The sequence below is a fragment of the Solea senegalensis genome, linkage group LG1 (genome assembly GCF_019176455.1).
Source record: "Solea senegalensis isolate Sse05_10M linkage group LG1, IFAPA_SoseM_1, whole genome shotgun sequence".
Taxonomy (NCBI): Eukaryota; Metazoa; Chordata; class Actinopteri; order Pleuronectiformes; family Soleidae; genus Solea; species Solea senegalensis.
The window spans coordinates 38,422,716-38,483,663 of record NC_058021.1 but is presented as its reverse complement, the minus strand read 5'-3'; the positions used below and the strand labels follow the sequence as shown (position 1 = coordinate 38,483,663).

General features: G+C 43.3%; 6 protein-coding genes across 25 annotated transcripts in view; 4 read left to right on the top strand and 2 right to left on the bottom strand.

Moving 5' to 3' along the window:
• Positions 1–702: 702 nt before the first annotated feature.
• tnikb (TRAF2 and NCK interacting kinase b) lies at positions 703–38,842 on the top strand. 19 transcript variants are annotated; one of them, XM_044019862.1, is made up of 34 exons: positions 703–859; positions 4,991–5,056; positions 10,529–10,585; positions 10,720–10,845; positions 11,731–11,841; positions 12,212–12,302; positions 12,388–12,518; positions 13,200–13,254; positions 13,493–13,571; positions 13,697–13,872; positions 13,982–14,048; positions 14,727–14,925; positions 15,530–15,646; positions 16,096–16,182; positions 17,073–17,273; positions 17,643–17,951; positions 19,110–19,274; positions 20,877–21,131; positions 21,763–21,869; positions 22,051–22,166; positions 22,349–22,440; positions 22,625–22,648; positions 24,209–24,390; positions 24,477–24,597; positions 25,088–25,225; positions 26,131–26,236; positions 28,524–28,706; positions 28,796–28,939; positions 29,567–29,701; positions 29,826–29,926; positions 30,081–30,230; positions 31,171–31,330; positions 33,416–33,555; positions 35,768–38,842. In XM_044019862.1, the coding sequence occupies exons 1-34, from the start codon at positions 803–805 to the stop codon at positions 35,849–35,851; spliced, it is 4,332 nt and encodes a 1,443-aa protein (XP_043875797.1). In that variant the 5' UTR covers positions 703–802; the 3' UTR covers positions 35,852–38,842. The 19 variants fall into 19 exon arrangements, with proteins under 19 accessions (XP_043875797.1, XP_043875806.1, XP_043875782.1 ...); XM_044019871.1 differs by having other exon boundaries at positions 15,530–15,691; positions 19,158–19,274; XM_044019847.1 differs by having other exon boundaries at positions 15,530–15,691.
• Positions 38,843–39,741: 899 nt separating this feature from the next.
• Positions 39,742–45,141, top strand: LOC122778160 (eukaryotic translation initiation factor 5A-1-like). Of its 2 annotated transcripts, none has more exons than XM_044039779.1 (5): positions 39,742–39,806; positions 41,397–41,584; positions 42,352–42,456; positions 43,508–43,639; positions 44,124–45,141. In XM_044039779.1, exons 2-5 carry the CDS (start codon positions 41,417–41,419, stop codon positions 44,184–44,186), a joined length of 468 nt encoding a protein of 155 aa, XP_043895714.1. In that variant the 5' UTR covers positions 39,742–39,806; positions 41,397–41,416; the 3' UTR covers positions 44,187–45,141. The 2 variants fall into 2 exon arrangements, with proteins under 2 accessions (XP_043895714.1, XP_043895722.1); XM_044039787.1 differs by lacking the exon at positions 39,742–39,806 and adding an exon at positions 39,861–39,883.
• A 1,068-nt stretch (positions 45,142–46,209) lies between these two features.
• On the top strand, positions 46,210–48,301 carry rpl22l1 (ribosomal protein L22-like 1). The gene is made up of 4 exons (XM_044045466.1): positions 46,210–46,314; positions 46,984–47,106; positions 47,858–47,979; positions 48,069–48,301. Exons 1-4 carry the CDS (start codon positions 46,306–46,308, stop codon positions 48,211–48,213), a joined length of 399 nt encoding a protein of 132 aa, XP_043901401.1. The 5' UTR covers positions 46,210–46,305; the 3' UTR covers positions 48,214–48,301.
• Positions 48,302–50,823: 2,522 nt separating this feature from the next.
• LOC122780666 (probable cationic amino acid transporter) lies at positions 50,824–57,058 on the top strand. The gene is made up of 8 exons (XM_044043834.1): positions 50,824–50,848; positions 51,569–51,978; positions 52,600–52,836; positions 52,988–53,205; positions 53,286–53,432; positions 53,518–53,726; positions 54,065–54,837; positions 55,911–57,058. Exons 2-8 carry the CDS (start codon positions 51,678–51,680, stop codon positions 56,270–56,272), a joined length of 2,247 nt encoding a protein of 748 aa, XP_043899769.1. The 5' UTR covers positions 50,824–50,848; positions 51,569–51,677; the 3' UTR covers positions 56,273–57,058.
• Positions 57,059–57,166: 108 nt separating this feature from the next.
• LOC122780728 (claudin-11-like) lies at positions 57,167–59,793 on the bottom strand. Its single transcript, XM_044043968.1, has 3 exons — positions 59,495–59,793; positions 58,796–58,960; positions 57,167–58,424 (listed from the first exon to the last, which is right to left on the bottom strand). The coding sequence occupies exons 1-3, from the start codon at positions 59,718–59,720 to the stop codon at positions 58,165–58,167; spliced, it is 651 nt and encodes a 216-aa protein (XP_043899903.1). The 5' UTR covers positions 59,721–59,793; the 3' UTR covers positions 57,167–58,164.
• A 1,000-nt stretch (positions 59,794–60,793) lies between these two features.
• The window catches only part of si:ch211-230g15.5 (protein piccolo), a 12,618-nt gene continuing 12,463 nt past the window's right edge, over positions 60,794–60,948 (bottom strand). Inside the window, 1 exon segment of the mRNA XM_044044300.1 lies at positions 60,794–60,948. This exon segment is cut by the window's right edge and continues 613 nt beyond it. The gene's annotated coding sequence lies outside the window, so the exon portion shown is untranslated.

The window sequence follows — 60,948 nt, the reverse complement described above, 5'->3', positions numbered from 1 at the left end:
AAAGGTGGAAGATAAATGGAAAGGAGGCGGAGGAGGAGGAGTTGGAGGAGGTGGAGGAGGTGGAGGAGGTGGATTTAAAGGTGGTGGAGACAAAAGGAAATGAGGGAGGAGGACCAGGTGGAGAAGGAGGTGTAGGAGGAGGAGGAAGTGAAGGTAGAGGAAGAAGTGGTCAAGTTTGAGGAGATAGAGAAGGAGATGAAGTAGTTGGAGGAGGTGGAGAAAAATGTGGAGAAGGTGGAGGAGGAAGTACTGTTTTATTTGTATCCGCTGACGTGTGTGTGTGTGTGTAGAGTTCTGACAAGAATAGATACACACACCAAGGTGTGTGTGTATTGTGGGCGTCTCTGTCTCTTCATAGGCCACTCCCGGGAAGCGCGCTGCTGCTGCTGTTCCGCCGCGCACGCGGATCTCTCTTTCGCTCTCTGCTCGTGTGTGTGTGTGTGTGTGTGTGTGTGTGCAGACAGGAGGTGGAGGTGGAGGCATGCAGAGCAGCAGCAGTATGTAGCAGCAGCACCTGGAGCTGCTGCGCGCACGTCGCCTCCCTCACGCGCTCCTCCTCCTTCATCCTTTTCTCCTGAACGCATCGCCCGCACAGGCATTTCCGGGGATTATCATTTTCGGGTTTGTGTGTGTGTGTGTGTGTGTGAGAGAGAGAGAGAGAGAGAGAGAGAGAGAGAGAGAGAGAGAGAGAGAGAGAGAGAGAGAGGATTAATTTATTTCAGACGACTCAGTGTGTGTTGTGTGTGTGTTGTGTGTGTGTGTCCATGCTCGTTGAACGAGCCTCGTCTCTTCAGACTGAATCATGGCGAGCGACTCCCCGGCGCGGAGTCTGGATGAGATAGACCTGTCTGCACTACGGGTATGTATGGATATATGTGTGTGTGCGCGCGTGCACGCGCCGCCACAGTCTGTCTGTCTCTGTGTGCGCGTGAGTGTGAAAGCTGTTGAGCACCTGTCCTTCATCCTCTCATCTCCTCAAAGCGAGGCTGCGTCTACCTGCTCTTCCTCTGCCGCGCGCTCTCTCTGCTGTGCGCGTGCACGTCCCTCCTCCTGCATATATGTGTGTTGTGTGATTGAGAGAATCAGGTCGGAGTATGTGGTCATGTGACTCCGGTTTGTGGTTTGTTGTTTGTTTTTTTCCAAACAATTGGGCCGTGATGTAATGAAGCCCTGGGCTGCTGCTGCTGTTGTGTGCGTGCACGCGACTGGGGCGCGCGTGCCCCAGACGGCTTAATAGAACGAGGCCCACTTTGACTGTGTGTGTGTGAGGGGGCAGATGTTTGCCGCACACACATGTACATTTATATGCAGTGATTCCAGACGCGTGTGCACGCGCGCCCGCACTCGCACGATGAGGAAGAAGTTCCGCCATTTCGTGATGTTGTGGCGACAGCAGAAACAGCAGCAGCAGTAACCGTAACATCAGCAGTAACATTAACAACAACAGCAGCAGCAGTTACAGCAGTAAGTAACAGCAGCAGCAGTTACAGCAGTAAGTAACAGCAGCAACAGCAGCAATTACAGCAGTAACAGTAGCAGCAGCAGTAACAGTATCAGCAGCAGTAACAGTATCAGCAGCAGTATCAGCAGTAACAACAGCAGCAGTAACAGCAGCAGTAACAGCAGCAACAGTAACAGTATCAGCAGTATCAGCAGTAACAGCAGCATCAGCAACAGTACAGTAACATCAGCATCAGCAGTAACGCAGCAGTAACAGTATCAGCAGTAACGGTATCAGCAGCATATCAGCAGTAACAGCATCAACAGGCAGCAGTATCAGCAGCAGCAGCAGTAACATCAGCATAGTAACAGCATCAGCAGTAACATCAACAGTATCAGCAGCACTAACAACGCAGCAGTAACAGCAGCAGTATATCAGCAGCAGTAACCAGCAGTAACAGTATCAGTAACAGGCAGCAGCAGCAGTAACAGTATCAGCAGCAGCAGTAACGGTATCAGCAGCAGCAGCAGTAATCAGCAGTAACAGGCAGCAGTAACAGTATCAGCAGGCAGTAGTAACAGCAGCAGTAACAGTATCAGCAGCAGTAGTAACAACAGTATCAGCAGCAGTAACAGTATCAGCAGGTAACAGCAGGTATCAGCAGTATATCAGCACAGTAACAGCAGCAGTATCAGCAGGCGCAGTAACAGTATCAGCAGCAGCAGTATCAGCAGTAACAGTATCAGCAGCAGGTATCAGCAGCATCAGCAGCAGTATCAGCAGTAACAGTATCAGCACAGCAGTAACAGCAGCAGTATCAGCAGCAGTATCAGCAGCAGCAACAGTATCAGCAGTATCAGCAGTAACAGCAGTATCAGCAGTAATAGCAGTATCAGCAGCAGTGCAGTATCAGCATAACAGTATCAGCAGCATTAACAGCAGCAGTAACAGTATCAGCAGCAGTATCAGCAGCAGTAACAGTATCACAGTATCAGTGTCATCAGCAGTACAGCAGTAACAGTATCAGCAGCAGTAACAGTATCAGCAGCAGTATCAGCAGCAGTAACAGTAACCTTGCATCACAGTGGATGTGTGTGTGCACATAGAGACACTTACACACAGACACACACAGACTGATGATACATTTAACATGTGTTCACTTCAAAATGAACTGTAGATGTCACATGAGACACCTGTGTGTGTGTGTGTGTGTGTGTGTGTGTGTGTGTGTGTGTGTGTGTGTCAGTGTGTCACACTCTTGTACCTCACACTCAGCCCTGAATTGAAATACTATTGTGAACCTGATAATATTTATTTATACATCTGTATAAACCACTGTATGAGTTGTCCCGCCCCGCCTCTCCCCGACCCAGTCTTTGGGAACCATCTCTTTAACCTGTCACCTTCGTCTCATTAGAGCGACAGACTCTTATTGTGAAATCCCTCACAGAGTTCCTCTGACAGCTCTGCACTGGGACGCTGTTAATAGTTCTTATTAATAGAGTCCTGTCAGTGCTGAGGTCACAGAGGTCACGGCCTGGTTGTTCTGAGCCCACGTCTTTCTTTATTTCTGAAATGGAGAAAAATCATGTCTTTATCTCACTGTTAGAACAGGAAACTGAAGTTTGTAAACCACTCACACTCCCACACCAAACCCCATAGAGAAAATCAGTGATTTTAGGTTGTGGCGACACAGGACCTGCTGGTCTACTGCTGCCTTGTGTGGTCACTTTGTGTCACTGAGGTGAATCTGAACTAAAGATTTTAAAACCAGAAATGACAAAATAAGACATTTGAACTTATTTTTCTCTATGGGGTTTGGTGTGGGAGAGTGAGTGGTTTACAAATTTCAGTTTCCTGTAAATATCACAGGGACACAGGAGCTGCTGGTCTCTCTAAAATCCGTAGTGTTTCCACTGAGCATGTGTGTACCTGCCTGTCTCTGCTCTATGTCAGACTCTAACTATGTGTCAGTTCTTCATACGACCACACACTCACTACTGAGCCACTTCTCTGTTAAAAACAACATTTTTGACTAATTTTCTCTGAAGTCAAACACTGTGAAACAGCTGATAACAAAGAAAAGTCTCCTTTCTTTATTTTTAAGCTGGTATTTGTCTGGTGAATGTGACTTATTTGCTCAGTAACAGCTGGGACAGGCGTGTACAGGTGTGTGTGTGTGTGTGAGCGCAAGTGAGGCTGGCTCCTGCAGGATTACACGTTCTTCTGTTTGACCTTGAGTGAAAAAGAACGTTGCTTTTTAAACTAATCCCTGTCAGGAGACTCCAGTGTAATTGTCCACCATGTCTCCTGTGGCCCTGCAGGACCATAATAGACACACACGCACACACACACACACACACACACATGCACACACACACACACACACACTCACAGGCATGCATAAAGATCCTTATTTGTGTTTTTGAAGGTTTATTGACTTTTAATCAGCCTTTCGTGTGTGTGTGTGTGTGTGTGTGTGTGTGCGTGTTGTCTGTCTGCATTCACATGATCAACACTTTCTTATATAGCATTTTATATAGTGCAAAGTTAATGTTTCTGTTGCTGCTAACAGAACTGCAGTGTTCTCAGAGCTGAAGGTAACACTACTTATGGCTTAATATACACTGTTAGCATTGCAATTAGCCACATTTGTCAAATTGTAAACAGGTAGTTGTGAGTAATAAGCAAAACTAGCAATGTCATGATTCACTTAAAAACAGTCACAGTCTATAAATGTGAGTGCAGTGCTTTAGCAAATATATACATATATATATATATATATACATGTGTGTATATATATATATATATATATATATATATATATATATATGTAGTATATAATAGACACTGAATCATCATTATTTAACTCCCAGTAAGCATGACTTAAGCATACTTGACCCTATATATATGACCTTCACTGTAAAGTGTAATGCATACGTACCTTAACTACAGAATAAGCATTCATTTAACTATAATTAAGCATTTATTAATCATTATTAGTCTTTATTAATGTTCCTTGTAATCGTTATTGTAAAGTGAGACACATGAATAGACGTTATTCAGTCACAGTTAACAGTAGCTTCAATGTAAACCCTCCTTGAATTACCTGAATAATGTAATACCTCAACAACATTAAATAACATTTAGCTTTAACTAGTCGTAATTACGGATGACTTAACTAATTAAAAAACAATGAATTCATTCTGAAAATAGTCCACGATTAAGCTGGTGATTCGATGAATCGCTGATGAGCTGTTTTGGTTTATGTCGATCAAACGTGGAAATTATGACGTCCCCGTATGTTTTTGTTTTTGTCCACAAACACAAAATAATTCAGTTTTTAATGATTTCGGTTGTTTTTAATGGAGCAAAGAAAGCAGGAAATATTCAAACCTGTGTTAATTATTTAAAATACATTCAAAATAGTTTGTGGTTCATTTTAATAATTGATGAATCGTTGATTAATCACTGCAGTCATACGTTGTTTATGTGAATATTTCCTCTCTCTCTCTCCCTCCCACACATTCATCCCTCTCTCTCTTGCAGGATCCAGCTGGTATCTTTGAGCTGGTTGAACTGGTTGGTAATGGAACCTACGGACAGGTCTACAAGGTGAGGGTTCACCGTGTTTTAATCTCCCTGTAATGCTCTCTCTATGTATGTGTGTGTGTGTGTGTGTGTGTCTTTGGCATGGGAATAACACACAACTCCTAATATGGACATCCTGGAGGTCACAAAATAGATTTAAGTTTTTCTTCTCCTTTTGTTGATAAAAAACAAGCCGACTGAACTTTGAACTGTGACGTGTTTCCACATTTCACAAATTCAATCTGATTTTAAGCATTTTGAATACTTATTGCTCAGGTGTGTGTATATAGTTGGTGTGAGGTTGTCTTAAGGTTAGACTTACGTTTAAACATAGTCATGGAAAAAACAAAAAGACATTTTGTTTGAAATGTTCAGCCTTTTTGATTCTTCACACTTTCTTTTTAAACTTTTCACTTCACCACAAACAGGCCTGTTCTTGTTTACATTTTAGCATCTGGCAGATTAATCTCTTTATTTACACAACATTCAGGGAGTGAAGAACTTTATATCACATCAAAACTAGAGATAATCTTATCTAGAATCATTACTGAACTGGTACTCTGCACCAAACTAACTTATATAACTATAGCTATGACATTTTCCACAACAAAATAGCAGTGGTGGAGAAATGCTAGTCTGTTTTTGCAAAGGTTTGGTGCTCACGTTGCTAAATGTCGTGAAAATGTAACTCCGCTATTGTGACACATGAGGAGGTAGCTGTGAGTAAAGCTAACGTTTATCAAAGCTAATGTTTCAGAACTGTCGCATTCTCAGTGCAAAACTCGAGTGACGCTAACGAGACACGGTTAGCATCTCCTTCAGCCACATTTGTCAAATTGTAGACAGGTAAAAGCTACAACAGTTGTGTAAACGTTTGGCAGTGCGAAGTTAATGTTTCTGTTGCTGCTAACAGAACTGCAGTGTTCTCAGAGCTGAAGGTAACACTACTTATGGCTTAATATACACTGTTAGCATTGCAATTAGCCACATTTGTCAAATTGTAAACAGGTAGTTGTGAGTAATAAGCAAAACTAGCAATGTCATGATTCACTTAAAAACAGTAACAGTCTATAAATGTGAGTGCAGTGCTTTAGCAAATCTAACATTTAAAAAAAAAACACTAATGTTTCTGTTGCTGCTAACAGAATCAAATTTTTATGGCATTTGCAGGGCTGGTATAAACTCAGATTAAGCTAACAATCTTTACTAGACACGGTTCGCATCTCATTTAGCCACATTTCTCTAACTGTAAATGAGATGAAGCCTCCTTTGCTGAGATGATTGATTGAACAACGTTAAAACAAACTGTGGGCAATGGTTGTGCAGGCTACAGTAAATTATGACCATGGAGTAAAAAACAAAACAAAAACACCATGTGCAGGCCCTCCCTCACAGATGGCCAGCAGGTGGCGCTATTCCCTCGACTCAGCTTTCATGTTTTCTGGCTGGGTCTGTCATCTCACGTGTGAAGTTTCGAGGCGATCGGTCAATGTATGGCGAAGTTATGGGAGCACTTCCTGTTTCGTGGGCAAATGGTCGTAATTCGCCAAAATTTTGATGTTGCCATGCCCCTTTTCGAATCTGTGAGACCTTTTGATAACTTTTCATCTACAATGTGTCAAGTACAAATTGATGTGGGTTTTATGACGCTACGATTAACGTGCTTGTGCGATATGTTTTGAATATCGTGATAATATCGTATTGTGACTTAAATATCGTGATGATATTGTATTATAGTATATATAGTTCACAGTATAGACGTATTTATGATGAAAAATGAATCTGTTAATAGAAATAAAAAACACAGAAATTAAAACTTGATATTAAGTGGCGGGCCACATGTGGGCCACGGGCTGCAGGTTTGAGCTTCTTCACAGAATGAAGTGAAGAGAATGAAAAGACGGTGTGAAAAGCAAACGTGTTTGTTATTAACGCCGTGTGATGGACACGTCTCCCTGCATCGCTCGCTGTGACTGTGAGAGATTATCTAATCCCAGAGAAACCATTTATAGAGCTGCTGCAGGCAGGAAGTAAGGAGGAGAGATGAGAAATGAGAAAATATTCTGTCACGGGTCGAGAAAATGTCACAGTTCTGGAAAGTGAGTGAGTATTTTTAGCTCACACTAATAGAAAAATCAATGATTTCTTGTGACGTTTGCAGGAAAAAATTATGTAATTTAGCTCTAATTATAGAGAAGATGGCACCGCGTCAGATTAATTCACTCTAATTCATCTTTGCTTCATCTTTGCTTCAGTGACTGCACAGTCAGCTGACCAAAAAACAAACAAACCTGATACTGACACCTGCTACAACTGTGTATATACATACACATATACATATACATACATAAACACATATACATATACATAAATATACTTACAGATACACATATACATATACATACATAAACACATACATATACATATATACATACATAAACACATATACATAAATATACATACACATACACATATACATGTATACCGATATCAATCAAATATAATCTCATTTACTGAGTGAGTTAGCAAAATACTCTTGCAGTTTCGTGATAATACTGTATTGTGATTTAAATATCCTGATAGTGTCGTATCGTGATTTAAATATCGTGATAGTATCATATCGTGACTTAAATATCGTGATACTATCTTATCGTGACTTAAATATCGTGATAATATTGTGACTTAAGTATTGTGATCTTTCGTATCGTGACTTAAATATCATGATAATATCGTATCGTGACTTATTGTCATAATATTGTACTGTGACTTAAATATCGTGATAATATCGTACTGTGACTTGACTTAAATATCGTGATAATATCGTATCATGACTTGGGTATCATGATAATATCGTATCATGGTGTCTCTGGCGATTCCCACACAGAGTATGACACATGCCCTGCTCACAGAAGCCAATCACATTACTCCATCGTGTTTTTTGCAGATTTTTTCAAATGATTTGTGACTGATCTGTGACTCCATGTGAATTTAAGAGAAACTTGTGTAACTTGCTTTACAACTTGTTTTATTTTTCATGTGGAGTGTGAGGAGGAAACATTTTCCACATTCTGGCGGTATTTGTTTTTCACTGCGTTAATCTCTTAAATTTGCTGTGGAGACAGTGTTTCCACATGAGGATTAACATCCAGTACACAACTTTCACTCAGCAGGTGAAAAAACTGTGTGACTCATGAAGAAATAGTGTGTTTATAAAGTGCTTTTATACCATTCACACCCATTCACTTCCATTCACATGCTGCCACACCGAAGCCCATAGAGAAAATCAGTGATTTTAGTTCACGGGGACACAGGAGCTGCTGGTCTACTTCTGTCTCGTGTGGTCACTTTGTGTCACTGAGGTAAATCTGAACAAATGATCTTTAATGCCGAATTTGAAAAATAACTCATGTGAACTTTTTTCTCTATGATGTTTGGTGTGGGAGAGTGAGCGGTTTAAAGGTCTGTCTAACATCGTGGATTTGAACTGACATAGATTTTATTGTCTGAGTCTTTTGTTAAGTGGCTTGTGTGTGTGTGTGTGTGTGTGTGTGTGTGTGTGTGTGTGTAGACCTGCTGAGCGTGTGTCTGCCTGTCTGCAGCAGCAGGAGTGAACACATCACAGTTTCCCTCTCATTCCACTTCATTTCAAACATGAGCTTTTATTCTGAAAAACACCTCAAAAGTGTTGTTTTTATATTCACATAAGGAGATATTGATAGACATAATCAGTTATACAAAGTAAAAATTATATAATAGTAGAATAAAAGTGACATTCTAATAATCCCAGTTTACTGCTGATGTTCTGAAGAAAAAAGATCTAATTCCTGGGATTATTTCCCACTTTAAAGCAGAAACACTCACACGTGAAGTAAAAATGTGTCTCAGGATGAAACAAAAATCAGCTTTATTGGCCAAGTATGAGTGGATTTTTATTTTTATTTCTTCTTATTAACAGCTTTAAATAATGCTGGAGCTTTCTTACGCCTACTTTTACAAAGTCTTCATGTTAGTTTTTAGTCATTTTTAGGTTGTGATGCCTGATTTTAATAGATTTGTTTTACATGTGCAGTAAATTGTTATTGTTATCGTTATTAGACAGAAACAAGTCATAGAAACAGAAAAATTCAGTTAATAAACAGTGAAATACATGGACATCAGCAGATTATTATTTATGAACACATGACACCATACATTCTGAGATTGAGCTCCAGATTACAGCAGAGCACAGACACTGCATGTGTCTTCATGAGTGCAGGCTTGTGTTCAGGTGAAGAATGTCAGACGTGTCTCAACATGATGTTTGTTTTCACTCCTTCTGAAGAATCTGCTGCTCTTTTCTAACTCCTCCTCCTCATTTTCATATAACTCCTCCTCATTATCTTCATCTAACTCCTCCTCCTCATTTTCATCTAACTCATCATCATCTTCATCTAACTCCTCATCTCCATCTTCATCTAACTCCTCCCCCTTATCTTCCTCCTCTTTTTCAACATACTCCTCCCTCTTTGTCTCTCACTGTTAGTGTGTGTGTGTTTTAATACAGCCTCCTCTCTCCCCTCAGTCACACACACACAGCACAATGTGTGTGTGAGTCAGTGACGGAGTCAGTGACTGAGTCAGTGACTGAGTCTGTGTCAGTGACTGAGTCAGTGTCTAAGTCTGTGACTGAGTCAGTGTCTAAGTCTGTGACTGAGTCTGTGACTGAGTCAGTGTCTAAGTCTGTGACTGAGTCAGTGTCTAAGTCTGTGACTGAGTCAGTGACTGAGTCTGTGACTGAGTCAGTGACTGACTGAGTCTGTGACTCAGTAATTGTAGGTTGTGCTCAGTGAACAGTGAACTCTCCTCCGTCTGACACTGCTCTTATACCTGCTAAAAAAAACTACTGTTGCTGATGACGAAGGTGAAGATGACGATGAAGATGAAGAATAAAACAGTGATATGAACCAGGAAGAAATTAAACAAAGAAAGGAAGATTTCAGCCTCTGAAATGTTCACTGTCTGATGCAACACTGAGTAACTGTGTGTGTGTGTGGCGTGCGTGTGTGTGCAAGTGACCCAGAGTGTGAAATATCATGACTTCAACACACACACACACACACACACACACACACACTGTGATCTGAATCTTCCAACCCCCCATTTCTTACCCTCACTAAACAACCTACCAGGCTTGTTGCTAGGTTACCGTGAGGAAATGTGTGTGTGTGTGTGTGTGTTTGAGGTGGATGAATTTCCACTTTCTCGCTGTAACAGCTGTGATGTGACTCCAGAGTTTGGAGGAGGAGGAGGAGGAGATTTAGAGTCAGACATCAACAACAAGAAAATCCTGAGACGTCGGGAAAAATAATAAAATAAAATAATTTATTTATTTTATTTTTCTGTTCACATGTGCCGTGTGACACACACACACACAGATGAGTTGGTGATGATAATGTCATTGTTTTCCCAGACTTTTAGTTTGAATTTTTTCTGCTAACACATCTCTTGTTTTTTCAGGGTCGCCATGTCAAGACAGGACAACTGGCTGCCATCAAGGTCATGGACGTCACTGGAGTGAGTCACACACACACACGCACACACACCCTGGAAAAGGCCTTTTAAAGTTGTGAGGACCAGACAAAATGTCCCCACAAAGACTTAAATACACACACACACACGTATTCATTATTATTGTGTGTGTGTGACAGGATGAGGAGGAGGAGATTAAAGCAGAGATCAACATGTTGAAGAAGTACAGTCACCACAGAAACATCGCCACCTACTACGGAGCCTTCGTGAAGAAGAATCCTCCAGGGATGGACGACCAGCTCTGGGTATACACACACACACACACATACACACACACATCACATGACTCATTCATTCATTCATTCATTCTTATAGCACTTTTCTTCACAAATGTCACAGTCAAATCAAATGAGAACATTGTGATTGCGTTTGTCTGATTGAGGCAGAGATAGCGAGCAAACACTAGGTGGCAGTCAGTCAGTCAGTCATCATCTAACCGCTATATCCTCCACCAGAGGGTCGCGGGGGGTGCTGTGCCAATCTCAGCTACATCGGGCGATAGGCGGGGTACACCCTGGACAGTTCGCCAGTCCATCGCAGGGCCACACAACTAGTGTCCAATTTACCTAATCCCCACATTGCATGTTTTTGGACTGTGGGAGGAAGCCGGAGAACCCGGAGAGAACCCACGCAGAACATGCAAACTCCATGCAGAAAGGCCCTTGTTCCAACCGGGTCTCGAACCCGGGTCTTCTCGCTGCAAGGCGAGAGTGCTAACCACTACACCACCGCGTGGCCCCACTAGGTGGCAGTGTAGAATATTATTATTATTTTTCTCCAACGTTCACACAGAGGTGGAGTTGGCGAAAGATGCAATAAAATTACTTTAATAAATGCTAATTTTTGCATTTTTTTTCTAGTCGCACATAGTTATGAGTTTAACCAAACTTGGTGAACTCATTGCTCTCAGGAATCCAGACACATTTCCAATGTACTTCCATTAGCTCTGCCCACCCAGAAGTTGAAAAACAAAAATGGCAAATTTATGGTATTCTAGAAGTACAATTCTCAGGAGGTTTCACTGTGACGGCCATCCTTTGTGCATCTTTAATAAATAAACAGACGTGTGTGCGCGTGTGTGTATGTGTGTGTGTGTGTGTGTGTGTGTGTGTGTGTGTGTGTGGTGGCAGCTGGTGATGGAGTTCTGCGGTGCCGGCTCCGTCACAGATCTGATCAAAAACACCAAAGGGAACTCGCTGAAGGAGGAGTGGATCGCCTACATCTGCAGAGAGATCCTGAGGGTGAGCGTTCACTCTGACATAAACAAACAACAAAACAAACACGTTCCATAAGAAAGTTTGTTTGTTCACTCACTCTCCCACACCAAAGCCCATAGAGAAAAACACAGGAGCTGCTGGTCTACTGCTGTCGCGTGTGGTCGCGTGTGGTCACTTTGTGTCACTGAAGTAAATCTGAACAAAGGATTTCAAACTCTGAAGTGACAAAATAAGACTTAGTGATGGAGGCAGCAGTGGATCAACAGCTCCTGTGTGTGTGATGTTAAAATCACTGATTTAAGTACTGAAGTAACTGTTAAGTGAAGTGGCTAATATCAGTTATGTGATGCAGCATCTGACTCTCACCACACTCCTTCTTTTTCTCTGTCGTCAGGGTCTGACTCACCTCCACCAGCACAAGGTCATCCACAGGGACATCAAAGGTCAGAACGTGCTGCTGACTGAGAACGCTGAGGTTAAACTGGGTGAGACGCACACGCTAAACTCATTCAACTCAATAAATATCTGTGTGTTAGTGTCAGTATGATAAATGTGTGTGTGTGCGTGCAGTTGACTTCGGTGTGAGTGCTCAGCTCGATCGTACGGTCGGCCGGCGGAACACGTTTATCGGGACGCCATATTGGATGGCTCCAGAGGTCATCGCCTGTGATGAGAATCCTGACGCCACGTACGACTTCAAGGTAAAACCTTCATTTACTGTCATTACTGACATCATGAGAGATGTTAAAGGGCTAGTTTGGGATTTCTACGACGTCTTAAGAACATGTTCACGTCTTTATCTCACTGTGAGACAGACTTTTCCAACAAGAAACTGAAGTTTGTAAACCACTCACTCTCCCACAGCAAACCCCATAGAGAAAATCAGTGATTTTAACATCACACACACAGGAGTTGTTGATCCACTGCTGCCTCCATCACTAAGTTCAGATGTCTTAGTTAGTCAAATTCGGCATTTAAAATCCTTGGTTCACATTTACCTGAGTGACACAAAGTGACCACACAAGGCAGCAGTAGACCAGCAGTTCCTGTGTCCCTGTGAGCTAAAATCATTTTCTCTATGGGGTTTGGTGTGGGAGAGGGAGTGGTTAAAAAGTCCTGAAATATCCCTTTAAATGTCACCACAGCATGTTTATTTCAGGGTGTAACATTAACTTGAGCAGATAATGATGAAATGTGGGGATGTGCAGCAGCAGGGGCTGATGGGTAATTTCTGTGTCTGTATTTTTGTCTTTTAACAAGAACAGTGACACAGAAACATGATGTGCTGAGTCTGTAACACATCCTCTCTCTCTCTCTCTCTCTCACTCCTTCTCTCTCTCTCCTTATCTCTCTCTCTCTGTCTCTCTTTCTCTGTCTCTCAGAGTGATCTGTGGTCACTCGGCATCACAGCCATAGAAATGGCAGAGGGAGCTCCACGTAAGTGAGAAAGCTCAGACTCACTCACTCACTCACTGTGTTTCCAATTTAATTCTTGAAATCTCTCTTTTGTGTTTGGTTTCCTTCCTTCACTACTTCCCTTATTTTATCTCTTACACTTCCCTTCCTTCCTTCCATCCTTATCTCATGTGTTACACTTTCTTCCCTTTCCATAAATCTTTCCGTGTTTGGTTTCCTTCTTTTCCTCCCTGGCTTTCCTCCTCTCCTCTCTCCTCAGCTCTGTGTGACATGCACCCGATGCGAGCGCTCTTCCTCATCCCCAGAAACCCCGCCCCCAGACTCAAGTCTAAAAAGTGGTAAGTCTCTCTCTCTCTCTCACACACACACACACACACACACACACACACACACACACACACACACAGGTGACCTGCCAGTGGCGCTGCAGTCAGTGTGTGTGTGTGTGTGTGTGTGTGAGCAGGTCAAAGAAGTTCCAGTCGTTCATCGACAGCTGCCTGGTGAAGAGTCACAGTCAGAGGCCGAGCACCGAGCAGCTGCTCAAACACCCGTTTATCAGAGATCTGCCCAACGAGCGGCAGGTCCGCATCCAGCTCAAAGACCACATCGACCGCACCAAGAAGAGGAGGGGGGAGAGGGGTGAGCATGCCAGGCGTCCACGGCAACACCATCAATGCCACAGAGGAGGGGGTCCACGCTAACGCCCAGTGTGTGTGTGTGTGTGTGTGTGTGTGTGTGTGTGTTGCAGATGAGACAGAGTATGAATACAGCGGCAGCGAGGAAGAGGACGAGGAGAGAGACATTGGAGAACCGAGGTACAGTCGTGTGACTTCCTGTCAAAACTATTTACCACAGTTAGTGAGACAGAAAAATACTGTTATCGTTTGCTGTGGTCGTCCATTTATTCTTATAAAGACAAAAGGGACGAGACATGAGGAAAGACAGGACACTCAGTTTAAGTCTACGAAGTCTTAAGAACATGTTTCACGTCTTTATCTCACTGTTAGACAACAGGAAACAGGAAACACCAAACCCCATAGAGAAAATCAGTGATTTTAGCTCACAGGGACACAGAAGCTGCTGGTCTACCGCAGCCTCGTGTGGTCACTTTGTGTCACTGAGGTAAATCCGAACAAAGAATTGCAAAAGCCAAACTCATAGAATAAGACATTTAAACTTAGTGATGGAGGCAGCAGTGGATCAACAACTCTTGTGTACTATGATGTTAAAATCACTGATTTTCTCTATGGGGTTTGGTGTGGGAGAGTGAGTGGTTTACAAACTTCAATTTCCTGTTGAAAAAGTCTGTCTAACAGTGAGATAAAGACGTGAACATGTTTTATTTTGTGTTTCAGTTTTTCCTGGTGTCTCTGCTGCTTCTCAACACACCTTAAAAAACCCTGAACTATCTCTTTAATGGATTAAATCAAATATAGTAAATGATGACAGATGACAGATGCACAGATGTAACTCTGCTCCTCCCTCTCCTGCAGCTCCATCATCAACATCCCCGGCGAGTCGACTCTGAGGCGGGACTTCCTGCGTCTCCAGCTGGCCAATAAGGAGCGGTCGGAGCTGATCCGGCGGCAGCAGCTGGAGCAGCAGCAGAATGAGGAACACAAGCGCCAACTGCTGGCCGAGAGGCAGAAACGCATCGAGGAGCAGAAAGAGCAGAGGCGACGACTGGAGGAGGTGAGGCCTGTGATGTATCTGCTGTCACACACACTACATTTAAAATGTTATTGCAGAAAACATCATCGTTCTTCAAATGTTAAAGGGATAGTTTGTGTTTTATTGAAGTGTGGTTATGTAAGACTGTAAAATGAGCACCCCCTGCTGCTGAGAACCAGCACAAGACAGGCAGGCACTTACTGTAATCATGTTTGCCAGCGGAGACTCCTGGAAAAAACAGATTTTAGCCACTTTTCCAACAGGAAACTGAAGTTTGTAAACCACTCACTCTCCCACACCAAACCCCATAGAGAAAATCAGTGATTTTAACATCACACACACAGGAGTTGTTGATCCACTGCTGCCCCCATCACTAAGTTACAATGTGTTATTTTGTCACTTTGGCTTTAAAAATCCTTTGTTTAGATTTACCTCAGTGACACAAAGTGACCACACTGTGTGGTTTACAAACTTCAGTTTCCTGTTGGAAAAGTCTGTCTCACAGTGAGATAAAGATGTGAATGTGGTCTGAAGACATGGTAGACTTAAACTGACGTAGATTTTATCCACACACACAGACACACACAGATCTGAAATGCTGTTGTCGTTAAATCCTCTCGTATAGCAACAGCGTCGCGAGCGCGAGCTGAGGAAGCAGCAGGAGCGCGAGCAGCGGCGGAGGTACGAGGAGATGGAGCAGCTCCGCCGGGAGGAGGAGAGGAGGCACGCTGAGAGAGAACAGGTGAGAGGACACCTGACCCAACCACCGGACGTCACAACATCACAGGTGACACCACAGGTCATGTGACCACCTGCGATCTTCTTCATGCTCTTCTTTAAGTTTCTTTTCAGACAGAATTCTCCTCCTCCTGCGCAGCTGCTGTTGTTTAATACTAACAAGCATTTATCACTCACTACTGCTGCCTGCTGGTTTCTCCCTTTGCTCCTCCCCTCCTCTATTTAATTCTAACTAAAGCCCAGTTTTACTCACTTCTTCTTCAACAAACCTGATCGTTTGCCTCCTCCTCCTCCTCCTCCTCTTCTTCTTTCTTCTTCCTTCTTCCTACTTCTTCCTTCACTTTCTTTCTGTTTCCCACTCTGCTGATGTCACCGTTTTTTCCCGGGCTCTGATTGCCTGTCCCTGCCTGCCTCGCTGCTCTGTGATTGGTGGTCGGCGCTGATGCCGGTTAGGAGTATATCCGTAGACAGTTGGAGGAGGAGCAGAGGCAGCTGGAGATCCTGCAGCAGCAGCTCCTGCAGGAGCAGGCCTTACTGCTGGTAACACACACACACACACACACAGCCTGGTTTCCAGGACTACAGAGGATATTCATGTCCTGAAGACCTGTAACGACGACTACTGGCCTGACTTTCACCTTAACCTAACAACTACCTTTACCTTAAACTAACCACACAACATGTCTTCACCTGATTGATTGTTGTCCCCACAACATGAGAAATACCTGAAACACACACACACACAAACCCCTTAATTTAAACCTGATTCTAACCCTAAAACCAGGTCTTAATCCCTAAAATGCTCACTTCCTGTGATTTATATGTTGTTGTTGTTGTTGTTGTTGTTGTTTGGTTCTCACAGAGATATGCTACCAGTATACACACACACTCAGGAAACAGGACTGTAATGTAATCCAGGCATAAATAATCCTGCAATAATAATAATCATTTACTCACATTTAATCCAATAATGTGTATTCAAATTGAACTACCATAAAAATGTGAAGTTATCAGGTTTAAATACCAGCCTGACCTCTGACAGGACACAGTACCCTCTCTGCTTTCACACACAGCTCAGGTAAATGACGAGAAGGTGTGAGGAACAGTTCTGCAACTCAAGATTATCCTGGAAAATATTCACATTTAAGAAGCTGAAAAATGACAGAAAGTATAAACTATTCACATTTAAGAAGCTGAAAAATATAAAAAAGTTGCTTTAATTATTTAAAAAACAGTCAAACTGATGAATCCATTGTGTAAATCTTTGTAGATTCAGTATTATATTGTTTATTGGTGAATTTATTAACTGTCGTCCTCTTGATTTCCTGTAGAAAGAGGAAGACATTATTACGTCATGCTTAAACACATGAGGTTAAAATAATCAACATTGAAAAACAGCGGTCTGTGACTCCGCCCACGTCTCCTCTCAGGAGTACAAGAGGAAGCAGATTGAGGAGCAGCGTCAGGCTGAGCGTCTGCAGAGGCAGCTGCAGCAGGAGCGCGCATACCTGGTGTCTCTGCAGCAGCAGCAGGAGACGCCACCACAGCGCCCCCCGCAGGACAAGAAGCAGCTGTACCACTACAAGGACCAGGCGCCGAGCAGCAACGACAAACCCGCCTGGGCCAAAGAGGTAAGCTACGCTAACCATGCTAACGACGACACAAATTTGTGTCACATTTTTAACTAAAGTCACTGAAGCTAACGTCACAAATTAGCATTAACCCTCACTAATGACGTGAAATTCATGTCTACTCACGTCTTTATACGCAATGGAAAAGTTAGCGTTGAATTTAACGTGTACATTTGTTTAAAGTAACTTTGGAACTTTCTCTATCCCGCAGGTTTGTATTTATTCCAGGTGGACGACGACAACAACTTCATATCTGCTGCTAAACTCTTATTATTGTTTTCTTTCCTAAAGTTGGACGTGACGACAGGAAGACGCCGTGTTCCGTAAAAAAGCGTAAACTCTCCTGTAAATACTCACCTTGTCCTCTAGGTGATGCGTCGAGCTCAGAGCAACTCGCCGCGCATCCCGCCCAAGAAATACCACTCGTTCAGGGAGGCCCGGCACGTCAACCTTGACAACCTCCTGCGACTACCAGGCTACAAGCCACGCCCCCGCCCGCCCTCATACCCCGCCCACGTCAGCCCGTCCAGGGACCACCCCAATGTGCCTCGAATCCGCGTCACATGCGTCCCCGAGCGCAGCCTCACCCCCGACTACCCTCGGCCGTTGATGCGCCACCATAGCCCTGAGTACAGGGGGCGGAGCCCGGACTCCAGGGGGCGGAGCCCCGGCCGCCGGGTCAGTCTGAAGATAAACGGATGCCTCGCTCCTCGCCACTCTGTCCCTTCACTTCTTTCTCGCCCTGATGTCTGTCCCGGCTGACTCACTAACCCCCCTGGTGGACACGTCTAACCTCTTTAACCTCTGGAATTTCTCGAACCAGGAGAAATCCCTATCTTTAACTCCTATCTTTTGTTTTTAAACGACACAAACTTTTGGATAAAGACGAGAAAGTTCCAGTCCATTCTTCTTTCACTCATTAAAATATGATATTTAACCTCCTGGTGGCGCCAGAGTAAAGATCAGGGATTCATTCTCTGGAGCCAAAAGTCTTACGCATTAAAATTTTACAGATGTGATGATATTTCATGTATTTAAATGTATCTGATGGATTTAATTTGAATTTAGCAACTGAAAAAGGTCAATTCCTCTCAGTTGAGGAGGTGTTTTTAATTTAAAATTTAAATCTTTCTTCTTTCACTTTCCATTTCACAGGTGACTGACACTGTGTTAACCTCATTATTTTATATATTATATGATATTGCATGTTGTGGTTTGAACGGGTACTAACTCAAACTAACGTCACTCTCTTTCAGGCTTAATGCTCATGTTTCCTATTGAATTCCAGGTTGTTAAATTTTGTGAGTGTGGTTGTATGAGACAGAGTCAGGTCTCATAATAACATCTGAATCAGTGTCCGCTGTCTTAAGAATAAGTTTTTGCCTCTAATTCTCAACAATAGACAAGAAAGGGTGGTTTGTAAACCACTCACCAAACCCCAGAGAGAAAACTGGCAATTTTAGCTCACAGGGACACAGGAGCTGCTGGTCCTCTGTCAACAACTCCTGTGTGCTGTGATGTTAAAATCACTGATTTTCTCTATGGGGTTTGGTGCAGTGACACAAACCTGCCTTTCCAGTTAGAAAGGGCTATTTAACAGTGAGATAAAGTTTCAAACACATTTTTTAGACATTATGGACTTAAGCAGGAGTACATTTTTATGAAATAACTTTCTACAACTACACTTAAAAACTGAATTCCCTCTTTTACAGTTTATTATACACTTGATGCAGTGTCAGCCATTTTTTTTATCTTTGCAGCAGTTTGGAATGAAAACACGCTTCACTGCATGCTGAGTGACTGCTGTGTGTGTGTGTGTGTGTGTGTATGTGTCAGGTGGAGGAGTTTTATAAGATGAACAGACAGACTTCTCCTGCGTTGCAGCACAAAGTCTCCAACCGGATCTCGGACCCGACGCTGCCGCCACGCTCCGAGTCTTTCAGCAGCGGAGGCATCCAGCAGGCCAGGACTCCGCCCATGCACCGCTCCGTCGAACCACAGGTGTGCGCTCTACCTCTGTGTGTGTGTGTGTGTGTGTGTGTGTGTGGGTTTGTTGACTTTGATTGGACAGATGTGTTTGAACACCTGGTTGATTTAAGCCACATTTCTTTCATATTTAAGATAACGTTTGTTTTATGTGTTTGACAGAAAGTTAAACAGGTAAACAAATAGTTTATTTTACATATATGAGTTATAAAGCTGACATTAGCCACTCTGTGGAAACTGGAAAGCAAATATTAGCTTTTGTCCAGCTAGCTTGTTCTTGTTTGGATAAAAAAGTGAAGATGCTAGCTAGCTAGCCACAATACTGTAATCTACTTTCTAACTGGTTATTAGCTTTTTGACCAGCTAGCTTGTTCTTGTTTGGATAAAAAGTGAAGAAAATTACAGGATTTGTTTTGAAATTAGCTTGCCAGTCAACTAACTTAGCCATTAAGCTAACACTATCCACACTCTGACGAAACGGAAACGCACTTAACTTGGCTGTGACATCATCACTAATTCTGAGTTAACACTTGCAAGGTAACACACTATAATTGAATATTAGTATTTTCACCAGCTAGCTTCTTCTTGTTTGGATGGAAAGTTAAGTTTCTAGCTAGTCCCAATAACTTAGTTTCTGACAGGTTATCCATGTTTTGTCCAGCTAGTCTGTCCTTGCGTTTCTGGATTTGACTGCATTAGCTTGCTAGTTAACGTACCAAGCTACAGAGCTAACATTAGCGACCCTGTGTAGAAACTGGAACATGTGTAGCTTGTGTCGTGACATTAGTGGAGACGTTTGAGACAATGTGGTTCACGCTAAAATAAAATGCTAGGTTTTTGACCAGCTAGTTTGTTATTGTTTGGATACAAAGAGACGATGCTTGCTAGCTAACCACAATAATGTACTTTCTAACTGGTTATTAGCTTTTTGTCCAGCTAGTCTTTGTTTGGATAGAAAAGTGAAGAAGTTAAGACATGTAATGACAGGATATTTTCTGAAATTGACTAGATTAGCTTGCTAGTTAACTAGCTTGTTTGGATACATAGAGACAAAGCTAGCTAGTTAGCCACAACAACATACTCTATAGCTGGTTGTTTTCTGTTTGTCCAGCTCGTTTGTCTTTGTTTGGATAGAAAAGTGAAAAATATGAAACGATAAATACTATCTAAGTTTAGCTGTAGCTGTAGCTACAATGCTCACTTCAGTGACATGTTGCTACTGTTGTTAGCTATGTAATAGCACATTATGTGAGTTTGTCAGATGGACTGTACTAGCCTGGCAGTTAACTTACTTAGCTATAACGTTAACATTATTTAACAGCTAACCTGATTAGCCACCGTCTGTGGAGACACATATCCAATTCTAAGTGCTTATTATGTTTGTGTATGTTAAACCTGTTCATGTTTACATGGAAAAGTGTGATTTTCTGACTGTGTCTGTTGTTTTGAACACACCCTGACATGTGTGAGTCCTCCTATCCTCACCTCCTTCATCACCTCCTTCCTCTCCTGCATCACCTCCTCCTATTAACTTGCATCCTGGTGTCATCTTGCACTGACCCGGCTCTTCCTCCTGTTCCCTGCCTGGTTTCTGCTTGTGTGTGTGGGTGTGTGCAGATGGCACACCTGCTGCAGGTCAAGGGTCATGGCCTCTCGGGCTCTCAGTCCCTGTATGACCCTCACGGTGTGTCCTCCTCTTCCTCCTCCTCCACCTCGGCGTTGCCCTCCCCCTCCCGGCCTCCCATGCCCCGGCAGAACTCAGACCCCACCTCTGACACACCACCTGCCCCGCCCCTGTCCCGCCTGGCACCCCCCCTCGACAAGCTGGACCGCAGCTCATGGCTGCGGCAGGACGATGACATGCCCCCCAAGGTCTCTGCATGCTGCGCCACCCGTGTGTGTGTGTGTGTTTGTGTGTGTGTTGGAAAAAACTTTGCTTTTTTTCTAAATTCTGTTTTCGTGTCTGTTTGCATGTTTTAATATTAACTCTTTATTTTCTGTGTCTTATTGATAATCTTAAAAGGAAAGATTTCAAGGGATCAACAATAAACTTGAATAAAACCTATGTCAGTTTAAGTCTAGGATGTCTTTAAGAACAACAGACTTAATAAACTACTCTCTCACACCAAACGGCATAGAGAAAATCATTGATTTTAGCTCACAGGGACACAGTAGCTGCTGGTCCTCTGCTGCCTCATGTGGTGACTTTTTGTCACTGACGTGAATCCAAATGCAGGATTTTTAATGCCAAATTGACAAAATAAGACATTTGAACTTAGTGATGGAGGCAGCAGTGGATCAACAACTCCTGTGTCCCATGAGCTTAAATCACTGACTTTCTCTATGAGGTTTGATGTGGTAGAGTGAGTGCTTTACAAACTTCAGTTTCCTGTTGGAAAAGTCTGTCTGACAGTGAGATGAGAGAGATTTTATCCATATCTTAAGTGTTTGTTTTTTTTTAATTAAAAATGATCTTATTTAAATGTCCATGTGTTTTTTCCAGGTTCCTCAGAGAACGACCTCCATCTCTCCTGCGTTAGTGAGGAAGAACTCCCCGGGAAATGGACCTGGCCTCGTTCCTCGGGCCGGAGCTCACCTCATACGAGCCAGGTACGTCAAACAGTTAAAGAAAAACTACATTTTCAAGAGTAAACTTTTTAATTTACATGGAAAACTTCCTTGTGTTCACTTCTATTTATGTTCTAAGTTCAAAGAACACACACACACTCACACCTCGGTACAGATTTCCTGCATGAATGAATGAAGCGGCACTGTGTGTGTGTCGCCATAGCAACCCCGACCTGCGGAGGATCGACGTTTCCATGGATATGCCCCTAAAGAGGACGAGCAGTGGCAGCTCGTCCAGCTCCAGCACGCCCAGCTCCCAGGGAGGATCCAACGAGCGTGGTGAGCTCCTCACCTCTGTCCTCTGTCCTCACCTCTGTCTTCATGTGCATCCTCATGTCTGTCCTCACGTCTGTCCTCACCTCTGTCGTCATGTCTGTCCTCATGTCTGAAAATGTCCAAAAAACTGTCCAGAAAGTTTCCCACTGTCACACTGAAGTCTGTGCGTGTGTGCGTGTGTTCAGGTCATTCAGCCAATCAGACTGAAGGCTCCACACTTTCATCACATGACACCAAAGACGACGGCAGAGAGGTGACACGACCAAGTCGACCTGCAGTGAGTACACACACGCACACATTCTCTCACTCTCTCTCACACACACACACGCACACATTCTCTCTCTCTCTTTCTCTCACACGCATGCACGCACGCACGCACACACACACACTCTAAACTAACTGTGTTGCTGTTCACTGTCACTCTCTTCCTCTCATCCATCTGTCTGTCCATCGTTCTTCAGAGCTATAAGAAAGCTGTAGATGAGGTCAGTGAAGATTCTTCTCCTCCTCCGTGCTCTCTCCCCCCTGCTCTCTCTCTCTCTCTCTCTCTCTCCCCTAGTTCATTTTTTGCAGTGTAGTTGCATGAGTTATGAGTCTGTGAAATATCTTTAACAACACATTCACATCTTTATGTCAATGTTCACTCACTCTCCCGCACCAAAGTCCAGAGAGAAAATCAGTGATTTTAGCTCACAGGGTCTCAGGAGCTGCTGGTCCTCTGCTGCCTCGTGTGGTCACTTTGTGTCACTGAGGTCAATCTAAACGAAGGATTTTAAATGCCAAAATTACAAAATAACACATTTGAACTTGCAGCCGTTTCTGCAGCAGCTTTTTCCATGCCCATGAAATTATTATAGCTATTAGTCTTCTCTCTGTCTCTCTGTCTCTGTCTCTCTGTCTCTCTCCCTTGACCCTCCTGCATTGAGGCCACTCCTCCTCCTCTGCCTGCATCATCCTGACTCCTCCCACTTCCCCCCATCAGCATAAATAAATGTAATTTAAACCAAGAACAAACCCCACTTTTTTTCTTTTCACTGTGCACGTTACTGCCCTCCGGTGGTTACTGTTCGAAACTGCACGTCTTTTTCATAACCATTTTAATTAACCATTTTTAACCCTTTTTGCTTTATAAAAAGAGGAAAAATATGAATTATATTGTTCATGTATATATATTTGAGTTCTGGATTATATAAATTCAAGGTCCTGAAAATGTAAATTTATCACCTCAAACATTTTGTTTTTCAACCAAATTATTCTGATATTTAGTTATTTTTAGTGATTTTATGTAAAAGGTTAAATATTTGCTGGTAAAACACGAGTAACCCTAACCCAACACGATTTAAACCGTTTTTAGACATAAAACAACATTATTTTTGAATTGTTATTGTTGTTTTCTCCATTCATGTGTATAATATTATACACCAGGTTTTGATGAGAAAGGTGAAGAAATAAAATGTCATAAATGAGTATGAATTATACGGAGCCCCTAAAGGGACATCGAAAGAAAAAAAAAATTAAAGGTTTTAATTAAAAGCATCTTGTGCGCACCAGAAAGTATTGTATGCGCGCGTGATGTCCCCGAATGCAGTTTTAAGATCATTTGAGGCGTGAAATTAGTCATTTAGAATTCAAAAATGTGGTTTGTGTATTTTGATACAACGTATTTATAGTTTGGCAGAGACGGTATCGGAGGTGAACAGCTCCGCCTCAGTGGACGCTTGCTGCGTACAGTGCGTGGGGCAGAGCAGCGTTACCTCGGCCTGTACTGATGAAATGATCCGCTGACATCGCTGTCATTGGATTAAGCCTCATCACAGAGTGTTGATAAATGAACAATAAATAATAATAAATACTCTTAATAAAGGCGGGGCTGATCACCTTCGATACCGTCGCTGAATAAAATTTTGACTAGAACGTGAAAAAAAACTGTTATCAATACATTTTTCTTTTATCCATGAGTATGAGGATGAAACTTGGTGTTATTACGACGTTTCTACGATTTATTTACAATTTTTTTATGATGTTTTTCCTGCGTGTTTCCTCAGGATCTCACAGCTTTGGCCAAAGAGCTGCGGGAGTTGCGTCAGGGGGAGGAGTCAAGCCGCCCGCCCGTCAAAGTCACCGACTACTCGTCGTCCAGTGAGGATTCTCACAGCAGCGAGGATGAGGAGGGAGAGGGTGGAGCCAACGATGGCACGGTGGCCGTCAGCGACATACCGCGCATCATGTGAGCGTGCAGGAGCTGCAGCAACAGCGCCCTCTGCTGGTTTGATCTCTGACCTGTTGTTGTTGTTGTTGTTGTTGTTTTTAAAGGCCTGCAGCGAGTCAAAGTGCGAGCGAGTCGCTGAGCGCAGTGGGTGGTGGCCACAGCGACGGCAGCCACAGCGACGCGTATGGAAACAGCTCACAGGATGGAACGCTGATGATGCGTGAGGTGAGCTCATGACCTTTGACCTGGAGGGCGGGATTGAAAGAAGGAAAGACAGAAGGAAGAAAATAAAAAAGGGAGGAAGAATTCGAGAAAGCGATAGGAGGAAGAGAGGGAAAAGAGGAAGGATGGTAGGAAGGGTAGGTAGGAAGTGAAACTAAAGGAAAGATGAAGAAGATAAGACAAAGAAGGAAGGAAAAATATGAATTTAAAAGATTTAAATATGAAGTTTATAGACTTTTTTGTGCCAGAAAACACAAAAAAACAACAACTAAACGATCAACAGAAAACATTGAGTTTCAGGAGATTTCATCACTGTGTGATCTGTCGTCATGGCAACCTGTATGAAGGGCCACCTGTCTCTGTGCCCACCCGCCTCCTCTAACATTCAGCTTCACACAAGGAAACAAACGCACCCTCTCACACAGCCTCCACCTGTCAATCACAGCCCTGGCTGCGCAGTAGCCCCTCCCACTTCTCTCTCTCCCCCCTCCAGAGACGGAGGCGGAGCTCGGTCGCCAGCGCCGCCTTCTTCGGCCTTGCCGGTCTCTTCTCTGCCAACACCAATCTGCCAGATTTGGTGCAGCAAAGCCCCTCCCCCCTCGTCTCCCCCGGCAATGCCTCTGGGCTCCAAGTAGGTGGAGCTCGACCCAAATAAAGCCCCTCCCCCTGAAACCCACTCACACCCTGTGACACCACCCACCTGTCACCTGACCACAAACCTGTGATTCAGTCCTGTTTTTTTTTTCAGGGCAGGAAATTAGCACTGAGCACAGGAAGTTTGCAAACCACTCACTCTCCCACACCAAAGCCCTTAGAGAAAACCAGTGATTTTACACCACAGAGACACAGGAGTTGTTGATCCACTGCTGCCTCATCACTAGGTTACAATGTCTTATTTTGACACTTTGGCATTCAAAATACTTCATTCAGATTGACCTCAGTGACACAAAGTGACCACACGAGGCAGCAGTAGACCAGCAGCTCTGTACTCTGTAACTGTAACCGTGAGCTAAAATCGCTGATTTTCTCTATGGGCTTTGGTGTGGGAGAGTGAGTGGTTTACAAACTTCCTGTTGGAACAATGGGTTTTAAGATTAAAATACAAACCACATCTTATAATAAAGACTGTTTCAGGCAAGATTTGAAAGGTAAAACCTAAAATGAGTTTTAAACCTAAATAAATCACTTTGTTGTGGCTCTTTTAATTTCCCGCCCTGTTGGACTCCACATACACAGATCTGCTCCCGGATCCCGTCTCCTCCTCCTCGGTTTATCCCTCACTTCTCTCACTTTTCCAGCCTCTGTTCCTCAGCACATGAAAACAGACCGCTGACCTGATAAAGGAAACACTCCAACTGAATCTGGATCACTTTTTATTGTCAAACAACAAAGAAATAAAGGAAACAAAAAGTGAAATTTTGACTTCAAATTTGAAAATAAAAGTGTTTCCTTTATTGCGGATGTGTCCTGTTGTTTCCCTCATCTAACCGGGCCTGAACCATGTGACTGACTGTAGCTTGTGTGTGTCGTCGACAGTACGGGATGGGAAGTGGCAGCGGCTCCAAGGCGTCCTTCACACCGTTTGTTGACCCACGCGTCTACGGGACGTCACCAACCGATGACGACAAAGACTCCGCCTCAGGTACGTTCACGCTCAGACCTGAAACGACAGAGAGAAGACACTTCCTGTGTCTAAGTCTCTGGCCGTTTCTTAATACTCAAATAAGCAAGTATGTACTTGCTTAATTGGGAAGTATATACTTTAGAAGTACGCTGGGAGTATATACTTGCCAAGTACAGCAGTACACAAGTATGTCGTTGTTTCTCAATACTCAAGTAAGCAAGTATGTATGTATAGTTCTGCTGTTTGAATGGTGGCTGGCGGCAAGTGCTGCAACCTCATTACCACCACCTAAGGTGTTGATAAATAAACATATGAAATACTTTTAATAAATGCATATATATTGTTTTTATTTTCACATTTTAAATAATTAACTTCATTTATTAATTTATTTCTATTAAAATATACAATACAAATAATACAATGTGGAAAATAGATATATTACAGCATTGTAGAGTATTATATATATATATATATATATATATATATATATATAGTGTAAAAATATATACTACCCTACATATCTAATATTTACATATTATATTTAAATACAGATACAATGGCCGTGCAACTTTAATATAAATCTAAAATTCAAAGTTAAAATAAATATAACAATAATATACAAACTTTCAAACTGTCAAGTCAAAATGTTTCCATTAAAAACAAAATAACACGTCAACAACAAATCTATGGATCACACCGAGCATCTAATGACAGCGACGTCTGCGAATTATTTCATTAGGACAGGCCGAGGTAACGCTGCTCTCCGCCGAGCACAGTGAGCGTCCACAGAGGCGGAGCTGCCAAACTAAAAATACGTCATATCTTCATACACAAACCACATGTTTGAATTCTAAATGACTAATTTCTCGCCTCAAATTATGTTAAAATCGCGTTCCGGGACACAGAAAAATATTTATTTCAGATTTACATTTCTATTATCTGCTGCTATGTTCCGCCGAAATGTATTCTGGGATACATGGCCATCCCAAGTACCTCCGATGCATACTTGGTAAAAATGGGCGGAGCGAGTACACTTCCGGGTTTGAGAACCGTCCTCACTGTTCGCTTACTTGAGAATTGGAACAGCACTTGGACTGAGGCTGATGACGTTTTCACAAGTATGGGAGTACACAAGTACGCACAAGTATAGATATTGAGAAACGGCCTGTGTCAGCTCTCCCACACCCAACCCCATAGAGAAAATCAGTGATTTTAGCTCAGGGGGATACAGGAGCTGCTGGTCTACTGCTGCCTCCTGTGGTCACTTTGTGTCACCGAGTTAAATCTGAAGAAAGGATTTCAAACACAGAATTGAAAAAATAACAATTTTGACCTTAATGATGGAGGAAGCGGTGGATCAACAACTCCTGTTTCCTCGCAATCTAAAAACGATGATTTTCTCTATGGGGTTTGGTGTGGGAGAGTTAATGGTTAGCAAACGTTATTCTCCTGTTATAAAAGTCTATGTTATGTTACATTACATGTCATATAGCAGATGCTTTTATCCAAAGTGACTTACAAGGGAATTGAGTACAACAAGCCAGGGGTGGAGTTGAACTTGCAACCATGTTGTCTTTTGCACACAGGGTACCGGTCTTAACCACTGAGCCACCCCACCCACATGTATATAACAGTGAGATGGTGTTTATCATGTTGTATATGAAGCTTTAAGAACATGTTCACGTCTTTATGTCACTGTTAGACAGACTTTTCCAACAGGAAACTGGTTTGTAAACCACTCACTCTCCCACACCAAACCCCATAGAGAAAATCAGTGATTTTAACATCACACACACAGGAGTTGTTGATCCACCGCTGCCTCCCTCAGTGAGTTCACATGTGTTATTATGCGACATCGGCGATTGAGATCCTTGGTTCAGATTGACCTCAGTGACACAAAGTGACCACACGAGGCAGCAGAGGACCAGCAGCTCCCCACAAGCTAAAATCACTACTTTTTTCTATGGGGTTTGGTGTGGGAGAGTGAGTGGTTTACAAATTTCAGTTTCCTGTTCTAACAGTGAAATAAAGACGTGGACATGTTCTTAAGATATCGTAGACTTAAGCTGACAAAGAGGTTTTTTGTTAAGAACCCAGTCAGCCACTATTTTAGAACATGAACCCTAACTTTAGTAAAACAAAAAAGTTAGTAAAACTAGTCAAACAGAACCACGACATTACTTCACAAAGGTAAATTTAACAATAGTTGAACTTCTAAGTTGCAAAGTATTTGTGTTTTCCTTGTAAACAAAGATGAAATTATCGACCGTCTTCTCTTTGTTGCTCTTTTAAATAAATAATGCAGCGCTGTTCGCCGACGAGCTGCAGAAGCAGGAGCAGGAGCTGGAGCAGGCGCGACTCAACGAAGCCAGAAAGATCTCCGTGGTCAACGTCAACCCGACCAACATCAGGCCGCACAGCGACACGCCTGAGATCCGCAAATACAAGAAGCGCTTCAACTCTGAGATCCTGTGTGCAGCACTGTGGGGTGAGACACGCTGTCCACATTCATGAGACCAGACGTGTGTGTACACAGAGGACGCGGAAAAACGCGTGCGTGTGTGTGTGTGTGTGCAGGCGTGAACCTGCTGGTGGGGACAGAGAACGGTCTGATGCTGCTCGATCGAAGTGGTCAGGGAAAAGTTTACAACCTGATCAACCGACGGCGCTTCCAACAGATGGACGTCCTGGAGGGACTCAACGTCCTGGTCACCATCTCAGGTCAGTGCGTCTGCTCACGGCTGCTGTCAGAGAAACTCAACATGAAAGAACTTCTGAATTCTCATTGTTGGACCGAAGGAGTGTCGGCTGAAGCTAAAGCTAATTCACACCTAGCCTCTTCCTGTACAAAATGATAGCTTTTACAAAAACATTTTCTACAACGTCTTAAGAACACGCTCATGTCTTTATCTCAGTGTTAGACAGACTTTTCCAACAGAAAACTGAAGTCTGTAAACCACTCACTCTCCCACACCAAACCCCATTGAGAAAATCAGTGATTTTAACATCACAGCACACAGGAGTTGTTGATCCACCGCTGCCTCCATCACTAAGTTCACATGTCTTATTTTGTATTATTCGGCATTAAAAATCCTACGCTCAGATTTACCTCAGTGACACAAAGTGACCACACGAGGCAGCAGAGGACCAGCAGCTCCTGTGTTCCCGCCAGCTAAAATCACTGATTTTCTCTATGGAGTTTGGTGTTGGAGAGTGAGTGGTTTACAAAATTTGTCCAACAGTGAGATAAAGCAGTAAACGTTCAACCATGAATGCAAATACACGAGCAAAGACATTGCAGTTGTCGTGTTTGTGTTAATTTGTGTGGGTTTTTTTCACCTGAACCAGGGAAGAAGAACAAGCTGCGTGTTTATTACCTGTCGTGGCTCAGGAACAGGATCTTACACAACGACCCTGAGGTGGAGAAGAAACAGGGCTGGATCACAGTGGGAGAACTGGAGGGCTGTGTTCACTACAAAGTTGGTAAGAATTCTCATGAATATGACAACGTGAAAAAAAATCTATTTTCATCTGAATTCTCTGGTTTTTATAAGACGCCAGGGGTCACAGAGTCAGGAAAGTCATCTGTCTTTGCTCTGTTCTGTAGTGAAGTACGAGAGGATCAAGTTCCTGGTGATCGCTTTGAAGAACTCGGTGGAGATCTATGCCTGGGCACCCAAACCTTACCACAAGTTCATGGCCTTCAAGGTAAAATAAATATGTCATTATGGGGAAAAAACAAAGTTTATAAGTTCTTTAAAATGATTAATTGAGTTAGAAATGAAATCAAATTAAACTAAATAAACAGCCTGTGGTTCCACTATGTTTAATGTTAATTCTCTGTTCTGTTTGTGTCTGTCAGTCGTTCACAGAGCTGCAGCACCGCCCACTGCTGGTCGACCTGACCGTGGAGGAAGGACAGAGGTTAAAGGTCATCTACGGCTCCAGCGTGGGCTTCCACGTCATCGATGTGGACTCTGGAAACCCCTACGACATCTACATACCCTCACATGTACGGTTTTTGCCCATTTTTCTTTTCTTTTTTTTTTTTAATAATCTAGTCAGTAATTAATTTATAATCTGAATATAATCTGGTAAACAAATAACACCCAAAATATGCTTAGTCAATTCATTCATTAAAAGTTAATTATTTTATGCATGTTATTCAAATATATACACTTCAGTTTTTAATGCATTTGTGCGGGGACCACACACAAAGCTCCTGTGACCATCTGTGGGCCTCCGACCGAGTGTTTGGGAACCACTGGTTTGATGAATGAGAGAGTGAAGATGGAGGTGAGTGAATGGGTGTTAGGCATACTTTAAAAACCACTCACTCTCTCACACCAAACTCCATAGAGAAAATCAGTGATTTAAGCTAGCGGGGACACAGGAGCAGCTGGTCCTCTGCTGCCTCGTGTGGTCACTTTGTGTCGCTGAAGTCAATCTGAATGAAGGATTTTAAAAGCCGAAGTGACAAAAAAATAAATTTGAACTGAGTGATGGAGGCAGCAGTGGATTAACAACTCCTGTGTGCTGTGATGTTAAAATCACTGATTTTCTCAATGGGGTTTGGTGTGCGAGAGTGAGTGGTTTACAAACTTCATTTTCCTGTTTCCTGAGTGAATGTGTGAGCAATGGAGCGGGCGAGGGGTGTTACCGTCTACAGGGGTGTGAGCGTCTCCTGTTCTGGTTACAGTTAGACACAGACGTGGGGTGAAGGAGACGTAACCATAGCAACCCAAGCAGACACGAGTCACATGTCTGTTTCCATGTGCTTTGAAGAGCGGGAGACTCTTGATTGTTGCAGCAGTTTCTTCTCTCTCGGGGGTTGGGGGGAGGCGGGGTTTATGGGGGGCGTCCATTTCGGCTCACGACAGCTCCTAACCACGCCCCCTGCCTCCGCCCACCCCCGCCCCCCATCCCTCCTTCCCGTGTGTCACCCCCGGCAGATTCAGGGTCAGGTGACCCCGCACGCCATCGTGGTTCTGCCCAAGACGGACGGCATGGAGATGCTGCTGTGCTACGAGGACGAGGGCGTCTACGTCAACACCTACGGACGCATCACCAAAGACGTGGTGCTGCAGTGGGGCGAGATGCCCACCTCCGTCGGTACGTCAACCAATCAGCTCGCTTCCTCCCCTGAACTCTGACCTCTGTAGACGGTCACACCCCTTCTGCATTCAAATCAGCACTTTCCTCTCTTTTTTTTTCACTTTCACACCTGTTCTCATGACTCTTTAAAGGGATACATCAAGTTTTACGGGAAGTTGAAGTGATAGTGATTGTGTGAGCGCTCCTGTGCATACACTGAGGTACTACATCAGTGGAAACATGGCTGCCAGCAGGAAAACTCTCTCACTCTGCCACACCAAAGTCCCTAGAAAAAATCAGTGATTTTAGCTGGCGGGGACACAGGAGCTGCTGGTCCTCTGCTGCTGCCTTGTGTGGTCACTTTGTGTCACTGAGGTAAATCTGAACAAAGGATTTCAAATGTCAAATTGACAAAATAAGACATTTGAACTCAGTGATGGAGGCAGCAGTGGATCAACAACTCCTGTGTTTGTGTGTGTGTGTGTGTGTGATGTTAAAATCACTGATTTTCTCTATGGGCTTTGGTGTGGGAGAGTGAGTGTTGTTTTTCCTTGTGTCTCTTTCTCTGCCGGCAGCCGTGTGGTCACTGAGAGGCTGGTTTTCAGCAGCAGGGGGCGCTCTCGACACAATCAGCTCTTACTTGTGTGTCTACACCTCACACAACAACTGAACTTTTCCATTTTAGTTGATAGAACAACCCAAAAACTCTGTGTATCCCTTTAATGCCGAGTGTTTAAATATTCATGTTCTGCACGAGTCGACAATAGAGCATTACCTCCTCACACACTCCACAGTGTATAGTGTGTGTGTTGGCGGAAATGCTCTTGTGTTTCTGTGTGTGTGTGTGTTTGTGTGTGTGTGTGTGTGTGTGGTGTTCTTTCATCTTCGCCGGCTCAAGCTCAGGAACAGAAAATAACAACAACAAACTGCTGTTGAGCTGGAGTGAGGAGAGGGAGATGAAAGCTGCTTGACTGCGTCTGAATTTCTCTATAATGTATGAATCACTCACACGACTGTGTCACTGTGTGTGTGTGTGTGTGTGTCCGTGCTGGTCCTGAGACTCTGTGGACAACATCACGTCTGTTTGTGTTTTTATTGTCAAGAGTTTTCTCACCGCCAAGCCCGCCCCGGGCCCTCGGCCCCTCCCCCTCACCCCCTCACTCTGATGCCCCCTGACCCTCCAGACAAAAACAAAAAAACTGCACGGTGGCGTTTTTTATTTTGCGGACGCTGAGCCGATCGTTGATCCTCTTGCTCGTCAGCCTTTTATTTTCATCCCACACAAAAAAACACAAGAAGAGAAGCAGAAACACACGTGTCAGCAGGTCAGCGCCACCTGGAGGCCACTGCTGAAAACAGCTTTAAGATCTGGACGTTCTCTCCTGCTCAGACATGCTCGTAAAGGGGTAGTTCAGGTTTTTTAAAGTGTGATTGTATGGGGGTCAGGACACACAGTCAGAGTCGATTGGGTTGTGAGCGCCCCCTAGCTACTTTGCTGAAGACTCACCTTGTAAAATCTACGTCAGTGTAAGTCTACGATGTCTCAAGAACACGTTCGCATCTTTATCTCACTGTGAGACAGACTTTTCACACAGGAAACTGAAGTTTGTAAACCACTCACTCTCCCACACCAAACCTCATAGAGAAAGTCAGTGATTTTAACATCACAGCACACAGGTATTCTGTTGTTGGTCTTGATCCACTGCTGCCTCCATCACTAAGTTCAAATGTCTTTTAACACTTCAGCATTTCATGTCCTTTGTCCAGATTAACCTCAGTGACACAAAGTGACCACAACAAGGAAACAGGAAGTATTTTAGAGTTATTTTAACAAAGTTTTCACTTCTTACAACACTGACGAGGAACTGGGAAGCAGACTCGTAACGATCTCCGTGTGCCTGCGACCACAACTTTTCAAAAATCCAAGCGTCCTCTAAACGTAAAAAGATTATTTGATTTACTCAGAAACTGCTGCAATAATTTACTCCCTGAGGTGAAGGAGGAGGAAGAGGAGGAGGTGGTGTGAGTGGCTTGGGTGTGAGACAAGTCCTGTGTCTTTCTTTCCTGTAAAATCCACCTTCTTTTCTGTGTGTGTGTGTGCAGCCTACATCCACTCCAACCAGATCATGGGCTGGGGAGAGAAGGCCATTGAGATCCGCTCCGTGGAGACGGGACACCTCGACGGAGTTTTCATGCACAAGCGAGCTCAGCGACTGAAGTTCCTGTCAGAGAGGAACGACAAGGTGACTCAGCGATTTTTCAGCTGGTCGGATAGTTTGTTTCCTCCGCCATGTTGGCAGGAAACGATCAAAGTTCACTTAAAATCCAGACATATATCTGATGATTATACTGCCCCCTGGTGCTTTTCATGATTATGGACATTATTCCAGACCTGCTGCATTACGACATGTCTTCAACGTTCCAGTAAACTTTCCCTCATGTCTCTCCAGAGAATGCTGACACATCATAGAAACAGTGTGGTTTCCTGCCAAAATGGCGTCACCTTAGTTGTGTGACGTCAGTAACTGAACGCTCTTTAGAGTCTTTTTTTCCAACTTTATCCGTCAACTTTCGGAGGCTTGAGGCTGAGTGTAGAGCTCTGTACGTCACAAACAGAGTCATGTGACGTACAGAAATCCGCAGAGGTCGAGTAAAAAACCCAACAGACTGGTGCTTTTCACGAGGATGGACATTATTCCAGACCTGTGGCATTACAACATATCTTCAACTTTACGATAAACGCTGACACATCACAATAAAAGCAGGTCTCTGGATGTAAACAGTGTGGTTTCCTGCCAAAATGGCGTCACCTTAGTGGCGTGACGTCAGTAACTGGACCCTCTACAAAGTCTTTCTTTACGACTCCATCCATCAACTTTACGATAAACGTTCCCCCTCATTCTACCCCAGAGAACGCCAAGACATCGCAGTAAAAGTAAAATAATAAGATATTTAAGTTCATTTGCTTTGAAGCTCAAGTTAGTATCCAGATTCACTAAGGGAAACTTACCCTTATCATTAAAGGGGACATATTATGCAAAATCAACTTTTTAACCATTTTAATACTTATATTTGGGACTCTGGAGGCCCTACCAGTCGCCAAAGTGTGGAAAAAGAATACTCAGTCATGTTTTCGTGGTCCCCCTTAGTGTAAGTAAAGGCGATAAAACATGCGACGTTGAATTCCCTGCGCTTATGACGGCAGCATGCGCATTTCACCGCAAATGTTACCGCCCCACCAGTAAGTTTACCTCGAGAACTCCACCTTAGCTCCACCTTAGCTCCACCTTGTCCCTATAAAATGCGAGAGTGCAGGCGAGGGAGGAAGAGCGGTATTATGTCAACGCGGAGGGACAAGTGTGCTGTTGGTGGCTGCACAGTGGAGCACAGTGTTTTACACAAACTTCCAGCCTCAGAGGATTTTATATATGAAGCTAATGTGCCGGATAAAGTCAGTAAACGTGTGTTTGCACCACTTCGCATCAGACTGCGGCCAGTGGTCGCCGTATTTAGTCAGGGGACGTATTTCACCGACGTACAAACACACACATTTTTAAGAAAAGGTCACATAGAGCTCATAACTGACCATTCTGAACAAAATATTTGTTCAGTACGTCCTCCATGACCGGAGCACAGACTCAGTCTGATACAGTCACATACAGCGGCAGTTTATTCAGCCCACTGTGCGCCGCTGGCGATCAGCGGTGGCGATCAGTGGTGCTGTCCCTAAGTGTTTTTAACTGATTTACAGTTCGGCAGTGTTCAGCTCGTTCCTTATGTAGGACGTCTCTTCCTGTGACGTCTCTCGCTGTTTTCCACGCACGCTGCCATGTTGATATTGTCAGAGAACTAGTGGAGGGAGGGGGAGACGAATGGAGCAGAGGGTACAGGATCTGAGCGAGTGAGCGCTGTAAAGAGGACAAATCAGAAACCCCCTGGAAGAAGTGGGTGTGTGTTTGCTTGTGTCTCATTTGCATATAAAGGGACCATGCACGAAAACCGAGCCTTCTGAAAGGGGCGGGTTTAGCAGGGTTATTGAACTGCTATGGTGCTTCATCCTTATAGTATTTTGACCAAAGCATGTCACTTACATGTTCATTAGGACACCAGGGAACTATTTTAATGGGGGAAATAGGGTATAATATGTCCCCTTTAAGTTTCCCCCTTAACTGCTGACCGGGAAGTTGTGAATGTTTCATGTTTGCGACCTCTCAACTGGAACTCTGGGGTGACGTCACTGCCAGTTGCGACATCCGAGATACGATAAAAGTGGAACGTGGCGTAACTGTTTCTCTCGAAGTCACGTTGTCTTTCAAATTTCATAAAAATTTGCCAAAACAAAAGCTACTCTACTTTCTTGTTTCTGCTGAAAATAACATATAAATATCAGCTTTTCTTCCCTTGTTTTCGTAAATATAAGAAGTCTAACACACACACACCTGTTGTTCTCTACAGGTCTTCTTCGCCTCAGTTCGCTCTGGCGGCAGCAGCCAAGTCTTCTTCATGACCCTGAACAGAAGCTCTATGATGAACTGGTAACCTTTGACCTCCTCTTCTATGCTGAGAACATCGCCCACCATCAGGAGAGAGGGAAGTGTGTGTGTGTGTGTGTGTGTGTGAGTCTGTGGGTGAGTCTATGTGTGTGTTGAGGATATACGATGACCTGCTGGACCCCACACCTGTAGGGGGCGCCACAGCCTCACTCTCTCTCTCTCTCTCTCTGCGGACTGTTGGACCACAGTGACTTTTGTTCCCAAGGACGTTAAAGGACATGGACGCCGCGCCCATGTCGCCTTTGACTTTCCCATTGGATTGAATAGAGGAGTTATTTTGTGTAGCACATGAGTGATTATCTCACAGGGTTTCCCGACGTCCTCTGCCACACGGTGTCGTCTTAGTGAGTACGAACTTTGGTATTTGTTAACGTAGCATAAGTGACGTCGACATCAACGCAACGCGGCGGACGTGAATTCCACATGATGTCCACGCTGAGGTGTTTTCCTGTCTGGCCTTGTGTGTGTGGACACGCTAGCTTCATCGTTTCCACCACAACGAGACGTGACAGCGAGCCAAGTTCACAATCGTCCAAAGCCGTTTTTTTGTAATAGTGTGTTCCAGTGGTGCAGGGAGGTTGTAACATAGCAGAATCTTTAAATTTGAACCCATATTTAAAACAGGCTACATCCACACTAATGATAGTGAGTTACAACAATGAGTGTTTTCAGTATAATTAAAGTTAAGTTTTCGGATTTTTCAGCGTCTTACATGTGAATACTTTCTGATTTCTTTGCTCCATTTAAACAAAGAAATCATTCAAACGTTTGTGACATTGGAAGTGTCATCATTTCCAGGTTTGACAAACAATGATCAATATTTTCCGACTTTTTTAGGGAGCAAACGATGAATGGAGAAAATAATCAACGATGAAAGTAATTGTGTACGTTCTTCAGAAGTGAAACTGAAAGTTTAGCTTTTTGTTGTCACATCGTAGTCATTGAGAAACAATCGGTGATGTGATAATTGTGTTATTGTTTACCTTTAAGTTTTCAAACACAAACAGAGCCAGCAGCATTTTATATTTCTTGTTATTTTTTTGTCTCCGGAGCAGAATTTAGTGTGAACGTAGAGAAACCTGTGATATCAAACAGCTGTGATGCCGCTCCCGGTTGCGACTTCCGAGGGCAACTGGAACACGCTATGACTTTTGTAGCAAAAAAAAAAAGAAAGACAAGTACATAAATAAATAAATAAATAAATTGACGTCCGAGGCGTCAGAAATCTGTGGCTAATGTGTTTTCCGTTACCCGAAAAACAGCGGTTTCCTGGCGTGTTTTTCAGATTGTAGATATTGTTATTATCGCTGCGAGAGACACACAATCACAAAATCACACATCACATCAAATTGCACACGAGGAGTAGACGGTCGATTAAAAAAAAATGTGGACGTAGTCTTCTGGTTTCTGTGGCGTGGAAGGAACTATTTACTTTGACTGGCCACCAGGGGGCAACACCTGGTATTGTCCGATAGCAACCCGATTGCCAAGTGACGTCTCATTGTCGACATTGACGCTGGTTAAATCACAAAATCTGTAGGCTTGACCTGAGCGGCCAGTCACCAACACTTTTTTTGATGAATTCCATTTGTAGTCGGAACTCGGAATTTCCAACTTGGAAACTCTGAGCAACTTTACCAAAACCTCTCCACAGTAGAAACACTGCTAATTTTACCGCGAGTAGCACCTTTGTCGTTTTTGTTTCTCAGTGAATCAGTCGCAAATGTGCACAAAAAAATACCACATTGAGCGTTTTTTGTCAGCTGGTATTATCGGTAACAGCTAGCTCGACATACTTCTGTGATTTCTTGTCTTGAATACGAGGTTGTCATCACTCCTGAACACCTGAAAAAGAAAACACCTGCTGCTGCCACCTTGTGGAAATAGATGCAATACATGTTAGGAAATACACTTTTTTTTGTCTTTGTAATATCATATTTCACGTTTTACGTGATTGACAGGTGGTGTTGTCCAATAGGAGCCCGGTTCCAGGTGACATCTGTGAATTTTTGGGGGGTTTGTTTTGCGACCAGAAGACGACGTCCATTTCTTACATACAGTCTATGTTTTTCACTGCCTCCTGTTTGTTTTCTGCACATTTTTACTGTTCACCACACTCGTGTAAATACTCACGTAAATGTTAACGTAAGGACAAAAAGTCTCAGAACATGAGAAGGAAGGTTTTTGTACGAATGACGACGTTCTCTGTTGTTCATCACGTTCTGTTGAAGTGAACACTGGCAGGTCCTGGGATGATGAGAGATAAACTTTTTGGAACTTCTCTTCACATCTGGACTTTAATCTGGTACACTGGATCACGTCACATTTTTCCATTCCACTTTTCTATATTGTCCTTTTTTTCTCCGTTTGCTCATTTCTTCTTGAAAAGGATTGCGACAAGTGTAAGCGACGCGGTGGCGTCGAGTGCGGCCGAAGCCTTTTACATGTGTGGGATGTTATTTGACACCCTGTGAATAAAGGTGAGGAGGGGGCGGGGTCAGTTTGAGAGGTCATAGACGACAAATTAAGATATAAATATATATAAAGAGAAAGAGATACTGTAAGAATTTTCTTTCTGATGATATCTTACTGATCATTTTAGAGGCAGACGGGGAAAAAAATTATGTTCACTTATTATTGTTATTATTATTATTATTAAAGCTTAGTTGTCTTTCTACAGAATAGAGAACATAGCTATAAGAATTTCTTACAAAAAAAGAATACAATGTTTTTATTGTGGTATTATTTGTATTTGTATTTCAATTTTTGTACGTATCAAGACTGTGAACGTGTATGCTTGAGTGTGTGTGTGTGCGCGTGAGTGTGTAGGCGAGCAGGTGTGTGTGTGGCATGCATGTGTGTGTATGTTTTCACCTCGTCTGAATCACCTGAATCAGTCAGAAGACAACCTCAAGTCTGGTGACACACATCTGTGATGTTGGAAATTGTACAATAAATGTCCTCTCCTTGTACAGCAGCAGCATGGCCTCCACTCTTTTCTTCACCTCCTTCAGTTTGTCAACTTAATTTTATTTTGCTTTTCGTCGTCCACCACATATTTATGAGCAGAGAGAGAAGATATTCACGTTTAAATGGACAATTTAATCACTGAAAACATGGAAAGGAAAGACAGGTTTTTGAGACTGAACTCATAAAAGTGAAGTGTTTCTGTCTTTATCTCACTGTTAGACAGACATTTTTTAACAAGAAACTGAAGTTTATAAACCACTCACTCTTCCACACCAAACCCCAAAGAGAAAATCAGTGTTTTTAGCTTGCAGGGACACTGCTGCCTTGGTTTACTGCTGCCTCGTTTGGTCAGTTTGTGTCACTGAGGTAAATCTGAACAAAGGATTTCAAACACAGAATTGACAAAATAAGACATTAGAACTTAGTGATGGAGGATCAACAACTCCTGTGTGCTGTGATGTTAAAATCACTGATTTTTACAGGAGTTGTTGATCAGGGCAGCATACAGAAAATCACCATTTTTTTTTCTATGGGGTTTGGTGTGGGAGAGTGAACGATTTACAAACTTCGGTTTCCTGTTGGAAAAGTTTTAACAGTGAGACATGAACATGTTCTTAAGATGTTGTAGACTTAAAATAACACATATTTTATTGGCTAAGTCTGTTGTACCCATGGAAATAACAGTACAAATGTTCCTTTTATGTGTATTTTTTTTTTTAATAAATACAAAGTGTATATATGAATGGGGAGCTACACCTGTTCCTTTACTCCTTTTATTTCTCCACGTTGCGGAAATGTGACGCTGAAGAGTTGCCAGGTTCGCCTCAGGCATGGCATCCCTTTCTGTTCGGCTGCCATAACGGAACTCCGCCCCCCGCCCCCTCCCTCCCCCCGTGTCTTTTTTTCCGACGGATGCTGCGGCAGTGAAGTTCACCGCGCGTGCGCATTCTCGCTCCTCTTTTTCTTGGAAGGTAAGTGTGGCATGGCGCGTGGTGCTTCCCTTGCGGGGACAAACGGATGAATTAGCGGGCTTTTAGGCGAACTCAAGGTGGGTTCGGAGGTGCTTGGGTGGCCGGGGGAGCTGTTGGGTCGAGCCCGCGGAGTAGGGGTGGTGTGTTTGCCGGGTCGATGTAGTCGACGGCGGGGCACGGACAGGGTGTGGGTACTAGGCTGAGTCTGCGGCGCGGTCTGTGGAAGTCGCTTGTCATTCTCCGCGCTAGCAGACATGGTTTTTTTTTGTTTTTTTGTCAGTAGTAACTAACTAACTTCCCCCCCGCCTCTTAAATTCCTTCCCGGTGCTCCAACTTAAATACACCGTACAAACTAACGGGTAAATAACGGTACTTGGAGACGGTGCCGAGGCCCCGCAGCGGCTATCTTTAGATATCATTTTGGACGGAGCTGAATGGACGCCGCTAGCACGGTTAGCTTGCTAAGATAACGGTCTCGTGTTCGCAGCTCGCGGTTAGCGGCTTTTTCATGTCCCGTTCAACATAGGTTTAGTGCTGTCTTACTTAACTTGAGCAGTTTAAAATCACAAAATCCACCCTAAAGTCAACTTATCGAGACCATTATTAGCACCATGTTCCGTTATCTGGCGCTGTTGCACTTAACAAAACTACAGGCCGGCTAACTTATTACTGCTAACGCCGTTAAAAGCGAATATTTTCGTTCACAAAAACAATTACATGTAGCAAATAAATAAATGTAGTTGTGTCTGTTAATTAACTTAACCGTTTTGTTTGACAGACTCGTAGCGGTGGAAGCATACATACAAGTAGTTTTCGGTGTTTCAAACGTATAATTTACTAGGCTGAAAGTTAACAAAATGATAAAAAGCACAACCAATTCAGTCGAAATCTTGCGATATCACAACGGAGGCAGCGCAGAGTGGGGGGCCCTGTAAGGACAGCAGATGCTCCGTTCTGAGTGAAACTTAATTATCGGCTCAAATTTAACCAAAAGTATTTACATTTAAATAATACTTATGTTCATTATAAACCCCCCAAAATGCGTGTTTGTGAAACTGATGTTTTCCTACAAAACGAAGCATGATTATTCAATTTTAGTCATAGTTAAGTGAAATGTATATTTTGGTGTAAAACAGCAATTGGTTGATAATGTAATAATTAATTTATGTGCAATATGAAATAATTAAACCAATAGTTGGAAAAATGTTTTTTTAAAAAAAAACAAAAAAAAAAACATGAAACTTCAATAAAAGAAATTTCGAAATGTATGTCAGGCTTCCCATTTTTATATTTTTAACAGGAGCAAACCTTTTGCACATGTGAACCAGATGCTTTTGCCCAGTATTTGCTTGTCAACGGCTGTAAATGTTACAAAAATTAAATGTAAAATGCGATTGAATTTATTTTACCCATTATATTTTATAAGTTACAGAATAAAACAAAGGATAGCCATCTTGAATCCACTTCGTATTTACCTCGTCCGTGATACAAATTACCCGTTTATGCTTACTGAAATGGGGCACCAAGTTTTTTTGTGTACCTTGTTTATTTACAGGATTTTTTTTGTATTTTAACATGTGTCCTCTGCAGCACCCCTGACGCAGCACACCATGGCAGATGATGACATCGACTTCCAGACCGTGGAGTCTGGCGCCTCCTCCACTTACCCCATGCAGTGCTCTGCTCTGCGCAAGAACGGCCACGTTGTGCTGAAGGGACGTCCTTGCAAAATCGTGGAGATGTCAACCTCCAAGACCGGCAAGCATGGACATGCTAAGGTAACAATGATGAAATCTACGGCAACTTAAGTCTACAATGTCTTCATTAGATGTTCATGTCTTTATGTCACTGTTAGACAGACTTTTCCAAGAGGAAACTTTGGTGTAGGAGAGTGAGTTTTACAAACCCAAGTCCATAGAGGAAAATCAGTGATTTTAGCTCATGGGGACACAGGAGCTGCTTGTCCTCTGCTGCCTCGTGTGGTCACTTTGTGTTACTGAGATAAATTAACGAAGGATTTTCACTGCTGAAGTGACAAAACAAGACGTTGTAACTAAGTGATGGAGGCAGCAGTGGATCAACAACTCTGATGTTAAAATCACTGATTTTCTCCATGGGGTTTGGTGTGGGAGAGTGAGTTTTTTATAAACTTCAGTTTCCTGTTGGAAAACTCTGCCATGCAGTGAGTATATTGTGTTGTACTTTTTTTTTTCTTAAAGCTGGCTACAAGTGAAGCTCAGCTTCTGCTCCAAAGATCTTTCAGAGCAGCCTGAGCCACATGGTTTAATGTGTTTGCAGTACAACTACTCAGGAGTCTTTATCTTCTAACACTCTGGGTGCTCCCACATGGACTTTGACCTGTGTGGCTTGATTCCGGGGAGAATAAGAGTCTGTCAATGTGTCAAATGTCTGTAAGAAAATCTGTACATTTTAAATTAATTGTTATGTAGTGATTTTTACACAACACCCTATTGCCACACACTGTCCTCCTCCCTCCTCCAGGTTTTTTTCAGCACTCTAACGCAAAGCCATCTTTGTCCTACAGGTTAACATGGTTGGTATCGACATCTTCACCAACAAGAAATATGAAGACATGTGCCCCTCCACCCACAACATGGATGTTCCAGCCATCAAAAGATTAGACTACCAGGTATGCTGCAGGTTGTTCTGAAAACGTCTCTCACACACGTGTCACACTGTGAGTAATTAGATAGGACATGTGACCTCAGTCCAGCTGCTGCCACTGACATATAGGGCAGAGCAGAAATTAAATGTAGTGTATCATTAAAGTTCAGTGTCAAAGTACTTAAAACAAGTTTTAAATCAATACATTCATTTAAATCTGAATCGCCCCTTCATTAATGTCAGATTATTCAAGGGCCTCAACGGGAACAAACGGCAGCAATGGCTTTAACACGGTTAACTGTCGGTAAATGAACCACTGTTTTAACCACTGTCATAGTAACACTTAACATGTGTACTTTACACGAGGTGGAGACGGGCGAAGTTGTCTGTCGCTGTGTACGTAGCAGCTGGATCTTATGATGATGGGGGGGGGGAACGCAGCAATACCACCAGAAATTGTGGGGGCAGTGTCGAGTCAACCCTACAATAACAGAGTGACTGCTGAGCGCTCGGCTTCACTCACCGTGTGCTGTGGTTTGATTTGAGGAGTTGAATCAAGTTAAGTCTCGGCCGACCTTTGTCATCACCCTCCGGTCTTTACATCCCAGCGCCACAGGCTGACTTATATGAATTCTGAGCTCAATACATTTGATTTATCATAGTTCTTACTGCTGATCCACAGCAGGGCTCTGACTGCATCGACTGAGTGTCCCTTACGACTTTGGTTAAAATCTATAAACTTGCTTCACTTTTCATTCAGGGGTAACTTGGACTTTTTAAGAAAACAATAGTGATTTGGGAAAACCTCCGATATTGGTGTTGTCGTCAGTAGTTGGAGTAATTTAGACCTGCGGGAAATGAAAGTCACTGTGGTGCTGTGTACAAAGTCTGCACTTAAGCTGGAAATATTTTTTTGAAAACCCACTAAGTGACTTAGTCCATTTATGAAGCTTTATCTGCTGTGAATAAAGTGAACGTTCACTCTTTAGTCTGGCTCCCATTTCAAACAAATGTAGGATTTATCCTCAAAATACAAAGGGTTTCCATGATTATCTGATTGCGTCTTGTTTCCTCAGCTGATCAACATCGATAACAGCTACATGTCTTTGTTGGCGGACAACGGCGATGTCAGAGAGGACCTGCGTGTCCCTGAAAATGACATCGGTAAAGAAATCGAGGCCAAGTTCAGCGCCGGTGAGGATTTTGCGGTAAGTGACGTTCATTTGAACAGGTGTGTGGTTGGTGTCTGGAATTGTGGTCTACTGTTAATTTAGTAAAACCACTCACTCTCCCACACCAAACCCCATAGAGAAAGTCAGTGATTTTAGCTTGTGGGGACACAGGAGCTGCTGGTCTACTGCTGCCTCGTGTGGTCACTTTGTGTCACTGAGGTAAATGTGAGTGAGATACTTTCAGTGCCGAAGTGACAAAATAAGGCATTTTAACTAGTGGAGGCAGCAGTGGATCAACAACTCCTGTGTGCTGTGACGTTAAAATCAATGATTTTCTCTATGGGGTTTGGCGTGGGAGAGTGAGTGGCTTACAAACTTGGAAAAGTCTTTCCAACAGTGAGATAAAGACAAACATGTTGTTTAAGATATCATAGACTTAACTGACAGATTTTATTATTTTAAGCAGCTTAATCTAAATTAAACCCACAAAGCTTGATGTTTGATGTCTGACTCTCTGCAGGTCACCGTGCTCTCTGCCATGGGCGAGGAGTGCGCTGTCGCCACCAAGGTTCTGCCCAAATAAAGTCGACAGACGTTGCTGCCCAGGGCAACACACCCCACCCACAACCCAGTCTCTTGCATTCTCATTGGTTCCTGTCACCAAAGCGTTGGCCAACGTCAATCATTGTGTTGTAATTTCTCTCTCTAACAACAATAATAATAATAATAATCATTGATGTTGTTTTTTTGTTTCTTCTTCCCGCTGCAGTTAGGACTGCGCTGTCCTTCTGCCTCATCACTCAAGTTTCTGTTGACAACAGTCGACTTTATATAAAAAAACTTGGAAAAAAAAGTTTCTCATCAGTCGCTCATTCCTGCTCATTCACGTCCTTTTGCCTTCAAAGTGTCACATTCCTGAATGTTGGAATAACAACGGGAGTTGTTGGCTTTTGTATGATTATTTTTTTATATTCTTTAGATTGAAAATAGCAGGTCTAAAAACCTTTTAGAGGGAGGGGCTTTGGAGGGGGGGGCGGGCGGGCGTCGACCCTGTAGATAGTTAAGCCTGGTTTTAGATCGTCCCACTGGCAGCCATTTTGCTTCCCCAGCCTTCGCTCTAGTTCTTCGGCGATGGCGAGCGTTTACAAGCACTTGAGGTTCAAACCCCGATCACGTCCCACCACACACCCCAGTCTGAACAGGAACAAGCTTCATTTTCTTTGTCCCTCCCCTTCAGTCTTTGCTCTGTAGAAAGTTGGAGGTTTGTCCCCAACCTTTGACCTCCTCCTCGCCTCCCACAACTACTTAAAGAAAGTTGTATTTAGTAGTGAGTCATGAGTGTGAGATGGCGTAGGCGGTGTGCAGTGAGCGCTTGTTGAGGGACTCTATTGGGTTCAGGGAGAGGGTGGTTATAAAACAAAGAGTTGCAAAGTATTTTTCTTTGGTTTTCTGTTTTTGTTTACTCGAGGCCTTTGTCACCTGACTGGAGATGACAAAATAAAAATGATTAAACAAAATGGAGAAAAAACCCCTGCAAATTCACGTCTGTCTGCTTTTGTTTCTAAAGTTAAATAAATTTTCAGAGAATGTGGAACTTAAACCTGATAATGGATATATTAGGGTGTCTGATCCCACACACGCGGACCAAATTCCCTTCAAATCCAATTACTTTTGACTGAGATATGATGGGTAATTTTTTCCACTTTTGATAAACATTAAAAAACAGGATTTCTTGAAATGTATGCTTCTGTGATGTCATCAGTCACCACAATTGGACAATTATATACTTTGGAGATCAACGACGAGTCAAAACTGTTGACAGGAAGTTGCTATTGGTAACGGGACAAACGTTACTGTTGAAAAGAAATAACTGTCTCACTACAGGATTATGTTTGGACGACTTTGTTCATGAGTGGAAAGACAAATCTTTAAAGAACAAAAGTTAGGGTTAGGAGAAGGAAAATAATTAATAAAAAAAACAGGAAAAATCACCCTCCAAATCCAGAAAAACTGAAATTATAATTATAATTATACCTTAAAAAAACAAACCCCAAAACGTCTCTAAACTGAGATTATTTTGTTGGAAAAACAGAAGCAAATTATATACAGTATTTTCTGTTTATTTTACAGTACTCTGTTTAAAATGTGATTATCAAAAATGACAATAATTTTTAGTAGGAAAAAACGCTTACATGAAACTGGAATCAAATGGACACAGTGTGTAGCAGCGACACACACACAGTTTCATGTTTTCATTCAGTCTCTGCTTTTATATGGCTCATCATTTTTATCTTCTGTGCTGTGGTGACAAAAGTGTGTGTGAATGATTAAACAGACTCAGCAGGTGTGTGTCCCACTTATGGCTGACCTTTGGACTCAAACACATACACACACACTGAACTGCTACACATTCACGCATCATCATCATTTCTCAGGTTTGTTTGTTTATGTTTTTGTTTTTACAGTGTGATATCAACATATCCGCTGATTTTCTGGGTTAAAACACCTTTGCTTGCGTTTCAAGAAACACTTTCATTAGTCAAATCGAGTCATTTTCCACTTAAAAGTGGAATCACTCTGTGTGTTTTACCTCCTGCCGTCGTCACACTGGCGTTGCCACCAAATTGGGGAAGGACGTACAGTACGTTTGACGTCACGCCTGCGTCACATCCACTTCCTTCTTTCCCTCCCGATCGCTCAACATGGCGCCGGTGAGTCCATCGAGCTCCCCTCGAAAATACTCGTTTTTTAACGTTTTCTTAGTTGCTTTGGTCAATTACGCAACGTTTAACCAATTTAATAATCAAACAATCAAATTGTATAAGTATGTTTGTGAACCTTAATGACTTTTAATGAGTGTTAACGCGTGAGTTTTACGCCACGTTACACTTACACGTGCACCATTCATTTGTTTGACCTGAGACGGGACTCCATAGGAAAAAAATATTTTAAAATAAACATTACTTTTTGCTCTGACGTCTGTAAATATGTTCTTCGCATGTTAGCCGAAGTGGACCATAGTGGTAATTAGTCAGTTCAGCATAATTATAATGTTTTAAAAGTTAACGGTTTGATAATTTTAGGAAATCTTTCTTTAAAAGCAGCCATTTATTGAGTAGAATGCAGCGTCTGTATGACTGTATGTTACTACATATTGTAACTCTTACTCGTTTATGTTTTAAATTTGTTATGGTGTCATTTTAATGTAATCGTGTTTTTAAATAAGAATTGAAAACTAGTGCAGTGTGTGCCCAATATGGATTATATAGAATTTTGTATTCACTGATGTTTCAATTTGTCGACATGTTAGGGTTTCTATTGTATTTTATAATTTTCAGTTCATGTGTAAAGTAATGGTGAGTTTGGTGTTCATTTCACAGATTAAACACATCAAACAGAAGAGGCCGACTGTAGGAAAGAAGTCCAGAAAGGGAGCATCATGGAAGTTCACCTTAGACCTGACTCATCCTGTCGAGGATGGGATCCTGGACTCTGCCAACTTTGTAAGTCTACTGTGGCTGTGGATTGATGTAAATAGGTCGTTTACTGTGGGGAAAAAGTTACCTGTTGCAGTAGGGAATGGGGATATTTTGTGTTCTTTCAAAGTGTAGTTGTGCTTGATTAGTGAATATGTGACTGTTTCTGTTTGAAAAACAGATTTCAACCACTTAACTAAAGACTGCTGTAATAAAATCGATCATTTTAAGCCTCTGGTATCTCAAGAACATGTTCACAACTCCCATACCAAACCCCATGGAGAGAATCAGTGATTTTAACATCACAGGAGTTGTTGAACCAAAGCTGCCTCCATCACTAAGTTCAAATGTCTTATTTTGTCACTTCAGCATTTGAAATTCTTCAAACTTAAAAGTGACACAACGTGACCGCATGAGGCAGCAGTTGACCAGCAGTTCCAGTGTCCCTGTGAGCTTAAATCACTGATTTTCTCTATGGGGTTTGGTGTGGGAGAGTGAGTGGTTTACAAACTTCAGTTTCCTGTTGGAAAAATCTGTCTCACAGTGAGATAAAGACATGAACATGTTCTTAAGTTATGCTCTGATTGTGGCAGATATGTTTATTTTGAGGAACATAAGGGGGTGCTCATCCACCCAATACAGAATCATACACTATCCCTGTTACTGCAGAGCTCTTTGGTGAAGCAGCTAACCGTGTGTCTGGACTAGGGCTTCCTTCCCTAGCTCCGTATTTACTAGGGTTCTCTTCCCTAGTGCGTCACTCTGCTCTGTTCAATAGGAAATCTTCCTCAAGGAGAGGATTAAGGTGAACGGGAAGACGGGGAACCTGGGAAATATCGTCCAGGTCGGCCGCATGAAGAACAAGATCAATGTCACGTCGGAGAAGCAGTTCTCAAAAAGGTCTGAGAGATCCATGTGATTTCATTTAAAGTTAATTTAATTTACGCAACACTATTGACGTAGCTCTTTCCCCCTCCTTCTCTGCTCAGGTACCTGAAGTACTTGACTAAAAAGTACCTGAAGAAGAACAACCTGCGTGACTGGCTGAGAGTGGTGGCATCAGACAAGGAGACGTACGAGCTGCGCTACTTCCAGATCAGTCAGGACGACGAGGAGTCGGAGGCAGACGAGTGAAAACAACGACACCCGGTGGCTGTTTCTGTGTGTGTGCGGAGAGACGAGAGAATAAAAGTGGAAAAAAGTTTTTCTGTCCTGGTTTTTATTTTGGTCCATGATTTTGAAAAAAGGAGCGACAGGTACGTCACACAAACATCACTCACTCAGTCACTCACTGGTGGTGGTTTTTGCTTTTAAATGTGTGGGTGAAAGGATTTAGACACAGTGTTTGTCAAACCTGGAAATGATGATGATGTTTTGTTCACACACACACTGATTGAGTTTTAATGATTTCTTTGTTTTATGGAGCAAAGAAATAAAGAAAATATTTACATTTAAGAAGCCATATAAATAGACTGATTAGTTGATGATTGAAACGGCTGACAATCACTCCATCGAATTATTTATAATCAAGTGATTTCTGTCAATGTTTTACTGCAGGAGGAAAGAACAGTCCTAAAATGTAAGCTTTAGTATGAGACTGGACTAATCTGAATATATCTTTGTCTTCTGACCTTGTGGAATCGTCCACACTGGACATCTGTACAGACAAAATGGCCGACTTTCAACTCGTCTTTAATTAAAAAACAAACACGCCATCAGACCGGATATATATTGGGGGAAACAATTAAGGTTTAATATTCTTGTTCATACACTGAGCCCTCCTAAATGTTAACCTCATGGTGACCACTAGGTGGTGCACAACATTATTTTATAGTGGAGGGAGTTTTTTTCAATTCGTTTCTGATTCAATGGATTGTTTTTTATTGTAAATGGTGTGTGTGTGTGTGTGTGGCTGTAGCTGTAGCTGTAAAAGATGTTTTGACCACTTCACACTGAGGACATGACACTGTCTCCTCCAGTAGTTTTTATGATTTATCTTCTGTTTAAATGTCTTCAGGCTGGAGACAAAAAAAACCTTTATACTCTTAAACAGAGAAGGATGTTTTACTTTATCGCTGTTGTGTGTGTGTGTGTGGGGACATCATGTCATCAACTTTAAAGGACTTGTGTCCAAGTTTAAAACCTGGTTTTCTGCTGAGACGGAGGTAAACGCTCAGGGTTAGACACTGAGTTGTGATAGTTAAGGTTAAGTTAAGGGGTGTCCTCACTGACATCTGTACAGGACTGTGTGTTGGACGGTGTCCCACTTGCTCATCTGTTGTGTATAAAACTCACAGCCTGAGGAATTCTCAGCTGACGTGACTGAATTTTCTTTCTCTCGGGCGACGATTTAAACTCAATCTTCGACGACAAAACGCCACAGAAGTCAGTCTCCACTCTGCTTTTTAACGTCCACACTGTCCTTTGGACAACAGACGTTCTTTTAAACCTGGATTTATTAGATTTAAAGTTTGGAGTAAAAAATTTTTTTGTTCTATCAATAACTGTAAATGCACATTAATCAACCATAATCAAGCATTTCTTAACCCTTGTCCCACTACAAGGAACATTAGTAATGGTTAAATGCTTAATTAAAGTGAAGTAATGCTTGTTTTGTACATTTTTAAGTTCTCGTTCAGGGATGCATATTTTATACTTCACAATAAGGTTCACAAGGAACTAAATTAATAAATATTTTATAAGTAAATCAGTTTCAACCCAGGTTGAAGCAGGAAAAAAGTGTTTTTTTTTGTCATTTTAATATTAAAACCTCATTATTTAGCTGATTTTACTGAACTTGGGCTTTTATTTTGAAGGTTTGACTCTTAAAAGCGCCTCTAGGAAACTGTGAGGTGTGTGTGTGTGTGTGTGTAAACTGAGCTCAGGTGTCGAGTTACACTTGGTAATAAACACACTGTAAAACAGAGTGACTTCATTCAGTGTGGAGATGTTTTAGTTTCAGCATCAGTGAAGGAAAAACATGATTTAATAATATAAAAACAGAAATAAGGTGTTTGATGGAGGGTCACAAGGGTTTTTCTTGGCCTACATTTGTCCATAAAACAGAATGTAACGCGTTCCTGAACCACCTCCTCAGCCTAGACATTGTCCTCCGTCCACTTGTCCTATGTTCTTTTGCTCCATCTCTTCATCTTTCTTTGTCTTCTTTCATTGTTGCAGCTACAAAATGTGTTCAACCAATCAGAGTTCTTCAGCACATAGCCGCGCCCCTCTAAAAGAACTGACTCAAGTTTTCTCTAGTGAAGGTTTGGGGTCAAGGTTTTTTTCCAGGGTAATTTCAGTTGAAACGCACCAAGGTTTTTCAAAGTAAAAGCCTAGTGTTTCTCCTCTTTACACATTTATATGCGTTAGAACATGAACAGTGTTTGGAGACATTTTGGGGGAGTTTGTAGCTTTTCTCAGTGAAAACACAATAGTTTTTTTTAATAGAAAACGTAAAGAACAAAGGTTTCCCAGTAAAACAGGGTTCCTACGCTTCACACAGGAAGTGAGACAGAAGGACAACGGCAACACTGAGCCATTAAAGTGAAAACACACACAAATTTAAAATCTACTGACGGGAAAAATGCTAATTGTCTCCCTGCTCTGCTGCTGTATACACAAACACTCCCTCAGTCAGGTCTGATAGTTTAGTCTGTTTTTCAGATGAAGGACACAGAAAAACAGATGACGTCACTTTGTTTCTGTTCACGGAGAAACAGGCTGAGAGTTACGTACTACAGCTTTAAAGCAGGTTCACACTAAAGAGGTAAAAACACACATATACGCACTCACACTGACATTCACACACACACTGACACTGACTCCCACAAACACACACACCTGTCTCTGTTGCGTCTCTGGTGTTGAATATTTGATCACATGAGGTCACATGATATCAGGTCCGAATGATCATCTTCTTCATCATCATCATCATCATCATTGTTAACTGAGGAGGGCGATCAACACTGTGGGTCAACAGTAGAGAGAGTTTTTAATCAGAGTTAACTTTCAAATATCTTTAAACCTCCTGCATGTTTCACTTTTAAAGGGACAGTTCACTTTAGTTTGCAAAGAAAAAAAATAATTTTAGCCAACTAAAGTCTGTAAACCGGTGGTGTGGGAGAGTGAGTGGTTTATTTTCCGTCACAAAAACATCTGTCGAATGGAGAAATCATTTGTTTCGTGGAGTTGCTTCAAGTTCCCAGTTGGGAACGCAACCATGAAGCCTCCGTGTTTTATGTTGGTTCTTAGCAGCAGGGGGCGCCACAGTCCCCTCCTCATAAAACCACACCTTAAAAACCACCTGAACGATTCCTTTACAGATACTAAGCCGCTTCAAAGTCTCTGGTTCAGTTCTAGTTTCCGTTGTGAAACTGGATCCTCAGACTTCATCAATGTTTCAGAGAGAGAGTCTCGCTCGAGTGAGTGAGGAGAACAGCTGATGGTGTTTCTTCATCTCTCTTCCTCTGTCACACTCCTGCTGCAGGTCAGAACACTCTGACAGAGAGAGAGAAGCTCCTGGTGAGGATGACCGGATGATGGAGGGAGTGAAACTCACACCAAACACAGCCTGCTGAGATAAAACCGTGGCAGCGATGGCGGCGTGGCTGGGCCGTGTCTCTCTGGGCGACGCATGGTTCAACATGTGCAGCCGTCTGCTGAGGACCAAGCCCGTGGGCTCCATGGCTCACGAATCGGACGACCTCACCGAGCTCGGCGAGGGCTCGCCGGTCGGCCTGGCCAAGGTCCTGACCACCGTGGACCTGGTGTCGCTCGGCGTGGGCAGCTGCGTCGGCACGGGGATGTATGTGGTCGCCGGGCTGGTCGCCAAGGCCATGGCTGGGCCCGGGGTCATCTTGTCGTTTATCATCGCAGCCGTGGCATCGATACTGTCAGGTGAGATGGAGTGGTTCATTTGAAAATAATTGAAAGGTTAAAAGTCAAGATTTTTGCCTAACCTATTAAAATCTACATCAGTTTAAGTTTACGATATCTTTAAGGACACGTTTACGTCTTTATCTCACTGTTAGACAGGCTTTTCTGACAGTGATTTTAACATCACACACTCAGGAGTTGTCTTAGGGATGTCTGTCATCACTAAGTTCATATGTCTTATTTTGTCAATTCAACTTTAAAAATGCTGCATTTGGATTTACTTCAGTGACACGAAGTGACCACACGAGGCAGCAGTAGACCAGCAGCTCCTGTGTCCCTGCGAGCTAAAATCACTGATTTTCTCTATGGGGTTTGGTGTGGGAGAGTGAGTGGTTTACAAACTCCAGTTTCCTGTTGGAAAGTCTGTCTAACAGTGAGATAAAGACGTTCTTGAGATATTTTAGACTTAAGGTGACATAGATTTTAGTACATCAGTCTTTTGTTAAATTGCTAAACTCGCACTAAGCTAACTTATATAGGAAATTGTTACTTATTTATTAAAAAGTATAATAGTCAGCTGTTTGTAATTTGAAAGCCCACATATTCACACGTTCATCTCCGTGTGTGAACACTGTCTTTAAGGCGTGTGCTACGCAGAGTTTGGCGTCCGCGTGCCCAAAACCACCGGCTCCGCCTACACCTACAGTTACGTGACAGTGGGGGAGTTTGTGGCGTTCTTCATTGGCTGGAACCTGATCCTGGAGTACCTGATCGGCACGGCGGCGGGCGCCTCAGCCCTCAGCAGCATGTTCGACTCCCTGGCCAATCACAGCATCAGCAGCTACATGATCACACACCTGGGCACGCTCCGAGGACTCGGTCGGTACCAAGTTTTAAAATGCTGATTCATCATCTCAAACATGACTTGGTTTGTTTCCTCCAATGTCGCCTTGACTCGCTGACTTTTTAACAGCACTCTCTTTAATTGTGTCCTCCTCTGCCCCTCACACCTGCTGCTGTGGCGTCTCAGGTAAAGGTGAGGACACATACCCAGACGTCCTGGCGCTCTTCATCGCCTTGCTGGTGACCGCCATCATCGCGCTCGGCGTGCGAAACTCGGTCGGCTTCAACAATGTCCTGAACGTGGTCAACCTGGTCGTGTGGGTGTTCACCGTCATCGCTGGACTTTTCTTCGTCTCCATCAGCAACTGGGAGGGTGGCGACTTCCTGCCGTACGGCTGGTCGGGGGTGAGACACTGCCCCCCGTGGCTCCGGGTGTTATTGAGGTTTAATTTGAGCAGGTGGTTGATGAGTTGTTCTGTGTGCAGGTGATGAAAGGCGCCGCCACCTGTTTCTACGCCTTCATCGGCTTCGACATCATCGCGACGACGGGAGAGGAAGCGAAAGACCCGAACACGTCCATCCCGTACGCCATCACCGCCTCGCTGGTCACATGTCTCACCGCCTACGTGTCGGTGAGCGAGCGACGTTTTCTAGACTCTGTGGTTTGGTCGGTTACAGTCACGCAGAACATTCAGGACACGTTTCATGTGTGAACAGGTGAGCGTGATCCTGACTCTCATGGTTCCCTACAACCTCATCGACGGCTCGGCTCCTCTCATGGAGATGTTCGCTGACCACGGCTTCCTGTGGGGGAAGTACACGGTGGCTGTCGGCGCCATCGCCGGACTCACCGTGTCTCTGCTGGGATCTCTGTTCCCGATGCCAAGGGTCATCTATGCTATGTCACGAGATGGACTGCTGTTCAGGTGGGAGGAGACACGGGAGACATCACTCACTCTCCCATCACTTTGTGTCACTGGAGTTAAACTGAACAAAGTAATCAAAATGAATCAAAATAAGACGTGAACTTAGTGATGGAGGCAGCAGTGGATCAACAACTCCTGTGTGTTTGTGTGTGTGTGATATTAAAATCACAGATTTTCTCTCTGGGGTTTGGTGTGTGAGAGAGTGGTTTATGACCTTCAGTGAGATAAAGACGTGAACGTGTTCTTAAACATATCATAGACTTAGTAGAATTATTTAGAATCCATTTTGTCCATGTTTTCATGGATTGAACTCCCTCTTTGACCCCTGTCGTCTGCAGGTTCCTGTCCCACGTGTCGGCGCTCACACACACCCCTGCGGTGGCGTGTGTGGTCTCAGGCAGCTTCGCCGCCGTCCTCGCTCTGCTGGTGAGCCTGCGTGACCTGATCGAGATGATGTCCATCGGCACGCTGCTGGCCTACACCCTGGTCAGTGTGTGCGTCCTCTTACTGCGCTACCAGCCCGACGAGCACGCCGACGCCCACCAGGTCAACTCTGTGGAGGTGGACGGCGTCACAGCGCACCGGGACTACGGAGTCACCGCCAAAGACGACCAGATGCTGATTGACGAGGGCGGGTCGTCGTCCTATCACAGGGGCGGGACTGATGGAGAGGGAGACGACTCTGACTTCCACACGGGCCACGCCTCGCTGCTGAAAAGACTTCTGGGAGGTCACTACTACACGCTGAGGTTGAGGCTGGGGATGCCAGACGCGTCGGCGCGGCCCACACCGTCCACCGGCCGTACGGTGACCCACTGCACCCTTGTTCTCTTCTTCATGTCCTTCCTCCTGTGGTCCACCGTGATATTCGGTGTGGAGCAGGGCACCTGGGTGGAGGCAGGGTTCTCAGGACTGCTGGCCATGGCGATGGCAGGTTCCATGGTGAAGCTATTGATCGTGATCATACAGCAGCCGGAGAGCTCGCAGAAGCTTCCCTACATGGCGCCGTGTGTGCCCTTTGTCCCCGCCGCGGCCATATTGGTCAACAGCTACCTCATGCTCAAACTATCTCCTCTCACCTGGGCCAGATTCACCATCTGGTGCCTGATCGGTGAGTAAAAAACCCTCAGTCTGTGTAGTGTAAGAATGTCTGGAGGCATTTGGAAACAAGGATGAAGTGGTTAGATTTGGTCGTCTGGTCGTCTTACCCTGGTCGTCTTACCTGGGACATTATCAAAAACTGATTTTAGTCAAAAACTCAACGTCTTCTTAAGTCTACGATGTCTTAAGAACACGTGTGGGAGAGTGAGTGATTTACAAACTTCATTTTCCTGTACTAACAGTGAGATAAAGACATGAACATGTTCTTAAAGATAACTTTGAGACCGACTTGAGTTGACCTTTACTTTAATCACCCCTTTAATTTTTATATTTAACAGTTTACGGAGATTCTTCTCTCTCTTTAAAAGGTTTTAGTTTGTGTTGATTATTCTTCAGGATCCTTCATATAAAGGTGACTGTGTTATTGTCAACAAACTCTATCATACTGCCTCAGGGTAAGCACTAAATAGTAGCAGCAGAGTGTTTTCACCATCTTTACTACACCAGAAACCACATCACGATCACCTGCGTGTGAAGTAAAACCACATGAAGCCTGGTGAACAGATGACGGCTGATAACGTGTCTCCACGTGGACACTTTCTCTGCGTGACGTCTGCACCTGCCCGAGGTTCAAACACTCGTCTGCTTTGAATAAGATACTGCCACCATATTCATTGATGCGCCTGGTAGTTCGACACCAGCTCTGACAGGAGTCTGCGATATCTCAGGAACATGTTCATCACTCACACCAAACCCCATAGAGAAAATCAGTGATTTTAACGTCACACACACACACACACAGGAGTTGTTGATCCACTGCTGCCTCCATCACTAAGTTGAAATGTCTTAGTTTGTCTTTTCAGCATTTACTGTCCTTCATTTATGTTCAGATTTACCTCAGTGACACAAAGTGACCACACGAGGCAGCAGTAGACCAGCAGCTCCTGTGTCCCTGCAAGCTAAAATCACTGATTTTCTCCATGGGCTTTGGTGTGGGAGAGTGAGCAGATTACAAACTGAAATGTATATTTTTAGATGTCAGAAACACATAAAACAAAGTGAAGTGTCCCTTTAACCTCTCAGGTTTGTTGATCTACGGTTGTTACGGGGTGTGGCACAGCGCACTGGAGCTCAGCGCCCGCGAGCAGCAGGCACACGCCAGCTCCTACCAGCGCTACGACGACCACCTGGATGACACCTTCTCCCCCGACGACGACCTTTACCCCCAGGAACAGGACGAGGCGCCGTACCAGGGCTGGTCCGCCCCGGAGGAGAGGGGCTACCACTACCAGCACCAGCAGAGGGACCAGTATGAGGAGCCGGAGGAGAGCGGGGGCGACCAGCACGGCTACCAGTCCGGATCCGGAGGCCGTTCTACGAGCAGAGGAGACCGGTCCACAGGAAGGACCAATCACGGCTTTGACGCGGGAGACGAGGACGACTGAAGTGTCTCCTCCCAACACGTCAAAGACTTATTTCATATTTCACATGAGACGCTAAAGAGGCTCTTTGAGCAGCAGCCATTTAAATGACGTGGAGTGTCCAGTCTGGCCAGTAGGGGGCAGATCACGTGGAAATAAAACGCTTGAAATTATATCAGTTTCATTAGATTTAATATAGATCAATATATAGTTTATGATAAAAACAAATGTATGTTATAAATCTATAAATTAAAAAGAATAAAATGGGGTGTGGGAAAGTAGCCCATGAACCGCAAGTTTGACACCTCTGGTTTTAACAATCCTATTAATTAATTTAATTATTTTTAAGGCATTGGGAATGTGGTAAAAGTGACGTTAAGTCCAAATCATAGATGTTTTTAAAAATGGACGTCTTTATTCAGTTGTGAAGAAAAAGTGTCTCAGTTAGCCACCAGGGGGCCACTCTTGAAAATTAGCTTCTACGTCTCGCGTGAGTTCATGGTTTTAGTAAACAATACACAATAGCTAGCCAGAAACATATTAGCATCCCCTCGACAGCAATGTAAATCCCAGTTCCGTCTTCCGATATTAATGGGACGGCCTTTACTCCTGTGATCCACCTGCCTAATCCTGTGACCGGTATCAAAATGGCCGCCGTGACCTGTGACAAAATGGCTGCTGTGCAAAGAGTCGTTTTCTGATTTACAGGTACAGTACGCAGGATTTTCTTTATTTTTTGGGACATTATTGATCCACAGCCTGTTTTTTAAAGGAATAGTGACATTATTTTTTCTTGAGTTGTTTTTGTTTGTTTTTCTTATGTCTTTTTTGGAGTGAATGATATTTACAATGGTGTTTGACTGCCGACCTTGTTTGTCAATAAATGTCTTCACGATTGAAAAATGATTTATTAAAAAAAAAAAACAATCTTAAAAACACAACGACACAGTTAATACAGTTTGATTACATCGTGGATAATATACGTTTAAAAAGAACAAAGAAAAACATTTTGATAAAATGTGAGCAGGTAAGTGATTAAAGGTCCAGTCTGTAACATTTGTTTATTGGCAGGAAATTAAAATACTTGCCATGAGTATGTTTGTGTACATGTATATTTGCGTTAGAATAAAAGTCGTATGGTTTTCTTAGCATTAGATTTTGACTTTAACGTGTACTTAAGATGAGGGCCTTGCGTTACAGGGGCGGCCATTTTGTGCCACTATAGAAACTACTTTTAACGACCGTTTGCAAACCCTTACCCTTTCTGGTCTGTGAAGGCCACAACGACAGTGGGGTCACTAATTCGTACACGCTGGACCTTTAACATCAAAGATACATAAAATGCATACATTAAAAAATTTAAAACTGAAGACAAAACAAAATGTTGCAGTTTAGCGTTTCTTCCTGATTCTGTATTTACAGCAAAACTACGCGTTTTCTCATCATTCTGAACACAAGATTGCAAACTGCAAACTTCATGTTCATCTGATGATGAAACAATTTTGGTTTTTAATGTTTTGGTTTTTTTTAACGCGAAAAATTTGTCAGAGCCAGTCGAGACGAGCAGTTCATGAGTGGACGGAGCAAACACAGGTCATAATCAATGTCGTCCTTATTTTGTACGAAAGTCTAGCAACCGTGATTTGAGATTTACGATTTGAGAAGTTTTCAGCGGCGTGCTTGCCGTTTAAATGTTAGCATGTTGGTTTATTCACCGGAAGAAACCGAGAACTTTTACAAAGACAAGTCAAAGAATTCTTAACAACAACATTTAGTACTAATTTACGTTCTTACAATTTTTGAAAACATTAGTGAAAGTTTTCTGAAATAATCTGTTTGAGACTTAGCCATAAGTCAATTAATTAAATTATCACTGAATGTCGCAAATCTCTTTTCTAAACACATGTGGACGCGTCTCACACCATGGCGCTCTTGGCGTGGTTGGCGGGTGGGTCGATGGGCGCGGCCGCCCCGCGCTGTCTGGAGTAGTAGAAGCTGTTTTCTCTGCTCGGGGGCCGGATGTCGTTGCCGTGGCAACACAGGATCATGAAGCCGCCCACGAGACAGAGACTGGCACCGATCCAGCCAGCGTAGAGCGAGAATCCGAAGGACATGAGACCCTCGTTCTGGTAAGAACCGATGGGGAACCAGACGGTGGAGACGATGGCGCACACGGCTGTGAGGGACACAAGAGACACAAGAGACAAGGTTTAGGTCTGCACACATGTGTCTGTCCCTCAGGCTGTGGACAGGAAGTTCAATAGTCTAAAGAACCTGAACCTGACAACCGTTTGTCCTCCCACTGCAACAGCTGTGAAAGATGTGGACATCCATTGTCCATGTTTCCAAAATGAAAACTGTCCTCTAAAGCCAAATTATTGTCCTTAAACTACTATCCTCTAATCCAAACTACTGTCCCTGAATGTCCTTTGAAAGCAACTACAGTCCTCTTAAAAGAGTGTATTTTATTAAACTCTTCTGATTTTCAAGGTCTGACAAAAAATGTAAAGATCAGAATTATGTCTCTCTGTCTGTCTCTCTCCTCACCCATCAGGATGAAAAGGGCTCCGCCCACTCGCGCCCGCCTCACTTTATTGGCTGAGGGGTCGTTCTGCAGTCTGATGCAGGACATAGACATGATGACGAGCATCATGGCGGGAAGACCGAGGAGACACGCGCAGATCATCAGAGCGCGAGCCGTCTGCACGTACGCTGAGACACAAGAGAGGACAGAGGAGACATAGGAGAGCATAGAGGAAACAGAGGAAAGGACAGAGGAGACACAGGAGAGGACAGAGGAGACAGAGGAAACAGAGGAGAGGACGAGGGTTAATAACTGTGCCATCTGTTTCATTTAAAGGCAGAGTTCAGGCTTTTTGAGGTGTTGTGAGCGCCCTCTGCTGCTGAGACACAGGTTCACTCAATATCACCAACATGTTCACGTCTTTAGCTCACTGAGACAGACTTTTCCAACAGGAAACTGAAGTTTGTAAACCACCCACTCTCTGAGGTTTGGTGTGGGAGAGTGAGTGGTTTACAAACTTCAGTTTCCTGTTGGAAAAGTCTGTCTCACAGTGAAATAAAGAGGTGAACATGTTCTTAAGACTGGTAAGACTGATTAACATTAACTGATACATATTTGTTCAGTTGATTTTGCGTCTCTAAATCATACAAACACACTTAAAAAACTGAATTATCCCTTTAAAGCTTTAATTATCTGTCTCACACATTGTCTCTCTCTCTCACCGGGCAGACTGAGGATCTGGTTTAGCGCCACACAGTGCGACAGTGACGGGGAGATGACGCACTCTGCCCACAGACCGCGCGAGCCCAGCTCGTCCATCCGCACGCATGTGGTCACCGTGTAGTCGCAGGTGCGCACCCAGTCGTTGGTGACCGTGGCGACGATGACGCCGACCCAGCCCGCGCAGCTCGCCGCGCACCCGGTGAGCTGCCTGCACACCAGCGCCATGTGGAGCCGCCGCCGTGCGCTTTTACGCACTCCAAAAAAAAAAAAAAAGATGAGAAAAAAGAAAAGCAAACTGTCTGGTGAGTTTAAAAAAAATTGTTTCTGGGTTCGTTTTCTGTCTGAAAAACATAAAAATATAAAAATATCTAATTTACAGCTCGAGAAAGTAAAGAAAAAAAGTTTTATCACGCGCCAAATGATTTGATAATCTGCGTCAGGTAAACTGAGACACTGAAAAAACTTCAAATATACAATAACTCAATTTGCTGTTTATTATTTAAAATGAATCCTTGTTAATTCTGTGAAAATTAAAGAGTAAATCCCGCTGCGTCTGTCAGTGCGCCCCGGGCTGATGCGTGCGCTCAAGCTCACAATCACATTTATGTGTAGGGTGTGGTGGAGGAGATAGTCTGAGCCAATCAGAGCGCAGGAGAAAGTTTAACCTAAACCAGATATGACAGAATGAACAATAGCTTCAGATGAGTCCATGAGCTGCGTCTGAATAAAAAACAGCCAGGAAGGAAATTAAAGACTGAGAATTTAAATAAGTTCACTTTATAAAAGACAGCTTTCTCCTCACCTGCCTCACTGAGGCCCCCTGCTGGTCTGCAGGCAGATTCTTTCAATTCAATCATTCTGTTTGCATCAGGTGCTGTGAGCGCCCCCTGCTGCTGAGAACCACAGGCTCACTCTTAGTGAAAAACAGATTTTAGCCACTTAACAAAAGCCTGCGCTGTCGTAAGTCCACGTCTTTATCTCACTGTTAGACAGACTTTACCAACAGGAAACTGAAGTTTATAAACCACTCACTCTCCCACACCAAACCTCATAGAGAAAGTTACAATGTCTTATTTTAACACTTCATTTGAAATCCTGTGTACAAGTTAACGTCAGTGACACAAAGTGACCACACGAGGCAGCAGTAGACCAGCAGCTCCTGTGTCCCCGTGAGCTAAAATCACTGGTTTTCTCTATGGGCTTTGGTGTGGGAGAGTGAGTGGTTTACAAACCTGTGTACAAAATCAGTTCTGGGCAGCAGGGGGCGCTCACACGAAGAAATTCCAAACACCAACATGTTTGATTAATTATTCATTTATTAAATAATTTGCAAGCAGAACAGCATAAAAATGTGATGATTAAAGACGACAGCCTCAACCCTGATCGTGACTTCATTATTTATTTTTTTTTTAAGTTTCTGTCCAGAATTAATGGATAAAAAACATGAAACTTT

Bases quoted from the DNA above. Each gene is read 5' to 3' on its own strand.
- tnikb (XM_044019847.1), top strand. From the start codon at position 803: ATGGCGAGCGACTCCCCGGCGCGGAGTCTGGATGAGATAGACCTGTCT. The intron at 14,049-14,726 runs GTACAGTCGTGT...CCTCTCCTGCAG, and splicing joins AGAGACATTGGAGAACCGAG to CTCCATCATCAACATCCCCG. The intron at 24,391-24,476 runs GTGAGCGTGCAG...TTGTTTTTAAAG, and splicing joins AGCGACATACCGCGCATCAT to GCCTGCAGCGAGTCAAAGTG.
- LOC122778160 (XM_044039779.1), top strand. From the start codon at position 41,417: ATGGCAGATGATGACATCGACTTCCAGACCGTGGAGTCTGGCGCCTCC. The intron at 42,457-43,507 runs GTATGCTGCAGG...TTGTTTCCTCAG, and splicing joins TCAAAAGATTAGACTACCAG to CTGATCAACATCGATAACAG. The intron at 43,640-44,123 runs GTAAGTGACGTT...GACTCTCTGCAG, and splicing joins GCGCCGGTGAGGATTTTGCG to GTCACCGTGCTCTCTGCCAT.
- rpl22l1 (XM_044045466.1), top strand. The intron at 47,107-47,857 runs GTAAGTCTACTG...TCTGTTCAATAG, and splicing joins TCCTGGACTCTGCCAACTTT to GAAATCTTCCTCAAGGAGAG. The intron at 47,980-48,068 runs GTCTGAGAGATC...TTCTCTGCTCAG, and splicing joins GAGAAGCAGTTCTCAAAAAG to GTACCTGAAGTACTTGACTA.
- LOC122780666 (XM_044043834.1), top strand. From the start codon at position 51,678: ATGGCGGCGTGGCTGGGCCGTGTCTCTCTGGGCGACGCATGGTTCAAC. The intron at 53,727-54,064 runs GTGGGAGGAGAC...TGTCGTCTGCAG, and splicing joins CGAGATGGACTGCTGTTCAG to GTTCCTGTCCCACGTGTCGG. The intron at 54,838-55,910 runs GTGAGTAAAAAA...TTAACCTCTCAG, and splicing joins CACCATCTGGTGCCTGATCG to GTTTGTTGATCTACGGTTGT.
- LOC122780728 (XM_044043968.1), bottom strand. From the start codon at position 59,720: ATGGCGCTGGTGTGCAGGCAGCTCACCGGGTGCGCGGCGAGCTGCGCG. The intron at 58,961-59,494 runs GTGAGAGAGAGA...CTTGTGTCTCAG, and splicing joins CCAGATCCTCAGTCTGCCCG to CGTACGTGCAGACGGCTCGC. The intron at 58,425-58,795 runs GTGAGGAGAGAG...TGTCCCTCACAG, and splicing joins AGCCCTTTTCATCCTGATGG to CCGTGTGCGCCATCGTCTCC.